Raw genomic sequence first — 72,089 nt, forward strand, 5'->3', positions numbered from 1 at the left:
TATCTTGGACAAAAAATATAAAAAAAAACATTTAGGCAATGTCGAAAAAAATAGTTAGAATGAAATTAATGGAAAAAATCAACACAAATTAGTTCAGTTTTGAAATTTACATATCCCCAACTTCAGTTCAAAATTATGATTACCCGGTATTAATTAAACTTATCAAAATCAAAAAAGTAAACATATTTGATGTGGTCAATTTCTGCTCATTTACTGTACATAAAATGTTAAAATTAATCTAAACGATAATAGTTTCCTACTAAAAAGAACAGATGGCCTATGGTAGATTTGGCACATGCAACTTTGGTTTAAAGTCTTGGTTTCCAATGCTGCTTAATTTTGTTGTTTGTTTTGGCTCTCGACTATCTAAATTCAAGCGCTTTTAACAATTCTTAAGTTACCGAAACACAAATCTGGTGTACTAAATTAAACCCTGTTATATTTTGTGATTTAAGCATGCATTTTAAACCTGCATTTTAAACCTGCATGGTAAAAACATCCTTTTATAACATGTGAAAACACATGTTTCTTTTGATGTCTGTATTAGAATGCAATTGGAATATAACAAATCAATATCTAATTTAATATAGCTAATGTTCATCCAATGCATTTAATTCATGTTCTAGACTGCCACAGATCTTCAGTATTTCACGATCGTTTAAACAAACTGAGTAATCTGAGACCATCTGACATTGGCTGGTAAGCTTTTGAATCGATTAAATCTATTAAAAATGCAAAATTCATTGATATAAATGTTATATTACTCGCACATCAAAAATAAATTCATATTGCACAGATTATGGTGTGAAAATAAGTAGACATCAAATGTAACTATGGATAAATCAAATACCAAATTTACCTAATTATTTTTGTTGCAAGAGTAAATATATAAGTGCATACCTAAAGCAGGTAGCTTGTATTCATTATTTTCGTCTAAATATGAAATATATCTAACAGTAAACAACATCAAATTTTGTCGAAGCATTAAAGGTTTGATAAAGTATCATTGATTATCAACCTTTTTATCGGTGTTCCCACTGTCTGTATCACTCTGCTCTTCGTAAAATTGCATATCACGGCTTTGTGACGTCAAATAAGTTGACCTGGCCTTAATAACTTTAACCTGGACATATCACCGCCGTCATAATGAATGAAACGACGTTGATAAGTTTGACCCGAACTTATCACGTCATCTTCCGTTTTGCTGGTGAAACAAAGAAAAACACTTGTTCTATCACGTAAATATACAAATACAATCCGATAACTCGATTATCAGGCTGTCTGCATATTGATATTGCAAAATATCAGCTGCTCGACACAATATGAAGCCTTTTTGAACTGGTTCTCAGTTGATACCATTATTCAGAGTTAAAAGTTCCTATCATGATATACGATTGCTGCCTAGGTGTCCAAGTGGTACGATTGAACACCGTCATAACTTCTAGTTTTACGGACGCCATTATGATTTGGTTGACCATTACGATATATTTGTGTCACAGATGACGTCAGATATGTTCCACTTGTCGTAGCCCCAATCATTTTCTCTTCTTCGATTGTGACATCATCGAATGCAATTGATCCCCAATTTTTACTTGAGATGAGCAGTTGACACGACGGGTGTCACTTGTGTGAAAGACAGATGAGTGAAAATAAATCGGTAGTAACTGTATGAGCTAAAATGTGAGTGAAACTCTGTTGTTGTCTTCTACTATGTATGTATTATTCGACAAGACTGAAATTACATAATATCATATCCACTGTCAAGGCATACATGATTTTTTTTTATTTGTTGTTATTGGCTTTGAACTAGCTGTTAGTAACTGCGAGTACTCTCAGACCTGTACTTTGTGTCTTTTTTGTTGTTGTATGGATGTATGAATACTCTGCCACGTCCGGTCTGTGTTTTTGTTATTTGTTTTTCTGCTTTGTATCGATCTGATGAGTTGAGCTCTTTTCCACTGATGTTTATTTTGTCCCTATGTTGTACTGTTACACCACTGTCCCAGGTTAGGAGGAAGGTTGGGCCCGCTAACATGTTTAACCCCGCCACATTCTGTTTGTGCCTGTCCCAAGTCAGGAGCCTGTAATTTAGTGGTTGTCGTTTGTTGCTGCATATCATATTTGTATTTCGTTTATTGTTTTTCTTTAAAACATAAATCAGGCCATTAGTTACCTCGTATGAATTGTTTTACATTTGTCATTTCGGGGCATTTTGTTGCTTACTATGCGGTATGGGTTTTGTTCATTGTTAAAGGCCGTACGGTGACAATAGTTGTTAACTTCTACGTCACTTGGTCTCTGGTGGAGATTTGTCTCATTGGCAATCATTCCACATCTTCCCTTTTTATATAAAGAAACCATACTTAATCTTATTTTAAAATACTAGTCAACCCTGGAAATTATGACGAAATTTAAAGGCACCTTTTAGGTGTGTTAAATACAGAAATTATATGTCATATCGAAACAGTTCATAAATGAATATGCGTTTGAGTCTTTAAAATAATTCTATAGATATGAAACGATTTACAGACACTGAGTGATATTATTTGCAGGTGAGGTGATGACTCTCTATCTATTTAAAACGTATGGTCTATGAAGTAAAAAAAAATGAGGTCTGATCTAATCCTCGATGTTTGGATTGAAAACTATTATAGTTAAGTTACTAACGGTATGTGATTGCGAAAATATATAAGAAATTGTCCAAAGAATTATAATAACAGGAAGATGAATATTATATATTCATGATTCTTTAATAAAATTAGAGATGCGTGTGTTAATTTATAATAGGAAAATGTGTGAGTTTTTTTTTAAAGCACGTGTGTCGACTACTCTCTCCAAAAAATATAGTTATAAATGGCATAGTCAATTCTTTTGTTTTTTTTGGTATGTGAACCCCCCCCCCCAAAAAAAATCAGATTTAAAATTGAAGTAGCTGGTGTCCACCCTTAAGAAGAATCAGTGCAAGTATCAGGGAATTCCGTCAATTTGTTTTCAAGGAGTCAAGGCAATCTGTATTCATAAGCAAATTTAAGTGGTCAAGTTGACAAAAGCTTAGAGCGTTTTTGGCGACAAAATAGGACGATATCATAACAAATTAGACGATTCAAAAACGTTTGTATTCATAAGAAAAAATATCACAACTGAGTAACAAATTGTTTTTTCTTAAAATCAATATCCGTATTCAACGGACATGCGATTGCACAAACATTATTTTTAAATTGCATACTGGACATGAGCTATACTGAATTGGCACTGTTATTCCTGCTTCTCTATGTCTGTCACACACTCGTATAAAAAACAACAACTTCATTATATTTTGGCTAGTTTACAAAAGGACAAGTAATGAAATGAAAAAGTGTGATTTGTTTGAACAAACTGATTTAAGTATAAAGTTGAGGTTTCAAACTGTTTCTACTCTAAATATGTTGCCTGATGTATAAATAAATTGAGATCAAGCATATTTTGAATATGATAGCCAGTGACAAAACCATACAAACCAGTGTAATTGGTTTTCCAAAATGGTTTTAGTTCGGGATTATCAAATAAGAATATAGCTTATGGTTTTAAACTATTTTCAAACTGGCTACAAAAAGTAATAATCATAATTAATTTCATTAAACTTCTGTAGAACAAAGACTGTTTTCACAGTTACATTTCGACTTCAGCCAGGAAGCTATCTCTAATTCTTAAAATAGCACCTCAGAAAGGACTTAAAATACAGTGGTTGCTTTTTATCGTGTTGCAATTTTATCTATCGGAAGCGACTGAGGGATGGGAGAGAAAGACATTATTTCTTTAACAAGAAAATTATGCCCAACATAGAACATCAGTTTCATTAAGAATCCATGTCAGTTTATCTACACCTTATATAAAAAAGAAATGAGGTAAACTCATGCATCTTTATAAAACAATTAACTGATCTTTCATTCCAAACATGCATTTATTGGGTTCACGATTGCATTTCTTTTTTTAAAGAAAGCAACTTGTAATAGACTATTTTGTTTATCTCATTGAAGATGCCAATAAACAAGTTTAATTTAGATCTGTTATGAAATAACAACATAGACTATTAGAGTGCCTACTAACCAATATTTAGGTAATCCTGATATCCTTTTATGTGCGAAGTAAGATTTTGTAGAGTCTGGTAGTTGGTACTATTACATAAAGCTAATCTAGTCATAATAAAAAAAACTCAAAAATATTTGTTTGTTGTCATGAAATATTTTTTTTATTTGTACTGAGGAAATTTGATGCATTTTTCCTAAAACATTCAGTTAATTAATTTAGGTCTGTTTTTGTTTTGATCCCTTTCAAGACTTTTAATATTGTAAAGAAACCTGTCTATTTTTTAAAAATATACAATTGAGCTCTTCGTGTCTCTTTTGGTTTTTGTGCTGTTTGGTTGTGGTCGCATTGCCTTATACCCAACTTTTCAGTTTATTCATATGTATGTACTTAACTTCCCGAAACGTCTGTTCTCGAGTGTTAGTTGAAGCTCATTCAAAATCATGTGTCGTGAGCACTGGAGTTTGTATGGTTCATTAATACCTATCAAGCAAACACATATTTTGTGGTCATATAAATCTAAAGATTTGTGTAATACTACACAACAATGTTATACAAAGTGTTATGCAACCTCCTTTGTTAAGTTTTATAATCTTGATATTGTAATCTCTTAAGTATCATAAAACTTTCATTGAAAATAAGTATGATGATGAGGATGAAGTGATGTTTAACATCCAGTGGCAAATACTACATGCGTATCTGGGCGAAAAAATGTCAGAGCGATATAATTATAAATCCTGCTTTGTACAAGACCAAAAACAATTAATCGGGTTTTACGTGCTAGTTCAAAATGTAACAGTCATCAGGATGACTTGTCACAGTACCCTAACACATTATTCTGACTTCGAGCAAACCAGTCTTTACTCTTACTCCTAAATGTCGTGTGAATAGCGGTAAAGCAGTAAAGGCAAATTTTCAAGTCTTTGGTTTGCCCCCGTCAGTGATCGAAACCACTACCTCCCGTACTCAATGTAAGCACACAACCGCATTATTATGTTAATGTATATAAACGAGTGGAGACTGTCAGATGTTGTTATTCAAAGGAGCGACAAGACCATACAGAAATTATAATACTGGTATCGTTTTGCTAAATATTAACTTTTCTGTGTAGTGTTTGTGAACTGATGTTTGTTTGTTCCTCTTGTTTTGGTCCTGGTCATGCTGTTGTCTACCTTCCATAATTTGTGGCCTTTTTTATTGCCACCTTGGAATGTTCTCCTTTCAATATTAATTTTCTATGGTTTATTAAATATGTAATGACATTACGATTCTTCCTACTAGTACTACACATTAAAACAAGTTACGAAACAATGAATGTAACACTTTTGTTCGAACGAAAACTCAAAATGGACATAAAAAACGACCTGAAATCGGAAACGTCAAATATTGCTATGACTCAATGATGAAAATAAGAGAGGCAGTTGATACTAAAGGAACACTAAAACTCAAGTCGAAGACATAAACTGACAACGCCATGACAAACAAAAACGACGAAAAGACAAACAACTGTCTACAAAACACAATACAGAAAACTAAAAACTGAGCAACACGAACTAACCAAAAAAGGACGATGATCTCCGGTTCTGCAGAAGGTTAAGTAAGATATGATGCAATGCTGATTTCCCCAAATGCATGTCAAACATAAGCTATGAAGTTTTCTATGCATGTATATTACGAAAAGTATTTAAAACACATTGACTACCAATGGATCGATGCAATAGAATATTTTTTATCCGTTCATCAGCAGTCAGCTAACTTGCAATTGGCACTGATTGATTAATATATATTTGATAAATTCTCAATTAATAAGAATTATTATTTTTACAAGAAATACTTTTAAAACTTGCACAGTAAATGTTGAGGTTTTGGATATTCCTTTAGTCCCTTTTTGTTGTCGTCATCAGATAATTTGTTTCAAAGCTTTAACATGAAAATAATTTTAGAGTTTGCGAGTCCGGCATTTTTTTATTACTTATTTTGCAAAGCGTCGTTTCTTCTTGAAAACTACCAAACATCTGCAACTGACAGGAACAGTCACAGTCGCTACAATAGCCATAGGAAATAAGGTAAAAATTTGAAACTATATGAGAATACAATTAAGTTACATTTACGCATCAAAAACTATCTAAAAGAACGCATATCGAGTTACTTATATTCGTTTTTAAAGGATGAACAAAGATATAAATTTTGCTGTGTCATGTACAATGGTTTATTGCTAATGTGTGGTCTATGTATACAATTTCCCTTAGATATCATCTATGATTACAAAATACTTTTCGTTTTACAATCGTCGAGTATGTAACTTACTGAACGTCATGTACATGTATCACCATTAATTAGCAACATGACACCACAGTTTCCTTTTTTGAAAAAACGACAGGTATACAGTTTCATGACATCTGTCATATCAATGATTTTTATTAGGGATCATATTATCTTTTACTATTATGGTTGACCTAGATTAAGGGGATAGAACGCAACAACAACAAAAAAACACTGGTAAGATTGCATCGCCAATTTCCATAAATATATTTAAAGCTTCCAAGTAACAACGATTATATTCAAATTCCGTTCTGCATGAAATACGAATGCTAAAAAACTTTGAAGAAACTGCCATTACAAGCGCACTGAGTATGGATTAGCCTGAGATCCCAGCTCACTACTTGACAGCAGACTTTCGCGAGGATCCCAAGCTAGGTACGGATTAAAAGAGTTAACTCCATTAACCTAGGTCTACGGCCCATAAAAAACACTTTCGCCATTTCTCATTTTCTAGGTATAATATATAATTGCATATTATAATAAATGAGACTATTCATTGTTGCAAGTGTTAACATAATCAAAAGTATTGTGCAGATCTTTTTTCCTGATGCATGTTCAAAGTAAATTGGCATAATGGTAACCAAGAAGCTCTTTTAATTTAAAAAGATCCGCCATAGGAAATAAAACATGATTACACAATTCGCCATTTTTGCCAATTGTTTCGTGTAATGGAAGTTATAACATTTGCTGGGATTTACGGTGTTCATATCACATAGATTAAGTGACTGAGTACCTAAAACATGCAATGGACTTAACAGTTAAAACACTGAAGTCAGTGAAGATAAGATTGACTTATTGTCCCATAAAATGCATTTTACACCGAGTTACGTGCATCTTCTTGTAAAAAATTGATATGATGAAAAAAAACATGTTTTGTAATATGGCAGTTGTTGTCAAATAGTTCGTTTCTATGTGTGTTGGCGTTTGTTTTTGTTGCACTTCGATGTTCCTGTTGTTCCTTTGTTTTCCTCTTATAGTTGATGTGTTTCCCTCGGTTTTGGTTTGTAACCCGGATTTGTTTTCTCTCAATCGATTTATGATTTTTGAACACCGGTATACTACTTGCCTTTATTGACAACCACGCCGTAAATGTTCCGACGTCGACGGTGCAAGAAAGTAACACCCTCCCCCCCCCCCTTTTATATACAACATTCGTCGCAACCGAGCAATATGGTTGCATGCGCATACTCATAGGGTCCTAACCAGCATAACTTGACTCTGCACAAGCATGTCAAATTGAATATGGTCTATGAACATACAACGACAGTTCAATTTAAAACTTTTTTTAACCTACTTAAACTGTAGAAATAATTTGAGAGAATACGAAGTCAATAAAAATGTACCAAGGATTACACTGTTTCTCAACATAGTAGAAATACTTTAAAACGTCAAACCACTCTTGTTCATAAGATAAAGGGAGACACAAAGAGGTCACAAAAATAGTCAAAGATTAAACATTCAATGATACAATTACAAACATTTCAATTATCTTAAATACAATTAAATTCAAATTCAACTGTACGTCTGTATTCTACACACAATAACTTCGCGTGGTGGGTCACAAAGCGCGAACGAACTTGACAAAAACGTTCTATTCTTTTTTTACAAATTAATTCAAACATGACAGTCATTTTGTTACTTAAATTGAAACATTTCTATTGAATTTAAATCACAAATTCCATCGAAATTCTAATTCTTACTTCTTAAAGGAACTGTAACTGACGTATAGTGCTTTTTAAAGCATTCAATTTAATAAATTTTAATATAAATTGAAATAAATGCAAAAAGTACGATATAAAAATGTCATTGACGGCAAATAAACGAGGAGATGATCGCATTTTATGTCCGCTGCATTTACCTCCGTTCACGGGAAACCAATAAAACACGGAAAGGTATATCAAATAAAAATATTTCCGTTTTTAATGTCACATGAAAGAGGATCACTTGAATATATGACCTTTGTAGAGATTTAAGACAGGTGAAAAATATGTAAATTTCTGTATTGCACAAATATAAATAAGTCGTATGCACTATTCCTTAGACTTGCTTCCTTAAAAATTGAGTCCAATGAGGAAAACTTCAAAGTTTTAAAGTCTCGCCAAATTAATTGCATTTCTTTGTATCCCCTTTCTCCTAAAAGTGTTTGATTAAAAGTGAAATATGTATAAATCTTCAACTTCCTCACCTCTTACTTCTCATTTTTCGCCCTATTCAAAGTAAATCCTGAATTTCAAATTGAAAATAAAATGTTTGCTCCTCTAAATCCTTAGATTTCAATATTTTATTTTCTAAGATTATTTTAGACAAGTTAACGAGTCAATTGCGCTAGACATAAATATTTACACTCCAAATCTGCATTGAAAACAACACGTTTCAATATATGTGTATGTCAACTATTATGTTATAGTAGTTCGTCGACATTGTAATCGTCTGACTCTCATGATAGTTTTCTAATTTTCACAGAGATGAGGAAGAAGAGAAATTGTAGAATGATATTTGTGACTGAACTAATTTTGGCTTGATTAATTGATTGATTGCTGATTGCTTAACGTCCAGTGGCAAATTGTTCATTCATTGTCAAGACGAGTACGGATGTAGGGTATATTTAAGTAAGCCTCTTTGGCAAAGTCTGATAAAATATGGTAAACTCTAATATTTAGTGTAGGTACTTTGCTAAATTGATAATAATAATGTAAGTCATTGTTACATTGATTGCAATAGCAAACGTAATTATTTAGGAACACTTCCACAGAAAATATGGTGAAGAGACCTTGAAACATTTTAAAAAGCGTTTTGATTTTTTTACTTCCGTAGATTTCTACTAGGTACTATAGAATTATATGTCTATGTTACATCTAAATTTGCATGATCCCTAATACAGCTTCAATTGTCGGCATACCTGGCGGACTATTTTGTCGTACTTTAACCTACAGACTTTTGAAATAGCAAGTTTTTCACACAAAATTATTATAAAGTACATGCGTCATAATTTGTATACTGTGGCTATCCTGTATCATTTGAAAATGCTTTAAAATAAACATTTTTTATACTTTAGCATGTTTAAAGGACATTTTAAAAAATGTAAAACTAAACCTTTTATGAATTTATTTTTCTGAGGAGTCAAATCCGAGTCCATTTGACATAAGGTTTTGAAATTAATTTGAAATTAATTGTTAAAATGAACACATAAATAATGAGGCTGTCAAACGAATTTGAGATTTATTGACTTATCCTAGACAATCCCCGTCTAGCTTGTATTCATATGCAAAAAATATAACTTAATATTTGTACATCTCTTTATTTACACAAAAGTACATATGAGATGTGCCAATTAATAACGCATTAAGAAATTCTTTTGGTGAATCATAATTTATTGTTAACCAGTATATGAAACTTCCAAACGTGTGTTCGGCCTAACGACGGAACCATTATAAGCTAGGTTTCAACAGTAAATAGATTAGGGGCAAACTTTATTTAAAAACATTAATTATTATATTAAATGATTTTTGTTAAAAAAAATTAATTAAATCTGACATTTATATTTATAATTATTATGTTGACAAGGAACGAAATCAAGTGTAATATTTCATATCATATTTAATGTCAACTGCATATATTCAAATGTTCTTACATTTTCGCCTACACGTCTATGCAAAATTGACTTACAGTACATGTTTGATTTCTTTGCCTGATTTTTTTTATTGATAATACTCCATAGCTTTGTTCTTCAATTCACAGTGGTGGCGTGATGGTCAGTTTGCAAAGAATTCCGCTCAAACGGCCGGTGCTAAGGGCCGTTCTTAAACTTGCAGTGAGGTGAGAGTTTTTTTTTTTACTCTATGTGATTTTGAGATGAAGAACTACAACAAAGAGCATGTTATTTTGCTTTTTGTGTTTTTTGCTGTGCATGAACTGGTTTTGTGTCATAGATGGATACCGCATATCCTTTCTTTTCTATTAGTAAAAACATCCATATCAGATTGTAAACCCTTTCCCTTTGATTTGTCTTAGCAATAGGGTACTCAACGTTTTCATTAAAATTGAAAGCGCCATGGCGTCGTGTCTTTGTACTAACTGTTTCTAACCAAAGATTTAATTTATTTTACACCTAATTAATTGTCTCTTCCTTAATTTTTGGCCATGATTTTATCGGTCTTTCTACGGTTTATGGGTTTTTATTGTCAATTTGCTGTCTTTTAACAAAAATAATCATTAACAATGCAGATGGCTCAAACCCTTAATATTGAAATCTATACAATTCCATTTTGATAGATTAGTTTGCTTCGTGTTGTGTCCACTTGAAAATACAAGATAAACATCTAATTAGCGAATAGACTTATATGGTGCTAGTAAACGTATTATTCGTCCAGTCCTCCTGGCGTTATAAGTGTCCACTACATGTCGGGTTGTTTTATTATTACAGACACGTGCTGTGAATGAGAACAAGATAAAATCAGCAATATCATTATTCTTATCAATTAACTAAATTGGGTGACATACAAATTCACTATTATTGATTACTGAATACTTCTGATTACCCTTTCTACATGAATTAGTGTTTAATTATTACAGGCACATGCTGTGGGCGAGACTTAATTAAAATCTTCCAAAGATATCTTGGTATCATAATCAAAGCAATGACTGAAAAGTCGTTTTAGTGTTACATCACTCAAGTCAAGTGTAAAAAAAATTCTCATTATTTAAAACATTATAATGATTTATTTATTTCGTATCGAATGTCATCCCAATGTCCGGATTGAGGAGATAGGTGTCTATATCAAGATCTTATTTATTCATGCCACAGAGTATGTGCCTTTTTAAGTCCAGAAATCTGAATATGAACAGACCATCCGGTCTTCTGATTAACTCGACCTTTTTATTGCAGATTACTGCATTAATTTGGTGCTGATATTAGATCTCTATTATGGGTTCCACTGCTTGCCTTTACTGGGCAATTCAGAACTTGATACACATCGAAGACACATGTCTATTATTGAACACCATATGATGACCTTCAGACTTCCGTCTTTGAATTGTGTGGGATTGCTGTCTCACTGAGAGTGACATTGCTCATACGTCTCATTTATGAGGAATTCTGATGTATCTTGTCATACAAAAAGGGTTGTAGCCATTAAAGGCAATACTGGTCATATTTAGTTATTTGCCATCTTTGCTAAAATTAGGAAGATACGTAGGTACCATAAAAAATCTTAAGTAGAAAAATGTCCAAAAACACAACGGTCAATAGTAAAAAAAAAAAAATAGAGGCTCTAAAGAGCCTGAATCACTCACCTAGGTCTATGTGCATATTCAACAAAGGACACTCTCCAACATTGATGATGAGAATAGAATTCATGACAAAAATATCTTTTTTATTGAACTTGTATTGCTGATAGTTTTGTCTGTTTAGTTTCTCTCTATCTTCATTAGTTTTTGATCAAAACACAAAAGAGGGTAAAAAAATCCTCATCTAAGGGCAATCACTCCTATAAAGAGTGACAGTGTACTAACTATATCGACAAAATTTGACCTCATGTAGATTTGCCTTGCTGATCATTTTTTTAAAAGTTTCTATCTATCTATTATAATTTTATCATATAAGGCAAAACGCAAAACAATTATTAAAAATTTATAAAAATCATCATTGAAGGGCAATAACTCCAATAAGGAGTCATTGGACGATTTCCTCCATATTGCCTTAATTGCAGTTCTTGTCTTGCTGATAATTTTTGCTTATTTAAGTTTCTATCTATCTATTATAATTCTAAAGATACAAGGTAAAAACGCAAAAAAATAGTACTCATCAAAGAGCAATAACTCTAATAAGGAGTTGACTGACGATTTCGACCATGTGGACTTATTTGTAGATCTTGTTTTGTATTTTGAAGTTTCTCTGTATCTATTATAGTTTTCAAGGTAATAGGCAATAAACTGCTTCGCTGAGCACAGCTGGATACGCCCGCAGAGGTCCAACCCTGAACAGTTGGGGCAAAAATGGACACAATATTCAAGCTTGATACAGGTCTGAATTTGGATTGTATTAAATATTTGACATATTATAGGTTTCTGAATAAATGTAGTCAAAGAACTTGAAATTGGTTATATGAATTGAATTTATATTCAATTAAAGATTTCTTGCTGTTGTGCAATACACTGTGCTGTTGCGCAATACTTAGTTAATCTGTTGTCAGACTATAAACAAATAAAGTTCAATTAATTCTCAATGTCATATTAGAAATTTATGAAAATGTAAAGGGAGCTTACATCAATAGATATAAACAATTCACCAAAGTTTCATGAGAATTGCTGACAGCATTTTTGATTTATTGTCCGTAAACTGGAAAATCCCCCCTTTTTTTAATGAATAAAACCCCATAACTCAGAAATGTAAAATGTAAAATTTATAAAATTCTAAACGGAGCTCATGTCAATAGATATAAACAATTCACCACAATTTCTTGCAAGTTAGTGAAAGCATTCTTGAGTTATTGTCCGAAAACTGGAAAATCCCCCTTTTTTTAATGAATAAAACCCCATAACTCGGAAACGTAAAATCTAAAATTTATAAAAAACGAAAGGGAGCTCAAGGCAATAGATGTAAACAATTCACCAAAGTTTTATGCAAATTGGTTAAAGCGTTTTTGAGTTAATGTCTGACATGTTGACGACGGACGGACAGACGGACAACGGTATACCATAATACGTCCCGTAAACGGACGTATAAAAATGAAAACCAGAGGCTCTTTGAGTCTGTGTCGCTCACCTGCATCTTCAACAATGGCCACCTTTTACTAAAAATTATCATTGAAGGGGAATAACTCTATTAAGAGTTAACTAACAATTTCAGTCATGTTGACATATTTGTAGATCTTATCCTGCTGATAATTTTCCGTTTTAAAGTTTCTACTAATCTATTATAGTTTTCAAGATAATAGGCAAAAAATGCAAAAAAAAAAATTAAAAATAACATTAGAGGGCGATAACTCCAATAACGAGTCGACTGAAGATTTCAGCCATTATGGCTTATTTGTTGATCTTGTCTTGCTGATCATTTGTGCTATTTAAAGTTTCTATCTATCTTTTACAGTTTTCAAGATATTAGGCAAAAATGGGGAAAACCATCATTAAAGGGCAATAACTTCAATAAGGAGTCAACTAACAAGTTCAGTTGATGTTGACTTATTTTTAGATCTTGTCATGCTGATCATTTTCGCTTTTTGAAGTTTCTATCTAACTTCTATAGTTTGAAGATATTAGGCAAAAATGTAATTATAGGGCAATACTTCTAATAAGGAGTCGACTGAAGATTTCAGCCATGTTTGACTTATTTGTAGATCTTGTCTTGCTGATCATTTTTGCTGTTTGAAGTTTATGTCTATCTATTAAAATTTTCGAAATAATAGGCAAAACATTTTAACAAGAGTGCACATGCTGAAATGTCTCGCCTCCTATACTGACCATTGATTTTATGTTGATAGTCGTAATATGTTTTACTACAAGTATCACATTAACATTTATGATCCAAAAAAATGAGGTCAAAGTCAGATAAACCAAGCCAGAAATACATGTACACCTAAAATACAATTATTCCATACACAGAATATAGATGACCTATTGCTTATAGTATACAAGTTTGAGCTTTCTAAAAAGCTGTGGACTGCTTCGCTCTATCCTACTTGAAGGTAATATGTGTTCATGTGGTTGTTGATTTAGTATCGGAAATGTGGTATTTTTAGATATTGATTGATATAAAATGGATGTCTAAGACTTGGATTATCAATTTGTTCACTTTACTTGTTGAAAATTAAAAATTTACAAGTAGACACGACTCTGGAGGTGTGCGTAGATTGGCAGAAATTATAAAATACTGATAATGCATTTTTTTAAACATTGTATAGGAAGCAAATCGTGCATATTGCAGATTAACAAAGCAAATGAACACGTATTAATAATTGATATTTCAATATTGAATTTCAGTGTGCAATATATGCATAATAAAACGAACATGAATTAATGACAGTTGATCGGAACTGAAATACACATAGTTAATTTTCCGGCATTTGATGTCTTATCTTGAGACGAGAAAAGTCTGTAATTCTTTATCTAATTTAAGCCAATAGCTGTTGCTGAATCTCAGCCGCATCATAAAGCAACCAATCAGAATCTATATGTGATAAGTAATTATTCCAGGATGGCGTGTATATCAACTGAAACTAATAGCTCCGCACCGTGATGCGAAGCAAAAAGAAACAGACCAAACCATGGAAATTCTATATCGACCAATGAACCATGAAAATGAAGTCAAAGTCAGATGAACCCAGCCAGACAGACATTTACACCTTAAAATCATTCCATGCATCAAATATAGTTGACCTATTGCTTATAGTATCTAAGAAACAAAATTAACCAGGAAAAGTGAACATTCACCAATGAACCATGAAAATGAGGTGAAGGTCAGATGATACCTGCCAGACAGACATATACACCTTACAATCGTTCCAGTCACTAAATATAGTTGACCTATTGCTTAAAGTTTAAGAAAGACAGACCAAAACACAAATCTTAACATAAGCAATGAACCATGAAAATGAGGTCAAGGTCAAATAAAACCTGCCAGACTGACATGTACATCGTAAAATATTTCCATACACCAAATATAGTTGACCTTTTGCATACAGTATTAGAAAAACAGACCAAAACACAAAAACTTAACATTGAGCATTGAACCGTGAAAATGAGGTCAAGGTAAAATAAAACCTGCCAGACTGACATGCACATCGTTAAATATTTTCATAACCAAAAATAGTTGACCTACTTACTGCATACAGTATTAGAAAAACAGACCAAAACACAAAAACTTAACATTGAGCAATGAACCTGTGAAAATAAGGTCAAGGTCAAATAAAACCTGCCAGACTGACATGTACATCGTAAAATATTTCCATACACTAAATATAGTTGACCTACTGTATACAGTATTAGATTAACAGACCAAAACACAATAAATGGGGAATGTGTCCATGGGACACAGATGATGCCCCCGCTTGCATATCATATAAAGTTATAAAGGGACATAACTGAAGAACGGTAAAAGTGACGCTACCCAAATTCAAACTTGATCTGAGTTTTGTGGTAATGAGTATTGTGTATAAGTTTCATAACATTTAGTTGAAGCTAACTTAAGTTAGAGAACGGAAAAGAAAAATTCTGCAATTTTTCCATTTGTAAAGGGATATAACTCTAGAACAGTAAAAGTGACACCACCAAAATTCAAACTTGATCTGTATTTTGTGGTAATAAGCATTGTGTATAAGTTTCATAACATTTAGTTGAGGCTAACTTAAGTTAGAGAACGAAAACGAAAAATTCAGCAATTTTTCCATTTGTAAAGGGGCATAACTCTAGAACGGTTAAAGTGACGCCACCAAAATTCAAACTTGATCTGTATTTTGTGGTAATAAGCATTGTGTATAAGTTTCATAAAATTTGGTTGAGGCAAAATCAAGTTAGAGAACGGAAACCAACTTTGGGACGGACGGAGAAGGGTAGAACTTAATGCCCCCTCCGCTAAGGCGGAGGCATAAAAACTTAACATTGAGCAATGAACCATGAAAATGAGGTCAAGGTCAAATAAAACCTGCCAGACTGACATGTTTATCGTAAAATATTTCCATACACCAAATATAGTTGACCTACTGCATACAATATTAGAAAAACAGACCAAAACACAATAAAATGCTTCGCTGGGCGCAGCTTGATACGACCGCAGAGGTCGAACCATGAACAGTTGGGGCAAGTATGGACACAACATTCAAGCTTGATACAGCTCTGAATTTGGATGTGATTAAATATTTGACACAGCATAGGTTTCTGACACAGAAAGAATGTGGTCTAAGAACTTGAATTTTTTTAATTTACCTATTATGGTCCAATGTCCAAAATCAAAATACATGGTTAGATTCAGCATATCAAAGAACCCCATATATTCAATTTTTATTGAAATCAAACAAAAGTTTAATTTTGGACCCCAACTTGGACCAACTTGAAAACTGGGCCCATAATCAAAAATCTAGACACATGTTTAGATTCAGCATATCAAAGAACCCCAAGAATTCAATTTTTGTTAAAATCAAACTAAGTTTAATTTTGGACCCTTTTGACCTCAATATGAACCAATTTGATAGCGGGCCCCCAAATAAAAAATCTAAATACATGGTTAGATTCAGCATATCAAAGAACCCCATATATTAAATTTTTGTTGAAATCAAACAAAGTTTAATTTTGGACCCCAATTTGGACCAACTTGAAAACTGGGCCAAAAATCTAAAATCTAAATACATGTTTAGATTCAGCATATCAAAGAACCCCATATATTCAATTTTTGTTGAAATCAAACAAAGTTTAATTTTGGACCCCAACTTGGACCAACTTGAAAACTGGGCCCATAATCAAAAATCTAGACACATGTTTAGATTCAGCATATCAAAGAACCCCAAGAATTCAATTTTTGTTAAAATCAAACTAAGTTTAATTTTGGACCCTTTGGACCTTAATGTAGACCATTTTAAAAAACAGGACCCAAAATTAAAAATCTAAATAAACGGTTAGATTTGGCATATCAAAGAACCCCAATAATTCAATTTTTGATGAAATCAAACAAAGTTTAATTTTGGACCCTTTTGACCTCAATATGAACCAATTTGATAGCGGGCCCCCAAATAAAAAATCTAAATTCATGGTTAGATTCAGCATATCAAATAACCCCATATATTAAATTTTTGTTGAAATCAAACAAAGTTTAATTTTGGACCCCAACTTGGACCAACTTGAAAACTGGGCCTATAATCAAAAATCTAGACACATGTTTAGATTCAGCATATCAAAGAACCCCAAGAATTCAATTTTTGTTAAAATCAAACTAATTTTAATTTTGGACCCTTTGGACCTTAATGTAGATCATTTTAAAAAACAGGACCCAAAATTAAAAATCTAAATACACGGTTAGATTTGGCATATCAAAGAACCCCAATAATTCAATTTTTGATGAAATCAAACAAAGTTTAATTTTGGACCCTTTGGACCTTAATGTAAACCAATTTGAAAACTGGACCCAAAATCTAAAAATCTAAATACACGGTTAGATTCGGCATAACAAATAAATAAATGTGGTCAAAGATTTTACAAATCTAATGCGCCACACTGTGCAATTAAAGATTACTTCTTGAAATTTTTCAATATTTGAAATTTGAAAAAAAAATAATATTTGAAGAATACGTAATTCTTTTTAATTTCTGACTTCTGAAATGAGAAAAAATTGACCCCCCACAATTTCTTTTTACCCCCCCCCCCTTTTTTCCCCCAAAAAATTCCTTCCCTAAAGATATGGTCATAATCTCAATTCAAATTTCCAATGGAGTTTGAAACCATAATTACCCATTTAAATTTACCATAGTGCTAACTTAATCTATTTTATAATAGAATTTAAAATATAGTGTCAAATCTTTCATATGGATTTTTTTTGTAAAAAAAAAATGCAACATTTGCAGATATTTTTACTGGTCTTCCTTTATAAATATGCATTTCTTTAAACATAATTTAAAAGCAGTGTAAGGGAAGTAACCAAAACGTTGTATTTGGATTACCTCCCTTACATTGTTTTAAATTATCTTAATTGTTCATTAACCATTACTTTATACATAATTTAAAAGCAGTGTAAGGGAGATAATTTCAATGATGTTTTTGATTTATCTCCCTTACACTGCTTTAAATTATGTTTTGTACTAAAGTATTTGTCCATTAACCAGGACAACCTTGTTTTTCCCCCTTTTTGCCCCTTATTCCTAAACGGTATGAGCCATAACCCCCCAAAGCAAATCCTAACCATCCCTTTGTGGTATGGAAACTTGTAGTATAATTTCAGAGAGATCCATACACCGTTCCACAGTTATTGTCTGGAAACTAGAAAATGCTTATTTTTGGCCCCTTTTTGGCCCCTAATTCCTTAACTGTTGGTACCATAACCCCCAAAATCAATCCCCACCTTCCTTTTGTGGTATTGAACCTTATGGTAAAATTTCAAAGAGATCCATTCACTTAAACTTAAGTTAGAGTGCGAAAACCAATGTGTCTTCGGACGACGACGCCGGACGACGACGCCAACGTCATACCAATATACAACCGCAAAAATTTTTTGTGGTCGTATAAAAACTTAACACTGACCACTGAACCATGAAAATGAGGTCAAGGTCAGATGACATCTGCCAGTTGGACATGTACACCTTAAAATCATTACATACACCAAATATAGTAGACCTATTGCTTATAGTATCTGAGTTATGGACTTGACCACGAAAACTTAACCTTGTTTACTGATCCATGAAATGAGGTCGAGGTCAAGTAAAAACTGTCAGACAGGCATGAAGACCTTGCAAGGTAGGCACATAACAAATATAGTTATCATATTACTCATCATAAGAGAGAAATTAACATTACAAAAAGTCTTAACTTCATTTTCAAGTAGTCACTGAACCATGAAAATGAGGTCAAGGACAATGGACATATGACAGACGGAAACTTCATATCATAAGGCATCTATATACAAAGTATGAAGCATCCAGGTCTTCTACCTTCTGAAATATCAAGCTTTTAAGAAGTTAATTAACGAGCTTGTTTTTTAATCAGGTCAAAATACTACAAATTCCACATAGAAATAGTTGTGATATTACTATTAATACAAAATAACTTCTTTTTTGCACAACACATTATAAATTAACGAAATAATGACCCCTTACTTATGCATTATGTGTGTTGTCAGTGTTCTCCCCAAGGCCTTTTAGCACCATGGTAATGTGATGTTTTATTTCTTGAATGTGATGCTATCTGAATTGATTTTCTTATAGGTTGTGTTATGGATGTGATGCTATATTTTTTAGAAACAAGATGGTATTTCAAATTTCCCTGTTTAAAAGGATGTTATATGAAATATATGGGGAGAACACTAGTTGTAACGTCGGTCTTGGTCAACATGATCCATAATTCTTAACAGTTTTTAGCATACTAAATTTACATTGGTTGCCACCCCTGATCTAGAAATTTTTTGTGTTTAGGGATTCAATATCATTAGTGGAATTTTCCTATCGAAGGTCGGTGGTTTTCTCTGGATTCTCCGGCTTCCTCCACCAATAAAAACTGGCCGACACGAAATAGCCCAAAAGCCGTGCTTAAAAGTGGCGTTAAAATACCAAAAATCAATAAAATGCTTCGCTGGGCGCAGCTTGATACGACCGCAGAGGTCGAACCCTGAACAGTTGGGGCAAGTATGGACACAACATTCAAGCTTGATACATCTCTGAATTTGGATTGTGATTAAATATTTGACACAGCATAGGTTTCTGACACAGAAAGAATGTGGTCTAAGAACTTGAATTTTTTTAATTTACCTATTATGGTCCAATGTCCAAAATCAAAATACATGGTTAGATTCAGCATATCAAAGAACCCCATATATTAAATTTTTGTTGAAATCAAACAAAGTTTAATTTTGGACCCCAACTTGGACAAACTTGAAAACTGGGCCCATAATCAAAAATCTAAACACATGTTTAGATTCAGCATATCAAAGTGCCCCAAGAGTTCAATTTTTGTTAAAATCAAACTAAGTTTAATTTTGGACCCTTTGGACCTTAATGTAGACCAATCTAAAAAACGGGACCCAAAATTTAAAATCTAAATACACGGTTAGATTTGGCATATCAAAGAACCCCAATAATTCAATTTTTGATGAAATCAAACAAAGTTTAATTTTGGACCCTTTTGGCCTCAATATGAACCAATTTGATAGCGGACCCACAAATAAAAAATCTAAATACATGGTAAGATTCAGCATATCAAAGAACCCCATATATTCAATTTTTGTTGAAATCAAACAAAGTTTAATTTTGGACCCCAATTTGGACCAACTTGAAAACGGGGCCAAAAATCTAAAATCTAAATACATGTTTAGATTCAGCATATCAAAGAACCCCATATATTCAATTTTTGTTGAAATCAAACCAAGTTTAATTTTGGACCCCAACTTGGACAAACTTGAAAACTGGGCCCATAATCAAAAATCTAAACACATGTTTAGATTCAGCATATCAAAGGACCCCAAAAATTCAATTTTTGTTAAAATCAAACTAAGTTTAATTTTGGACCCTGATACGGTGCTTTTTGTCCGCAATTTGCTTTTTGTCCGCTTTTGCTTTTTGTCCGATAATTTTGCTTTTTGTCTGACACTTTTGCTTTTTGTCCGTTGCTTTTTGTCCGTTTTGCTTTTTGTCCGATAATTTTGCTTTTTGTCCGACACTTTTGCTTTTTGTCCGTTGCTTTTTGTCCGTTTTGCTATTTGTCCGATAATTTTGCTTTTTGTCCGACACTTTTGCTTTTTGTCCGTTGCTTTTTGTCCGTTTTGTTTTTTTTGCTCACCTGGACCAGAGGGCTAAGTGAGCTTTTCTCATCACTTGGCATCCGTCGTCGTCGTTAACTTTTACAAAAATCTTCTCCTCTGAAACTCCTGGCAAAATTAAAGCGGATATGGCCAAAATCATCCTTAGGGTATCTAGTTTTAAAAAAGTATCCGATGACCCCGCCCAATAATCAAGATGGTCGCCTTGTATAAAAATAGAACATTGGGGTAAAATGTAGATTTTGGCTTATATCTCTGACACTAAAGCATTTAGAGCCAATCTGACAGGGGTAAAAATGTTCATCAGGTCAAGATCTATCTGCCCGAAATTTTTCAGACACATCAGACAACGCGTTTTTGGGTTGCTGCCCCTGAATTGGTAATTTTAAGGAAAATTAGCAGTTTTTGGTTTTTATTTGATTGGAGTTTTATTTTTAAGTCGTTGTAACGACTAAGCTTACTTGTTATAACGACTTAGCTTACTTGTTATAACGACTTAGCTAACAACTTAGCTAACTTCTTTTAACGACCTAACTAACTCGTTTAAACAACTTAACTAACCGTGATTTTTTACTTAAAAACTACTTATTGTAAATACAAAAATCAATGCGTGTATTTTTCATTTAAAGATAAGAACGAAACAGACACAATGTTTTTACCTGTCGTCCAAAAAATTTCTGGAAAAAAAGGGTTGGTCAACTTTTGGACTGTCGACTAAAGGAAGTGTCGGAAAAATAGGCTGTTTGACAAATAGGGAAGTATGACTTGTGGACTGTCAGAATATAGCTACCCACCTCTCTCAGATCACAAATCTAACCAGCACGTTATCAGGTGGCAGATAGGGGATGTCTTTTTTAAAATTAGACTGGCATATACGTTCAACTAACTTCGAACCGATAAGTAACAACCTGCTTTTAACAATGTTGACTTTCCACCCTTTTTGGTGCCTTTATTTTCAGAATTGAAGGGAAAAAACAAATAGCAAACTCTTATCTGCATTTGGTCCTGGTAACAATTTCCTAGACATCAAGTAAATCAATCCACTGCAACCTGAAAGGATAAGGGGCATTAGAGGACCTTTTTCGTCCCAGCATTTTACAAACATTTGAAGCTCATCTTTCCAAGGTGCTAGAGATATATTGACAGGGCTTAAACATAAATTATCATGAAAATGACATATTTGTGTAGATGTCTTGAAGAACCAAGACTATAACTAAACATTTAAATGGAGAAATCAGATTAATTGTCAATATTTGCCTGCTTTTACTTCATTGTTTGACATACCTTGATCCGGTAAACATCGTGTGCACAACAAATACAACTTCGTATTTAAAAGAAATGTATATTGTGGAATCATAACTAACTTATGATTCTTATGTTGTACTGTTACACCACTGTCCCTGGTTAGGGGGAGGGTTAGGATCCCGCTAACATGTTTAAACCCCCCCCCCCCCCACACACACATTCTGTATGTATGTGCCTGTCCCAAGTCAGGAGCCTGTAATTCAGTGGTTGTCTAGTTTGTTTATGTGTTGCATATTTGTTTTTCGTTCATTTTTTGTACATAAATTAGGCCGTTAGTTTTCTCGTTTGAACTGTTTTACATTGTCATTTCGTGGCTTTTTATAGCTGACTGTGCGGTATGGGCTTTGTTCATTGTTGAAGGCCGTACGGTGACGTATAGTTGTCAATTTCTGTGTCATTTGGTCTCTTGTGGAGAGTTATCTCATTGGCAATCATACCACATCTTCTTTTTTATGACATGTTCAAATATTTAGTTGTTGTGTGCCTGTGCTTTATACCCTGATGGTATGTTATATGTTTGGATCAAAATCTTTACACAGATGAAGATTTATCGAGTCTCTGTTAAGGGGGTGCGCGTAATCATGTAATAACTCATTGTTGTGCTTTGGTTGTCATTAAACCATTTCTTTCAGTTATAAAATTATCACACCAATGAAATAACACAGCCAATTATTCATTAGAAATAACACATTGTGATAAAATAATAAGCCTCAAAATGCCCTTGTAATCATGCAATCAAAAATCCTAACATAGTCCCGTATCGTTATAGACATACAGCAAAGAATTCCGTCTTAAACTTACATTGCGGTGAGACCGATGAAAGCATCACTGTGACTTTGAGATGAAGAACAGCAATAAAACTGCTGTTCCGTTGCTTTGGGCGTTGTCAAGTGTATGTAGAAATTTTGTGTCATGAATTTATACACCATATTCATTGTTTCTTATTCCCAAACAATTATTGACGACAGACCTACACATTAATACTATGATAAATCAAATATTTACATCAGTATAGCCATTTGGGAAATATGTGTGAAAGATATAAAAGTTGAGGGTAGTTTTTTTAACAATTTTCTACACATAATGAATTTAATTGTTATATTTGTTTCTGGTACAAGTTAACTATAGGCTATGAATAAAAAGAGTCAATTATGATCAACATAAATAAAAAAAAACGTTTTGATATGCAAACATACATGTATTCATCAAGACTTCAATTTGGTAATTAAATGATGTCCATTACCCAAATAGTAAAGAAACAGTTAAATTCTGTTCTAAATAAGGGATAATTTTCGTAGCGCTTTGTTACCTCCAAAAGTTTCCCATATGACCCAGACCATCTTGTGAAAGAAACTGAATGGAATATCTGCCTGTTCTTTCAACATTAAGTCAGACGCTGTACAAAAGCATAAAAACAATTTCAATTTGGCTTGGACTATTTCTTTGGTGCATTTTCTCAAGTGCTGCATGGCATCTCTATCAGTAGAAGAAAGGTTTTCAAGAAAAATAAGGCTTCCCAAAACGTTCTTAAAAGTCGTTTGTTACGTATTGTAACGCTGTTGTTAATTCGTTGGATTGATCAAGGTTCCCAAGTCCGGACAATGCACTTTGGTTGCTGAACTAGTTCTTAATGAGGGGAATTATCTTTATGATTCGGTTGAAATAGTCAGGTTTCCCATTTTTTACAAGAGTGGCTATCAAGAAAATCTGCAAGGTTTGTTTTGTCAATCTCTGCAAAGTTTTCCAAAGCACATGACACATCTTCATTCTCACATATGGAGTCCGGTACTAAAAAGATATCCATGATATCTGGTTTTACTTAACCAAATATTGCTTCTTAAAACATAACTCAGTCTAGTTCAATTTAACCATGAAAAATTTAAAGTTGTGCGCACAAGATTAAAAAAGTTGTGCGCACAAGTTAAAAAAAAAGTTGTGCGCACAAATTTAAAAAAGTTGTGCGCACAAATTTAAAAAAGTTGTGTACACAAGTTTAAAAACGTTGTGCGCACAAGTATAAAAAAGTTGTACGCACAAGATTTAAAGTCACGCGCACAAATATTCTAAATTTCATCTTTGGCACTTAAGGGACTCCGTAGATATCAAACAAAAATGTTTCTTTATCATTTTTCGGCTACAATGGGTATATGAAACATGCTATGTCGAATAAAAAAAATAGAGTCCTAACAAAGAATGTTTCTGTCATGTTGTGCAACGAAATCTCTACGTAACAGCACATGGTAGCGACAACACTATATGTTTAATAGGATCCAGCGAAAAGCCAGACTTTGGTCCGCGAAGGAAGCAAATTGTCTGTGTGACCATCGCTGACGGCTTTGGTACACATAAGATGGTTTTTGGTTAACAGATATTTTTTACGCCGGACGGCCATTAAAATATCACCAAGGAAAGGTCGCCGTGCTCTTTTTTAATTTCCACGCAAACTGATATAGCTCCAAAGGTTTTACCATGAACACCTATGGATACTCGTGCCAATTAGAAATCCACGCGTAATCAATATCAGAGATATTTCAGACAAATGCATCGGTCCTGCTTGGCGTTTGTTGCTTTATGTCTCCCTGGACATGGCCTACCATTAAAAGATCCCTTTTTCGGAATTTGTGGATAATTTGGTCTGCTGTAGAGGGTGAATACAGTCTACGAGCAATTGCATCCTGGGAAAAGCCTCCTTAAATTACGCCCCAAATTGTTTGCCACTTGTTGTCAAAAAGACCTGGCATATAGTCTGCTGTTTATTGAAGTTTCTTTACAATAAGGGCGTTAAATTCATGACATAAGCTAAACTTTACATGTCGAAAGTAAAAGCAAGAAAGTCATACTTGAGTTAGAAAACGTTCGAACTCGAATTACGTCCGTTCATATAACCCTGTACTCCACATCTATTCCAAAAATCTATCAAGCGAAAAGTATTAACCAACTATACATAGTTCTAATAATAATAAACTAGAGGCTCTAAAGAGCCTTTGTGATTACCTTGGTCTATGTGCATATTCAACAAAGGACACTCTCCAACATTGTAAACAAGAATAGAACTCATGACAAAATCTGTTTTGTTGATCTTGTATTGCTGATCATGTGCTGTTTAGTTTTCTTCTATCTTCTTTAGTTTTGCTCAAAACACAAAAGAGGATAAAAATCCTCATTTAAGGACAATAACTCCTATAAAGGGTCACAGTCTTTTTAACTATGTCGGCAAAATTTGACTTGTTAGTAGATCTTGACTTGCTGATTTAAAGTGTATCTTTATCTATTATAACTTTCTATAATATATGACAAAATGCCAAAAAGAAGAGGTGAAAATCGTCTTTAAGGTGGTATGGGAGTATAGATTAAAAATGACAGAATTTGTTCAGTCTCTGCCAAAACGTAGTGTATATTGTGAAATGTTCAAAAATATAATAAATATGATAGGTCACCGAGCATTTTCTCAAGCTACAGGTTGTGACAAAATGACACATTTTGTATGGATTATACGGGAAAAAAACAGCATTATGTGATCAGAAGCTAAACCAAAATGATAGAATTGAAAACAATATGCGTGAAGATAGCTTTTAGAAAATGCTTTGAGAATTTCAATAGATAAGATAGGGTCACCGTGCGTTTTTTCCTGCTAAAATTTAAATTAGCAAAAGTTTATGCAGACCCTTTCAGAAAATACACTATTTCAGAGTTATCTCTCCTAAAAATGCAAATTTAAAAGCATTTAAAATAAAAAAAAATAAAATCTACGCTTGTACAATTATTAATATTTATATGTTAAAATCTCATAAATATGTTCTTTTAAATGAAATTCACATTAGTTATCTTCGTTTCTGCATCAAATTTTGCTACATTGATTAAAAATTGGTTCTCTGTTATTTACAATCCAAGAATGCGAAAGACACTACATTAAAGGGCAATAACTCCAATAAGAAGTCGCCTTCGTATTGTCTTTATTGTAGATTTAAGATATAAGGCAAAAAAATGCCAAACAAAATGGTCAAAATCATCATCAAAGGACATTAACTGTAATAAGGAGTCGATTAGCGATTTCGACCATGTTGTCTAGTTGTAGAACTGATCTTGCTGATCATCATAAAGTTTTTTCTGTATCTATTATAATTTTCAAGATAGAAGGCAAAAAAAGAATACAAATGGTAAAATTTTTCATTTAAGGGCAATAAATCCTATAATAAATGGGAAATGAGTCCATGGGACACAGATAATGCCCCCGCTTGCATAAAACTTTACACAGGGACATAACTTAAGAACGGCAAAAGTGACACTACCCAAATTTGTACTTGATCTAACTTCTGTTGTAATAAGCATTGTGTATAAGTTTCATAACATTTGCTTAAGGCAAACTTAAGTTAGAAAACAAAAACGATAAAGTCAGCATTTCCCCATTTATACAGGGGCATAACAGGAAAAGTGAGACCACAAAAATTCACACGTGACTTGTGTTTTGTGGTAATACACATTGCACATAAGTTTCATACCATTTTTTTAAACAAACTAGAGTGAAAGAATGGGAATAAAAAATTCAGCAGTTTTTTTCCATTTTCAAAGGGGCATAACTCTAGAACAGTAAAAGTGACGCCACCAAAATTCAAACTTGATCTGGGTTATGTGGTAATAAGCATTGTGTTTAAGTTTCATAACATTGGGTTGAGGAAAACTATAGTTAGAGAATGGAAACCAATTTTGGGACGTCATCTGACAGTTTTGACATGTAAGACAATTGGTAGAGCTCAACATCCTGCTGTTGTCAGATTTTCTCTCTTTTTAATGGTTTTCCAAATAAAAGACAAAACTTCATTTTACCCCGTATGTTCTATTTCAGCCATGTTAGCCATCTTGGTTGGTAGGCGAGTTAATCAGACATATTTTTTAAAAATTATATACCCTAATGATAATTGTTGCCAAGTTTGTTTAAATTTATCCCAGCAGTTTTAGAGGAATTCTTTTTATAAAAGTTAACGGACGACGACGACGACGACGGACGACGGACGCCAAGTGATGAGAAAAACCCATTTGGTCAATAAAGCTAGGTGAGCTGAAAATAAATCAGTATGTTTTTTGGAGAAAAAAATTATAATAGCATTGCATGTTCTATAGCATTCAATATATGTTATAGATTATGTTATATGCATAATTTGAAATTTCAGCTTTGAACTATTTCTTACAAACTTCAACTATTAAATATAGAAACGCAAAATTTATTATAAATATGCACGATAACACTAAACATTTCTGCCTATGTTGATAATATGCACAATCACTTCTGTATGTTTACTTTTGTAATGATAAAAAAATTGAAGAACGGTAATGCATAACATTGTACCATTATTTTATAGTACTTGATTTGTGAAAATTACTTCATTATTATGGGTCGATTTCAGTATTTCAAATGAGTAGTACTACAAAAGTACAAATGCAAACATAACTGTGTAGACTAAGAAGGAGGACTGACTCCCACTGTTATATTTCCTATAATCTAATAAGTTTTTTCAAGAGTGATATGGTTATTTCAGCTCATTTATTGCTTGAATTTGTTAAATTTAGGACTCATGCATTGATGTAGCAACAGTTTCAATCAATTTTTATGTTTTCTTATGTTTCTTATGTTTATCTTTGTTATGATGAAATTGTGTGATGCATTGTGAGTGGAGTGTGGGGGCCTCAAGGGAGAATAGTGTTTGTACTAATTGAGCATACCCTCTTGAAATAAAGATTATTATTATTATTATTATTATTATTATTATTATTATTATTATTATTATTATTATTATTATAACAGCGTTTTCCACTCTTGTGTGAGAGCACTACATGATATAAGATACATGTATAGTGAAATTCATCACCGATATCAGCAGCATATCACAACCTTTCATTTCAATCAGTCCAATTTGTCCCGAAAACCGGGACAGTATTACAACAGAACAACCACTGAACGAACTTTAAAAATCAGTGTAACAGGGGTTTGCCTCGACAGTAAATAGCACAAAAAAAACCAAAGAAGACATAAAGTACCAGTCTTAATTCTGCACGCATATACATGTTGTACTAACACAGAGTTTTAAGTTTTTAAGAACTTCATATAATATATTGCTGAATAAAAAAAAATATGCAGTATGGATTTTATTTGGAACATAAAAAAATATATATGATAGAGATAGACAGCTCTTGTCATTCGTCAGTTATTGATTTATTTCTTTTGGCAGTTGCTTTAACATATTGTATGTCATATATTATATCGTCATTACTTAACAGAAAACAATATCTTTTTCATCAGCACAGTAATGTTTACGTGCAGTGAAGCAGCTTGGGCGTTTAATGAAACAAAATGAATTTCATCTTCACCAGAATGCCTACATGAATAATATCTAAGAGTCAGTAAGGGAATGACAACTGTTTTCTTTTTTTACATTTTTGGAGAAGAGAATTTTAAAAATGGATAGATTTGTATATCAGTAATTGAACATAAATAACTGAGCCCATCTTCATGTCAACATTAAGATAACTAGTTTGTCCTTCAAACTACAGGACAATTCAGGATTTAGTTATGAAATAGGATGAAAATTATCCAAACAACCACACCCCTTCTCGATAATCCTAAGGTCGTCTCAAATAACATTAACGGTACCAATTTTATTGCACCAGCCATTTTAGCAATTAATATCTCCTCAGTGATGTTGGAGACAAAAGAAAATCTGATAAAAATGTTGAATAGCTGCGCCATAAAGGACGTCAAATTGACTAAACCGACCAAGGTGGAAATTAATTAATGTAATCTTTTTAAATGCAAATTTCAATCAAACAAAATTTCCATTCCAGTACTGTCCTTGCTATTTCCGTCAAGTTTTTTGTTATCGTCTTGATAGTACGCTTTTTGAAACATTTTCGAAGTTTCTCTCAGACCATTTATGTTTTCGAGATTAGCAACAACAAAAAAAAAAACAAACAAAAAAAAACCAAACACAAATCAAAATAGTTTCAGTTATGGGCAATAGCTCTAATATTAAAGGAGTCGTCCGATAGTTTAAGTAAGACGTTCTAAACACCTAATCTCTGTCAGATATTCTTAATCAAAGTTTCTAATTTTAAGGGTTTTAATATACAAATAAGTTTAAATTGTATTTTACGACTTTGTAATCTATGTTAACCATTGCAGTCATATTTGGCGACCGGTGAGTTCATCGGAATCCTTCTTGCTTCCAGATTCTCATTATTAAAGGATAATGTGGCCAAATTTAATATGATATTGGGCTGGTAGTTTCATTGGGATAATTGCAACGTTATATATATGGTGATCGATCATTTCATTTTCGGGTCGTGGTAGGTGGGTGTATGGGCCATGCGAATTTATTTTCGGATGGAATATTCACTGTTTTTTTTTAGCAAATTTTTCTTTTCAAGTTATTACCAGGTATTATATCATTCATTTTCAAATTCTCCGAGGCCCCCCTCCCCTCAATTTTTAAAGTGAGTATGGTCTGTATTTAACTCCAAAAAAGGGCATGGTGTTTCGAAGTTCAAAATGAAACCTGCAAAAAATATACACATTTTTATAGCGGACATAAAGCAAAATCAGCGGACAAAAAGCAAAACGGACCAAAAGCAACGGACAAAAAGCAAAAGTGTCGGATAAAAAGCAAAATTTTCGGACAAAAAGCAAAACGGACAAAAGGCAACGGACAAAAAGCAAAAGTGTCGGACAAAAAGCAAAATTATCGGACAAAAAGTAAAACGGACAAAAAGCAACGGACAAAAAGCAAAAGTGTCGGACAAAAAGCAAAATTATCGGACAAAAAGCAAAAGCGGACAAAAAGCAAATTGCGGACAAAAAGCACCGTATCAGACCCTTTGGACCTTAATGTAGACCAATTTAAAAAACGGGACCCAAAATTAAAAATCTAAATACACGGTTAGATTTGGCATATCAAAGAACCCCAATGATTCAATTTTTGATGAAATCAAACAAAGTTTAATTTTGGACCCTTTTGACCTCAATATGAACCAATTTGATAGCGGGCCCACAAATAAAAAATCTAAATACACGGTAAGATTCAGCATATCAAAGAACCCCATATATTCAATTTTTGTTGAAATCAAACAAAGTTTAATTTTGGACCCCAATTTGGACCAACTTGAAAACTGGGCCAAAAATCTAAAATCTAAATACATGTTTAGATTCAGCATATCAAAGAACCCCATATATTCAATTTTCGTGAAATCAAACAAAGTTTAATTTTGGACCCCAACTTGAAAACTGGGTCAATAATCAAAAATCTAAACACATGTTTAGATTCAGCATATCAAAGAACCCCAAGAATTCAATTTTTGTTAAAATCAAACTAAGTTTAATTTTGGACCCTTTTGACCTCAATATGAACCAATTTGATAGCGGGGTCCACAAATAAAAAATCTAAATACATGGTTAGATTCAGCATATCAAAGAACCCCATATATTCAATTTTTGTTGAAATCAAACAAAGTTTAATTTTGGACCCCAATTTGGACCAACTTGAAAACTGGGCCAAAAATCAAAAATCTAAATACATGTTTAGATTCAGCATATCAAAGAACCCCATATATTCAATTTTTGTTAAAATCAAACTAAGTTTAATTTTGGACCCTTTGGACCTTAATGTAGACCAATTTGAAAACTGGACCCAAAATTAAAAATCTAAATACACGGTTAGATTCGGCATAACAAATAAATAAATGTGGTCAAAGATTTTACAAATCTAATGCGCCATACTGTGCAATTAAAGATTACTTCTTGAAATTTTTCAATATTTGAAATTTGAAAAAAAAATATTTGAAGAATAATTCTTTTTAATTTCTGAAATCTGAAATGAGAAAAAAATGACCCCCCCCCCCCCCCCCTTTTTTCCCCCAAAAAATTCTTTCCCTCAAGATATGGTCATAATCTCAATTCAAATTTCCAATGGAGTTTGCAACCATAATTACCCATTCAAATTTACCATAGTGCTAACTTAATCTATTTTATAATAGAATTTAAAATATAGTGTCAAATCTTTCATATGGATTTTTTTGTAAAAAAAAAAAGATGCAACATTTGCAGATATTTTTACTGGTCTTCCTTTATAAATATGCATTTCTTTAAACATAATTTAAAAGCAGTGTAAGGGAAGTAACCAAAACGTTGTATTTGGATTACCTCCCTTACACTGTTTTAAATTATCTTAATTGTTCATTAACCATTACTTTATACATAATTTAAAAGCAGTGTAAGGGAGATAATTTCAATGATGTATTTGATTTATCTCCCTTACACTGCTTTAAATTATGTTTTGTACTAAAGTATTTGTCCATAAACCAGGACAACCTTGTTTTTCACCCTTTTTTGCCCCTAATTCTTAAACGGTTTGAGCCATAACCCCCCAAAGCAAATCCTAACCATCCCTTTGTGGTATGGAAACTTGTAGTATAATTTCAGAGAGATCCATACACCATTCCACAGTTATTGTCTGGAAACTAGAAAATGCTTATTTTTGGCCCCTTTTTGGCCCCTAATTCTTTAACTGTTGGTACCATAACCCCCAAAATCAATCCCCACCTTCCTTTTGTGGTATTGAACCTTATGGTAAAATTTCAGAGATCCATTCACTTAAACTAAAGTTAGAGTGCGAAAACTAATGCGTCTTCGGACGACGACGCCAACGTCATACCAATATACGACCACAAAAATTTTTTTGCGGTCGTATAAAAAACATTAGTGGAATCTTTTATTACAGAAAATTTTAGACTTTTGATTGCTGCCAAGGGTTTCCTCAAGCTTTTAGGTCAGAAAATGTACAAAACCATTATATTTTGACAATATATCAAAGGGGTGCTGACTTTGAAGCCTAGAATGTACTCATATGAAGAGATTTGTTTAACCTAGTAGTAAGGCTTTTGAAATAGATCTTTTTAAGAACCAAATTATGGCCTTTTTTGATATTTCATGATAAAGTTGAAATTCAAGGCCATATTTGGCCTAAAGTGAACCTTGTCCTTTCAAATAATTAGTTGCATTTGGTGGTGTCATAAATGATGGAAAGGAGGGAATAACTGAACATATGCATTATCATTATTAACACATAATTTTATGTCAACCATATCATGATGTGTTTGTAAAACTTTGAAGGAATAACCTAATAATCTTTCCTTGTTAAATAATAAGTTGAAACTCTGTGCAAAAAATCCAAAAGGCGGAGGGGTGAAGACCCCAAATTGACCTGTGACATAAGCAGTAATTTTGATTAACTGATAGCTCACAACAGAAGCAGGATACCAGAAGACTATATATGTATACCATATTTGTATTGCTTCCTGTGATCTGTATACCTGTATTTGTATAGTAGAAAGGCTGATTGCAGGATAAACTTCTTTTTGTGCACACAATACATTTTTGTATTGAAATGATTTCAATCGGATGAATTTGAGACCAAACATTTAGGTAGCTGAATGGCAAAGATTAACCCAAAAGTGCCAAAACAGAAGTCAAAACTATTTATGGTCAATTTGCCTGATATAGTTGAAAACTTTGTTTTAATACATTTCTATCTATATAATTTATAAGCTGAAAAGTATTTTTCAAATTATGCAACACTGGATGTTTAGCAAGCAACAATCAATATCAATAAATCTACCAAGCCAGAACAGATACTTGGTGGAGGATGGTACCTTCAGGGTCTGATGGTCTACCAGAAGAGGTATATCATACCAACATGTTATATTTTTATTTTAGTGATTAAAATCATCCTTGAAGCACAAGGCCCTCACTTCTACATTAGAGCATGTGAAATATGAGATACTAAGAAAAAGCATGAGAGGAATAGACTAATATTTGAAGGATTTTGGTCTCCTGGGACTCTAACATTTTAACCTACACTGCTAATCAAGGTCAATCCATTTTGTACAAATATACGAAAGTTGAAAGCAAGCATATCTATGAAAAGTGAAGATTGTGTTTGTTGAATTTCATAAAAATAATGAATTACAAATAAAAAGAATTTCAAGATATGTAATGAAAATGAAAATCAATTTCTACTGGGAAAATTTCTGTGAATTTTGTTTACAGAAACGTTTGGTGATCAACTGACATATTTCTGACACGGTAATGGCACTTTTCAAAAGAAAGTTGAGGGCTGAACCAGGTTTTACTGCACTGTAGACCTCCCACTTGACACTTGTAGACGCTGATTCAATTGCTTTCTTACATGTTCCAAAGGTCAGACCAAGTCTATATGTATAAAACAACATTTAAATCTCTTTTCTAAAGTGGGAGGAGATTTAACATGCATTAAACACATATAATCCATATTAAATATGAAATAATATCTGAATTTATGTCTAATATTGTATTTTATTGCATTTTTCTTTTTATGTAGGATTTACTCTAAACAGCTGCCGCAATTGAACAACAAGATTAAATGCTACCTTCTTTTCCCCTTATATTCATCTCTTTCTCTCTTTCTATGATTATCTCTCCTCTCATCACTCTCTCTATAGTCTTTTACAGATTTAGACGGATATTTATCAGAGCTGTACTTTTTATCAGTTATTGGTGATTCACTGTCGGATTTTGAATTTGTTCTATGTTGTTTTTTCTTGGAATGTTTTACAGGTTCTTCTTCAGAGCTACTATCATATTTTTTCTTCTTTTTCTTTTTCTTTCTATTCTTACTGTCCTTGTCATCCCCATCATCTGAAAACAGATCCTTTTTCTTTTTCCTCTTTTTATGAATGTGTTCATGATCATCTGAACTGTCATTTTTCTTAGTTTTCTTCTTTTTGCTCTTATTTCTTTCATCTTCATCAGAACTCACTGAAAGTCTTTTCTTCTCTTTACTTTTCTGTCTTTCTAATGATTCATCTCCAGAACTAACTGAATGTCTTTTTTTCTTTTTACTTTTCTGTCTTTCCATCGATTCATCATCAGAACTGTTTTCATGTCTCTTTTTCTTTTTGTCCTTCTGTCTATCTAATAATTCTTTATCAGAACTTTCATATTTTTTCTTATCTGTCTTTTTGTACCCTTCTTTTTCTGAAAATCTGCTATAACTCCTCTCTTCTTTTCCTCTATCCCTGGGTGCTGGTGACCTATGTCTGTCCATCTGTTTTTCTCTCTGTCTTGGAGGAGAGTTCCTATCATCCCAATATCTTGGAGGTGAAAAATAATTGTCTCCCCTTGGTCTAGGTGGTGACCTCTGCCTGTTGTCCCTATTTCGTGTAGGCGATGAGTATCTATCTCCTCTATATCTTGGTGGGGAATATCTGCCTCGTCTGTCATTGCTTCTTATTCTTTCGTCTCTTCTATTTCTCTCTGGTGACCTGTATTTTCTTCTATCAGGACTTCGAGATCTACTTCTGTGTTTTTTCTGCAACAGCAAAAGATAAAGTGTTATGTCAAACGAAAATTGACAAAGCTGATTCAAAACATGGTTGGAAATTATACATTTAAGACAATTAAAAAAATCATTATTATTACTACCACTTTAAAAGTCTGACTCGTCATAAATTCACCTGCTACATAAATCAAACCAACTCAGTTTGTGGTAACATTTTTTTTTTAGAAGTAAATGCACCCTGTAATTATTAAAATTATCACATTTATGTCTGGTTTATAGTAATTTGCAAATTTTCTTATGCATAAACAGTCATTAAAATATTTGATTATTAACTAGCATCTAATACTGATTTAATCTCTTTTATCTAATGTTGATCTGCAACATAAAAATTTGAAGTAAAATATTTATTCAAAAAATGTAATCACTGAATTCAATCTAATTTATAAATATGACCATGTAAAAATATGGAGATGAGATTGCCAATTCAATGAAACAACTATAGTTCATATCATATGCTGTAAATTTTTATGAGGTTTTTATTGATGCAACTAGTGCGACTGGGTGAGCATTGCAATAAGGGAGCAACCATTTAACTTCAAGGGGGGTTATGGTTTTTTGTCTGAGTCAGAAAATTTTTTCCATGCAAAGCACAAACATTTTATTTTAGTTTTTCGACGCTATCAATCAAATAGTTTTTTTTTAAATTTAACACTATAAGGTATGGGGAAGATCTGGATTCAGAATATTTTTTTTGGTCATCTGCTTGACCACAATATTTTTTTTCATCAAATTGGGGATCAGAATATTTTTTTAGGAAAAAAACATAACCCCCCCTTGAAGTTAAATGGTCATTCCCTAATGAGAACTTGCATTCTGATATCTGATACATATATCTTTATGCAGCTTTTCCTGAACTGACGACAATAGATCTCAAATGTTTGTCTGTCATGTTTAAATCACAATAATAAATGCTCACAATCATTTTTGAATATACAGTACTTAGCCATAAAATCCCCAAGATGACAAAATGTAAAATGATTCAAATGACTTTCTGAGACTAGTTTAAAATATGCCAATTAAAAATATTTTTTTTCTAGTTTGACAAAGGGAAGAAGATATCAAGAGAAAAACCAAAACTCTAAGAAAGATGGAAGAAAACACCATGCCATAGAAAAATTATATAGACAAATAGTTCAAAAATCTAGATAAAAACAAATTTAAAATTCATAAACCAAAACAAAAATAGAATAATTACTTGTGTTAATGAAATGAACTCTTTAAAGTTTTTTTTATTCTGATGTGCTTTTCTGGATTTACCTTCATCTAAAATTATCAAACCTAAACATCTATAGTAAATATGGCAATGATTTTAACCTGTAACAAGTTTCACATATGCAAATTAAAACTTCTTCTTTTTCTACAATCAATGAATCATTTGATATTTTAATACTTTTTGTTTTGAATAAATAAATCATCGCATGAGGAAGAGACTAAAACTATCTAGTACAATCCATGTCTACATATTGTTACATACAATATAATTAATATTGACTTTAATGGTGATTTTTTAATTAGCACTTTTAATTTATTAATCTTACAAAATAAAATAAATAAATAACTCATTTTCTGTTCTGTTCTAATTGTAAGAAGACATAAATTTTGGTTAATTTTTGTAATTTATTGATATGCAGCCTTTTTGTTATTCAATAGACTATTAAAATGCTCCGCTGGGCGCAGCTTGATACGACCGCAGAGGTCGAACCCTGAACAGTTGGGGCAAGTATGGACACAACATTCAAGCTTGATACAGCACTAAATTTGGATTGTGATTAAATATTTGACACAGCATAGGTTTCTGACACAGAATGAATGTGGTCTAAGAACTTAAAAAATTTTAATTTACCTATTCAAATCATATCATTATTATTTGCTTTTATATATAAATCAGAAATAACCAATTTAAAATGGAAAATTTTAAAGAAAAAAAAGGAACCCCCTTATGATTCATCACCCCCAAACTTAATCCCAGCCTTCCCTTTGTGGTATGGTACCTTGCAGTACAATTTCAGAGAGATCTATACACTTGAACACAAGTCATTGTCTGGAAACTAGAAAAATGCTTGTTTTTTGGCCCCATTTTGGCCCCAAATTCCTAAACATTTAGGGCAATTACCCCCAAACTCAAACTCAGCTTTCCCTTTGTGATATGGAACCTTGTAGTACAATTTCATAAAGATCCATACACTTACACACAAGTTATTGTCCTGAAACTAGAAAAATGCTTGTTTTTTTGCCCCTAATTCCTAAAATTTTGAGGAAATGACCCCCAAAAATCAATCCCAGCCTTCTCTTTGTTGTATGGTACCTTGCAGTACAATTTCAGAGAAATCCATACACTTGAACACGAGTCATTGTCTGGAAACTAGAAAAATGCTTGTTTTTTGGCCCCTTTTTGGCCCCAAATTCCTGAACATTTAGGGCAATTACCCCCAAACTCAAACCCAGCTTTCCCTTTGTGATAAGGAACCTTGTAGTACAATTTCATAAAGATCCATACACTTACACACAAGTTATTGTCCTGAAACTAGAAAAATGCTTGTTTTTTGCCCCTTTTTTGCCCCTCATTCCTAAAATTTAGAGGAAATTACCCCCAAAATCAATCCCAGCCTTCTCTTTGTGGTATGGTACCTTGCAGTACAATTTCAGAGAGATCCATACACTTGAACACAAGTTATTGTCTGGAAACTAGAAAAATGCTTATTTTTGGCCCCTTTTTTGCCCCTTATTCCAAAACTTTATTGGCAATTACCCCCAAACTCAATTCCAGCTTTCCCTTTGTGATATGTAACCTTGTAGTACAATTTCATAAAGATCCATACACTTACACACAAGTTATTGTCATGAAACTAGAAAAATGCTTGCTTTTTTCCCCTTTTTTGGCCCCTAATTCCTAAAATCTCAGTTTTTGCTGATTTGCACTAAATCAAGAAGTTTGAAACCCTAATTTCAATCTGTAAGAAAAAACTCAAAAATATAAAAAGTGAAAGTACTATGTCCATCTGAGGGAGTTGTTTGGTAGATTTATATAACTTTTTGATTTTTGAATTCAAGGAGCCCAATCATACCTTAATGATATTTTCTAAAATTTTGCTGGAGGAGGGGGCCTCGGTGGCCGAGTGGTTTAAGTAGTTACTACTGTAATCACTAGCCAGTCAACACTGAGGTTGTGAGTTCGAACCCAGCTCGTGCAGGTGCACTCGACTCCAACTTTAATTGACTAGGATTGTCAGTTTTCCTATCGAAGGTCAGAGGTTTTCTCTCCGGGCACTCCGGCTTCCTCCACCAATAAAAACTGGTCGCCACGAAATAGCCCAAAAGCGGTGCTTAAAAGTGGCGTTAAAACACCAAAAATCAAATCAAATCAAATCAAACTGGAGGATGTTTTTCGGCTACATCTCATCTCAGAGCTGTCACCCTTTCATGAGGTTGCAACTGAGAAACATCCTCTTGTTTGCAAAACCATGGTTAATCTATAGTTACATGCACATTTAGGTGTTTGGTTTGCTTACTGTGGGAAAATACTTCAAATTTGAAATCTAAATATATCAGTTTTTAGTACTGTATTTTCAGAAATTAATGCATCCTGTTGGTTATTTTTCAAATTATTAAAAACATCACCTTAATTTCTTGTTTACAATTATATACAAATATTAAAATGCATTAACATTTAGTTTAACAGATTTTAGTACTTAAATACCGTGTATAACTGATTTAATCTCTTTAATCTAATACTCATCTGTAATTTAAAAGTAAAATATTTATTCCAAATAAAAATCCTCATTGATTTGAATGATATCAATAATACGATCATGATTTGTTTCTGATGCAACTTTCTAAAATGCAAATTAAAACAAGTTATAGTATTTATCTGAATTTATAACAAGGCTGAGGGGGAAGGAAATACCAATGATTTTTGGCATAGGTTGGTTGCTTAATGTCCACTTGCAAATATTTCATGCATGTTCAGGACAAGAAAAAATTCACTTTAATACAATATGTAGGTCCTGTAATAGAGGCAGTCCAGGATGAAGTTCGGCATAATTTGGACTACCACTGGAAAATGACTGAAGGAAATACCATGTGGACAGAACAAACCAAAAAGTTAAATAAATACAGAAATGCCTGTACCAAATAAGGAATATGACAATTGTTTTCCATTCGTTTGTTGTGTTTGAGGTTTTGATTTTGCCATTAGATAATGAACCTTCCGTATTGAAATTTCCTTGTAGTTTGGTCTTTTTGTTATTTTACTTTTCCAAGCAAATATAAGAAATAAACATATGACAGTTCTTTAATTTAAGACTATAATATAAACCCCTACAAAGACAAGATTGACTCGTGTACAATAGCATTGATTTGATCCTGAAACAAGTTTCAAATATGCAAATTAAAACTTGTTTATTTTACACAATAAATTAAATGAATCATTTGATGTTTTATTACTTTTTGTTTTGAATAAATAAATCACAGAATGAGGAAGAGTACAATCCATGTCTAGATATCATTACATAAAGTATGATTTACAAAGACTTTAATAGGGCTTTTTATAAGCACTTATAATTTATTAATAAAAATAAAATAAATAAATAACTCATTTTCTGTTTTGTTCTAATTATGTGGAGACATGAACTTTGGTACTTTTTGTAATTTATTGAACATAGAAATTTAACAGACACTGATATGCAGACTTTTTGTAATTCACTAAACTTTAAATTTGAACAAATTTCCTAAACGACACAAAAATGTAAAACTGGCATATGTAAAATGTAAAACTGACATATGTAAAGTGTAAAACTGGCATATCTAAAATGTAAAACTGGCAAATGTAAAATGTAAAACGTCATTTTTAAAATAACCTAATCTAATAGCAAATTAATATCTTGAACCAATGATTGAGGGTGTGCATGGGGGTTTACAGAATAGAGAATAATGGGCAAAACATAAAAAGAATAGAGAAAAATGGACCAAAAAAATAAAGAATAGAGAATACTGGGGTGCTGTATTAAAGAATAGAGAAAAATGGCCTAAAAAATTTAAGAATACAGAAATAAAGGACCCCAACCACCACATCCAGACCCTCATGATTGATATTCAAAGTAATTTGATTAAGTTTGAGTATTGAATGCATCTTTCTCTAAACAACTTCACTAATGGGACATTGGACACTAAACACAACCATTTCTTACTGAACTTATCATGGATCAAGGGAAGTAACTCATTTTTGTTTTTCATCTGTTAAAATATTAAAGCTAGGCAAAAAATAAGATATATTACTGTTTTTTGCCTCTTGACCAACCTTATATACTCTGGATGTCTTCTGTGACTACCTAAAATCAGCATTTATTCCTATTGGAAGTAAATTTTCATATTGCCAATTAATCTGGCTAAAAAGAAGAAAAAAGTTAGTTTCAAATCAATGACTGGTGTAAACAAATAGGTTTTAAGTTTATAAACATTACATGCATGGTCTGCCTGATGTGTTGATATGATTCTCATTCAAAAGTCCCCTCCCTTCCTCCTATATATATCTCATCAGTTTATGATAATATTTTTTTCAAAAATTGATGTATAATGTATTTTTCCCATTATTAAAACCTCACATTAATTTCTAATTTTGCAGTAATATGCAAATGTTCAAATGCATTAAGTTTAACAGTCAGTTTAACAGATTATATTACTCAAATTCCATATAAAACTGATTTAATCTCTTTTATCTAATGCACATCTGTAAATTTAAAGTAAAATATGCATTTAATGGGAAAATTATCAGCAATTTGAATGCAGAATTAAATGCAATTTATAAATAAAACCATGATTTGTTCCTGAAGCAAGTTTCGAATATGTAAATTAAAACTTAGTTTTTTTTAACAATTAATGAATCATTTGATATTTTATGACTTTTTGTTTTGAATAAATAAATCAAAAGATGAGGAAGAGCACAGTCTAAATTATTACACAGAATATGATTTACAAAGAATTTAATGATTCTTTTGATAACTACTTATGATTTAGTAATATTACAAAATACGATGATAGCACAAAAACCTTAATTTGGTATATACAATGTACATGTATTTTAAAAATTTCGCATCATCATTATCATATGACAAAGTTTAAAGTTGATGTGACTACAATTCTATAGTAAACTACATCAACCAAAAACTTGAACCAGATACAGGACTGATTTACTATCATAGGCAGGAATGAATATTACTCACTTTTTTTTTTATATAAAATGATGTAAGCATTGGCACTTTTTGTCATTCATTGGACACAAAAATGTATCAAATATGGTACCCAGCCAAAAATGAACAAACTTTCCTTAAATTTGACACAGAGGTATGGTAGCGGCATGAAATGTCCTTAGAAAATAAAGATACAAACTTTCAAAACTTAATATCTAATTACAATCTTGAATTAATGGTTTGGTGCTTTGAGTAATATCTTAAAGTACCGTCAGGCATTGCATCTGCATTAAACTATCTTTTCCAATGTTCATAATGCCATTCTACAAACATTTCACCCTGGAAGAAGGGCAGTAACTCATTTCATTTTTTCCATCTGTTAAAATAAGTCATTCATTTTCACAAAATAATCCCTATATATCTTTTGTGTGTTTTTCTGTTTAAATAAAATATATCCTTGCTGTTCAACATGGCTAACAAGCAGTGACAAATTTCAGTTTCAAATCAATTACTATTAAAAGCAGGGTGAAATAATTTTTCATTGAAAATTTCATCCCTCCAAAACTAAAATAATAATCCTTAAACCAGAGAAATAAAAATAAGTCTGGTGTGACCTTGCCAGTTTTTTTTAAACGAATCAATGAATAAGGAAGTGTGTTCCAGACTGTTAATTAATAAAAATATTATTGTTGATTTGAATACCAATAAAATTTATTTTATAAACACAAAGCCACAATTTGTTCGTGAAACAAGTTTCAAATATGCAAATTTAAACTTGTTGTTTTACAACAATAAATGAATCATTTGATATGTCATTAGTTTTTGTTTTGACTAAATAAATCAAAGCATGAGGAAGAGTACAGTGATCTACAATCCATGTCTTCATATTATTTCATACAATATAATTAATAAAGACTTTAATGGAGATTTTTATAAGCATTTCTAATTTATTAATCTTAAACAATAAAATAAATAAATAACTCATTTTGTGTCCTGTTCTGATCATATAAAGACATTAACTTTGGTACTTTTTATTAATTATTGCACATCAAAATTGAACAAACATTGGTATCCAGCCTTTTTTGTAATTCAATAAACAAAAAAATCAAAAAAACTTTTGTCAAAAAGATGTAAAAGTGGCATGAAACTTCATTTTGAAAGTATTAAGATTAGAAAACCTAAATCTAATGTCAAAACAATATCCAAGTCATTTGATAAAATTTGAGTATTGTATGCTTCTATATCATGTATATTAAAACAACCTTACTAAAAGGAAATTTTAGAATGAACATAAGTATTTTCTTAAATGTACAAACATGTATCATAAATGAAGGGGAAGTAACTCATTAATTTATTGTCTTTTTAAATAAGTTGGGCTAAACAAAATTTTGTTTTGAATAAATCAAAAGATACTTTGATGGACTTTTACACAACTGATCTAGAATAATAAACTAATTAACCAAATTACGCTATATTAAGCTGGGCACAGATGTACAATTAATTTCAGGTAGGCGGTAATGGCAACCTTTTCCTCAATTCCTCTGCCCATATCTTAAGCTTGGATATGTATGATGGCTTGTTTCCAAGCTGAGACATTTTCATATATGGGGTTAAATTTTCGAGGTATGAAATGTGATTCATATTTCTGTAAATTAGCACATCAAAAAATCCTTTCACGATTTGGCTCCTCAAGGTTAAAACAAAAGTTCTTTGAAAATTTAGTTCTTTGCATACATTTAATAACTCTATAGTTTTTACACATTTATTCTATGGTCCTCTACTCTCCAAATCAGCACAAATGGTTAAGCTCAGTCATTCGTTAAAATAAAAATTGAAACATGTTAAATATCACTACACAGAGATTTTTTGTTTACGCACAACTTTTGTGTTCCTCAATTTGAGGTGCATTAGGGATATTGACCCAGCTAACAACTCCAATTCTTGTTTTCGAAAAATAATATCAGAAGACATTTATTTTATTGTGAAGCATTTTATATTTTACTTGCTGAATCAAATGTTTTGCCTTTTCTAAATACATAAAATTCTTCTATTGTTCACATTCCTACATTTTTTTGTGTGAAAATTTTTTTAAATATTATCAACAAACATATTGAGATTCACATTAAAACAGGAAAATAAAAATTAATATGGCACTCAGAATTGCCCATTTAGTAAAGATGAAGACTTGCTTTTAAATATCAAGCAATTGTGTTAAAAAGAAATTAAGATATCTTTATTCCTTTTCATGGTTTAACCAAATTAACTTGATCAAATATCTTTTAACCTTGAGAATACTCTTATCATATCAAAAGACTTGTTGTTACACAAACATATAAAGAACTTAAATTCTGATTTCTAATACATGTATCTGTATGCAGATATTCTTAAAATGGCATTCACATTCCCAAATTTACAGTACTAATTACAAGATCTCAAAATGAGGATATTTTGGCAGTTTTTGATGAGAAGAAGATCCCTATCGTATTTGATTTTGAGGTCACTAGGTCCAAGGTCAAAATTCCTTCAAAATAGACCAAAGTTTGTGCAGGGAAGTGGTTTCCAGGTGCAAAATCAAAGGCTTAATATGGGATTACAACTTTACTGGAATATACATAAATCATACCAATAATACTAGTACTTTATTAAGCCAATTATCGGGCCATAAAGGGCATGTTACACATAATGATACAAATAGACATAAGTAAAGAAACAATAATTAAAATGTTTTTGATAATATGGATTTAACTATAGCAGTAGTTTTCTTATTGTTAAACATTTATAACAAATCAAAGCCACACTGTTGCATATTTCTTCATTTTCACGTGAAAGAAGCCAAATAAATATGTTTTCTATATTTAGATTTTTGAAATTATTACATATTTTTAAAGCAGAATCTAACATAACTTGATTCTATATTGACAACATAATTTTACACAAATAAATAGTCTATGGCAGATATTAGTACGCTGATGTTGCACACTTCAAATGATGCACTGTCAAGTTAACAGTTTATGTCAGAACATTGAATTTATATCAAAAGTCGTTTAATATTGTTTTTATGTCAATCATTATCTATATGATGCCCAACTGATTACCATGATTGCCTTTTGTTACTAGGTCTTAAGGGATTACAATCGGGACAAGACAAAAAATGTCCCGCTGGCTCAAATTTTTTTTTGGAAGCCCTGATCCAGACCAACCCATTATTGAGAACAACAAATCTACTGTAAGAATATTAGTTTTGTTGAAATTGTCTCCCTTTTACTAAATCATTAACTAATCTATATAGACTACAAATTTAATTCAAGTACCTTATTTCTGTATTCATCATCTAGGTCATGTGACTTGTCTTTGCGTTTCTTCTTAGAAGTCTTGTTATCACCATTTTCTTCAAATACCAGCTCATAATTACTGCAGTTTGTTAAAGATAAATATGTACAATGTGTTACTTTGAATAAATATATTGTCAATTTTACTTTACAATGTTACAACTGATTTTTTCATCTGCAGGGGTTGGCACATTATTATCAAATGTTCCTAACAGTGATAATGTTAGACCATTTAATAAAAATAACCTGTTAGAGAAGACAGAATTCAATACTGTGATAGACATGCTTAATGAGAGATGAGGTTTATATTAATTTAATTTTATTTTTTAAGAGGACAATGAATGTCTACCTTACAAATTAATTGGTCCTCTGAAAAATTTTGATTTTTTTTTTTTTAATTTTGTGGACTTTCTCATTTAAATAATAGAAGGAGCTAATGGCTTAGCAGATAATCAACCTAATTTGTAGGGGTAAATGTATCAAAAGATCAAATTGGTAAAAATTTATCTTTTTTACCAAATTGTATGTCAATAACATGAAAGGATACTCGTCTTGTCTTTGTGATTTATTTTTGATTATATATTTTGGTTTCTTTGGATCTTCTTTTACTGTTTCTACACCTTTTCCTGCAAAAGAGAATGAAATAAACTGTTATATTTATTCCCTGCAACTTCCATTGTAAATAAACATATATATTTCTGTTAACTTAGAAATGTCACTATTTTTATTAGAAATGTCACTATTTTTAATTATTGAAAAAATAGCAACTTGATTACTATTGAATATTAAATTTTTGTAACTTTCAGATGTGTCACCGTTGTTTTCATTCAGGTAAAAAATGTGACTGAATTACTATTGAATTTTAAATTCTTTTTACATTATCTTTATGTTCAATTCATGTATTATGATCTGAAACTCCACTAATTAATTTCACATTTTTGTGTGTTGATCAAAATGTAAATGAACACTTTATACCAAATGTTCTCTCAAAATAGTCAAACTTAGTGAAATTTGTAATGGAATTCACTCTACACACAAGGGAACTTTCTGAAACATTAAAGATGGCCCTTTTAAAGTTTAACACAACTAATGTTGTTGGGACAACAAGCACTTGTACATATTTTGAATTTAGGAGTAACACATCAAAATTTAAATATTTTGCAAAAAAAAACAACAATAAATCTTCAAAATTATTTTTATCATTCCTAATGTTAGACAAGTCACCAACAAAATATATTTGTTAGACTAATTACTGAAATATCATAACCAAAATGCAACAGAAGAATCTATATTTACTTTGTGCCATTTGAATACAATTACCTTTTCCTTTCCATTTAAGTTTAGAGACAGACTGACTGAAGTCCACATGGATCCTCCGATCATCAATAAGTACATTGTCCATCTTAAAGTAAGCACTCTCACAATCTTTTTTCTGAAAAAGTTTAATTCATTAAATGAAACAATTCCCAAGTTATTATTGGATGTCTTATCTATGTCCACTGAAGTTTTTCTAATTTTTTGGTAAAAAAATAAATGCAAATGCTTTCTGTTAAAATACATGAAGCAAACAATATAAACATTATGTCAAAACTAAAAGGCTGAACATTTTGCCCCTCCCCCTTATGCAAAATCTAACTCTGTATGAGTAGAAAAGGCTACTTTCAACTTTAATGTAGAGTATCTTCAGTTTTTATCTTAACATTAATGATACCTTTTCAAATTCAATAAAGGCATACTGTAAGGACTCTCCTGTTTTCTGATCTCTGATAACTTCACAGCTAAAAACATGAATATCAAATATTAGAGCCTGAAATCAACTGGAATTCTTGAAAACTTATTGTAAACCCCTTCCCCATGTGTTAAATAGGTTAAATCCACTCCTCCTTGGAAAAGTAAAAGGATTTAATTCATTACTGTACAAATTTGTGTCAAGACATTTATCATTTGTCTAGGTAAGTTGCCAAATTTTAGTTTTGCATATTCTGAATGTGCCTGTTTCAAGTCAGGACCCTGTATTTCAGTGGTTGTCTTTTGTTGCTGTATATCATATTTATTTTTCATTTACTGTTTTGAACATAAATCAGGGCGTTACTTTTCTAGTTTGAATTGTTTTTTTATTTGTCATCTCGGGGCCTTTTATAGCTTGCTATTCAGTATGGGATTTTGCTCATTGTTGAAGGCCATACAGTGACCTATAGTTGCTAATTTCTATGTCATGTGATCTCTGTTGAAGAGTTGACTCGTTGACATTATACCCCATCTCCTTATTTCTATTTACATTCTTAAATATTTCTTTGGAATACTGTGGATTCATTAATATTCGTTGGATACCTATTTTCGTGGATTTCGTGGATACAGGGGAACCACGAATTTAAATGTTCAACGAATTACAGATTTTCTAAAGGAATGTATGCAGAATTTGCCAAAACAACGAATTTAAATATCCACGAATATGCAAGTTTTCATCAATCCACGAAAATTGGTACCCACGGAAATAAATGAATCCACAGTAGCTGTAAAGGAAGGCTGTATCGGTCTATAATTGCTTACATGTACATCATTTGAAATTTGGTGGATAGTTGTCTCATTGGCAATCATATCACATCTCCTTATTTTTATATTATACGTTGCAGCAGGACCAGCACACTCTTTCCAACAATTTGAAAATCGATATTAAAAAGCATAAATTGTGCTTATATATATAAATTACCTTTTTATTGGACCAAATCTTGAAAATATAATTTCCAGATCTTCATCTGTAGTGACAGAATTTAATTTACAAACAAACAGTATATTTTCTGGTGCTGTAATATCTGTTGAAGGTAAATCTCCTATCTATTATCAAAAGAAGTGTATTAGTGTTATGAACAGGTAAAATATCTCTGGAAAAAAAACAATTTATGCAACACATTGTATTAATGTTTTTTTTGTAATTTTCACAAGTAGAAAAATACTGCAAAAAAAAATTGTCCTAACATGCCAAATTTTGATGTTCCCTTATATGAATACATTTCTTAAATTCCTAAAATAAAATAAAAATATCCTGCTTACAGCAGTAAAAAGCATATTTTAAAAGAAAAGAATTAGTTTAGGCCAAAAAAGAAACACATATTTTTGATCACATGATAAAAACCATTTGGGAAGGGAATTTTATTATTTGGTATTTTTTATATTAACAAGTCTGTTCAGTAGACATTGTGTCTTCAATAGTGTGTTATGGAAAAGGGTCAAAGAATATAGGATAGGGGGTTAAAAATATGGTAAGTTGGGTGACAGTAAACATTCATTCTTTGGCTTGCAGTATATAATATATACTAGATCTAATACAAAAAATGTAAGTGCAGAGTTAGGACTAGATTTGCATGTATCCTAAATCAAATGATTTTTTATCTTTAACATTAAATTTTAAACATTCAGAATGCGACAAAATGTTTTTTTCAAAAATAGAAAGATTGCATGTTTCATTTTTTATATAGCATTATATGTATGCAGCATTACCTGAAATTGTAACAGTTAAGGTGGTACATAACACTACAGGGAGATAACTCTGTAAAAATCAGCTGAACGTTTTTATCACGTTCTATTGTTAAGGAAATATTATGCTTCTCAATGATCAAAATTAGTGTTTGTCAAACTGCTATATATATCCAATGAAATTTACCGATAAAGTGTGTGGTTCAATTTTTTTGAAATTTTTATATTTTTGTCAAAGGGTCAAAGTAAATATTTTGTCAAAATTTTATGAAAATTAAACGAGCCATATTTATTTTAGTCAAGGTGTTTGGTACCACCTTAATAAAATATTTTTGTCCATTGTTCAATAATAATATTAATAAGTGTGCACAAAATTATTTAGATATACAGTATACTTAAATATTACAAGCTTTGAAAAAACAATCAAAAGTTTTCCAAATACAGAAGCAAATATATTTTCTGCTTTTGTCCTTCAGTAATTACCCTTTCTGAATTTTTGGTCCTCAATGTTCTCCAATTTAGGACTTTATTTGGCCTTTTACCTTATTGATTTGAGTGTCACTGTGGAGTCTTGTAGTCAAATGCATGTCTAGTGTACAAAATTTTAAGCATGGTATCTATAAGCTCATTTACCTGTGTAGTACAAACACCTGAGTTAGACAGGTTATATTGTATGTGTCTTTGGTGTCTTGATCATTATAATATAGCAAACAAGATTTGACAATGATTTGGAACTTCACATCTGAAGTTAACAAAATATATTCCCAAAACCCTCCATACTGTCTTACCATTTCTAATAACTGGGCATTAGCTTTTTCTTCTCTCTCTTCCATAATTTCTCTTATTTCTTCTTCTGTCATTCCTTCAAGGTCATCAATTTCAGCATCAGCAGCTAAACGTGCACGCTGTAAAACATTAAAATCTCACTTAGTACTCTTTAATCATTGTTTTTGTAAAATAAATCATAATAAACTGTTATCACAGAGATATGCCTCACCTTTTTGTAATTTTGATAATGCAAATGTTGAAATTAAAATTGCTATACTTTAACATGTAAGTAATGCAAATATTCAAAGTCGATGAACCATGACTGAAGGTACATGGCTAAACAATCTCCATGGAATGAGATGTGCCAATGCTAATACAACTGCATACCAAATATCATTGACCTACCACTAGTGGTTCACCATGAACTAGATCTAATCACAAACTAATACATGTAAACTTAGCAAAATTTTCAAAGTCTATAGACCATGACTAAGGGGGCAGAGCCAAATATTCTCCATGGAAATGAGATGTGCTAATGCTTATACAACTGAACACAAATTAACATTGGCCTACCACTAATGGTTCCCCTTGAACTGATCTAATCACAAGCTAATACATGTAAACTTAGCAATATTTTCAAAGTCTATAGACCATGACTAAGGGGGCAGAGCCAAATAATCTCCATGGAAATGAGATATGCCCATGCTTATACAACTGCATACCAAATATCATTGACCTACCACTAGTGGTTCCCCATAAATTGACCTAATCACAAACTAATACATGTTAACTATGAAAAGTTTCAAAGTCAATAGACCATGACTGAGGAAGCGGGGCCAAATAATCTCCATGGTAATGAGATGTGCCAATGCTAATACAACTGCATACCAAATATCATTGACCTACCACTAATGGTTCACCATGAACTAGACCTAATCACAAACTAATACATTGTTGACGCCGCCGCCACTGCCGCAGTTGATGCCGCCGCTGACGCCAGAAACAGCATACCTATGTCTCGCTTTTTTGACTCCGTCAAGGCGAGACAAAAATGATCCTTTACTAAAATTATTCAGTCTAAAAGTTAAGCTTGCTATGTTTCATATGTTTATGTTTTATCCTTTAAAATAAATGACCAGATGAGGCTAAAATGTAAAAAAAAAAAAGTTTGCAATGTTTGAAAACCTTTTTCAATTTCATAATTTTTAAATTGAGGATCTTTACACTTACAACTGTCAACATTTAAACATATCATTGATTAAAATAAGATAATTAAATTTAAATTTTCAATAAATGTTCTCTGTCTCCAAGGAAAACATGTGTCAGATACCAACTCCAAATAATATAAGCAAAATCCTTAGGTTAAGGAAACCATATGGGACCTTTTGTTGTTATAGAGAGATATGTTTTGCATATCTCCTATAAAACTGCTTGGAAAGAACTATTATCTCAATAACTGCTGGAGGAAGAGAAGGAGATCTGTCTGGCATATCTTAGAGAACCTGCTTAGGAAAAAGTCTTACCTCAATAACTGCTGGAGGAAGAGAAGGTGATCTGTCTGGCATATCTTAGAGAGATCTGCTTGGGGGGGGGGGGGGGGAGGTCTTACCCCAATAACTGCTGGAGGAAGAGAAGGAGATCTGTCTGGGATATCTCAGAGAACCTGCTTAGGAGAAAGTCTTACCTCAATAACTGCTGGAGGAGGAGAAGGAGATCTGTCTGGCATATCTTAGAGAACCTGCTTAGGAGAAAGTTTTACCTCAATAACTGCTGGAGGAGGAGAAGGAGATCTGTCTGGGATATCTTAGAGAACCTGCTTAGGAGAAAGTCTTACCTCCATAACTGCTGGAGGAGGAGAAGGAGATCTGTCTGGCATATCTCAGAGAACCAGCTTAGGAGAAAGTCTTACCTCAATAACTGCTGGAGGAGGAGAAGGAGATCTGTCTGGCATATCTTAGACAACCTGCTTAGGAGAAAGTCTTACCTCAATAACTGCTGGAGGAGGAGAAGGAGATCTGTCTGGCATATCTTAGAGAACCTGCTTAGGAGAAAGTATTACCTCAATAACTGCTGGAGGAGGAGAAGGAGATCTGTCTGGGATATCTCAGAGAACCTGCTTAGGAGAAAGTCTTACCTCAATAACTGCTGGAGGAAGAGAAGGAGATCTGTCTGGCATATCTTAGAGAACCTACTTAGGAGAAAGTATTACCTCAATAACTGCTGGAGGAGGAGAAGGAGATCTGTCTGGGATATCTTAGAGAACCTGCTTAGGAGAAAGTTTTACCTCAATAACTGCTGGAGGAGGAGAAGGAGATCTGTCTGGGATATCTCAGAGAACCTGCTTAGGAGAAAGTATTACCTCAATAACTGCTGGAGGAGGAGAAGGAGATCTGTCTGGGATATCTTAGAGAACCTGCTTAGGAGAAAGTTTTACCTCAATAACTGCTTGAGGAGGAGAAGGAGATCTGTCTGGGATATCTCAGAGAGATCTGCTTGGGGGGGAGGTCTTACCTCAATAACTGCTGGAGGAGGAGAAGGAGATCTGTCTGGCATATCTCAGAGAACCAGCTTAGGAGAAAGTCTTACCTCAATAACTGCTGGAGGAGGAGAAGGAGATCTGTCTGGCATATCTTATACAACCTGCTTAGGAGAAAGTCTTACCTCAATAACTGCTGGAGGAGGAGAAGGAGATCTGTCTGGTATATCTCAGAGAGATCTGCTTGGGGGGAGGTCTTACCCCAATAACTGCTGGAGGAGGGAAAGGAGATCTGTATGGCATATCTTAGAGAACCTGCTTAGAAGAAAGTCTTACCTCAATAACTGCTGGAGGAGGAGAAGGAGATCTGTCTGGCATATCTCAGAGAGATCTGCTTGGGGGGGAGGTCTTACCCCAATTACTGCTGGAGGAGGAGAAGGAGATTTGTCTGGCATATCTCAGAGAGATCTGCTTGGGGGGGAGGTCTTACCCCAATAACTGCTGGAGGAGGAGAAGGAGATCTGTCTTGGATATCTCAGAGAGATCTGCTTGGGGGGAGGTCTTACCCCAATAACTGCTGGAGGAGGAGAAGGAGATCTGTCTGGGATATCGCAGAGAGAACTGCTTGGGGGGGAGGTCTTACCTCAATAACTGCTGGAGGAGGAGATGGAGATCTGTCTGGCATATCTAAACCTGGTGGATCTTCAAAAGGATCTTCTAATATGATAGTGTGATGTATTCTGGAATAAACATAATTCACATCTTAAAGATCTCTACATTCAATTACATGCTGTGTTATGGTTGTGGTTTTGACATTTACTGTAGAAATGTAGGCATTTTCCCTGAACTATTACACTTTTCTGTTTAGGGGCAAGCTGAAGCCCACCACTGGGTGCTGGATTTTCTCACTGTGTTGAAGACTCTTTGGTGGCCTTGGGATGTTTTACTGCTCTTTGGTTGGGTTGTTGTCTCTTTGACACATTCCCCATTTTCCATTCTCAATTTTACATGAAAATGTTAGAATAACTGCTTTGTTTCTGTATAATTTAATACCTATCTTCATCAAATAGTTTATTCTTAACTTTCAGTTTGTTTGGTACAGTATTAGAAAAAGTAAAATTTCCCAATACTGATGCTTTTGTTTAACCAAAGGGAAACAATTCATAATTATAAATGACATATTATTCATTCCTTGCAATTGAAAACAGGCCTCATTAATATTTTACCTTATCATAACACTGAACATAAATTTTCATGTTTTTTCCCCCAAATCTTCAAAGAGTGAATAAAAATTTTCAGAAATAAAGACTCCATGAATTTTGTACAACTTAAGTAAGTTTAAGTAGTTTCGCTTCAACCTTAGTTTATATGCCAAAAAAATGTTTTGAGTTTTATGACCTGTATTCCCTACAACAACAAAGTCACATTGTAAATCTTTGTCTCTAAATATTCAATGTTAGATTAGCAATGTTTCTAGATGTTTGCTGTAGTCTATGTTGCTCAATCTTTAGTTTTCTGTATAATGTTTTGTTCACCTTTTTGGGCTTTGTGTTGTCTGTTTTTATCAGTTGTTCCACTGTCTGTATCACTATGCTTAATAAAATTACATATCACAGCTTCGTGACATCAAATACATTGACCTGGCCTTAATAACTTTGACCCGGAAATATCATCTTAGTAGTCTATGTCATAATGATTGAGCCGATGTTGATAAGATTGTCCTGAACTTATCAAGTCATCTTCCAGTTTGCAGGTTAAATAAAGAAAACACTTGTTTCTATGAGACAAAATAACCAAATACAACCCGATAAATTGGTTATCTGGTTGTCTGCATATTCATATTGTAAAATATCAGCTGCTCAACACGATTTATGAAGCTTTTTTGAACAGGTTCCCTGCACTCGCTTGATAAAAGCTTCATATTGTGACTCGCAGCTGATATTTTACAATATCAATATTCAGACAACCTGATAATCAATACATATCAGCCTTAATATCTGTAATGGCTGTCTTGGTATCCTCTCTGTATTTTTCAATTCTTAAAAATTCAGAAAAAATTTCAGATTTTTTATTTCCACAAGCTTTTCTTTATGGTTATCTATATATGTGAAGCACAGTCAAATGGAACCAAAGAAAAGTGACCTCATAAGAGAGGTGAACCTTGAATTAAGGTTTAAAATGCATAGGTATAACTACAGTGTGAAAAGAAGAGCATAACCTGACACGACAGGTTTTCCCTTAATAGAGGTAACCTTTAAAGTAGATTTGACTCTACTTAAATTGTGATGAATTATTAATGCACAAAAAGTTTTATTGTATTTTCAATAGAAGATGATTTTTTTATTGAAACTGTTGTAAAAACCAGTTATCAATGCTTCACAAAAATTCACACACTTAATTAAAAGGGCATTTAAAAAGTCAGAATGCAAATTTATATGTTCAAACTCTTTAAGGTCATTTTTTAGTAACAACAAACAAAAGAACTATGTAAATTGAACCTGCTTTGATACTTTAACTGCCCTGGAATTTTTACTAGATAACATTTTTGTTCCTTATGGAGATTCTGTATATCGTCAAGTTATCGGAATTACAATGGGGACTAACTGTGCACCACTTATTGCGGACCTGTTTCTGTATTGTTATGAATTACAATTTATGACTAAAATCAGCAAAGACCCATCGAAACAACATCTGATACAAAAATTTAATTACACTTTTAGATATAATTACTTGGATGATATTTTGGCTCTCAATAATGACGACTTAAGTATGTACACTAAAGAGATTTATCCTGCTGAACTGACTTTAAATAAAGCTAATACTAACAATGAACACTGTCCTTTCCAGAATCTTTATATCTATATCTTTCACGGGAAGCTTAATACCAAAATTTATGATAAAAGAGATGATTTTTCATTTCCTATTGTTAATTATCCATTTTCAGATGGTGACGTTCCCTTGTCACCTTCTTATGGTGTTTATATAACTCAACTTGTTTGATTCGCTCGTGTATGTAACAACGTATTTGATTTTAACAAAAGAAATCTCTGTATTACTGAAAAATTATTACACCAGGGTTTTCGATATTACAAACTAGTCAAAACATTTACTAAATTTTATCATCAGTGCAAGGACATCATTCGTAAATATAAATCAACATGCAGACATCTTATACGTTCAGGTATTTCACACCCAATCTTTTATGGTACTAATATTCTTCACAAAGCAGAAAAATGTCAGCATTCACCTCAAAAGTTAACCAAACCTTTAAAAAGACTTATTCAGAAGGGATATAGTTACAATACTGTTGTCAGGTCATTAAAGATGGCATATTTTGGTATTAATATTGATTCACTTATAGGGTCTTTGCATAGGAAATATTTATTCTAAAACCAGTTGTTGGCATGATACGGGTTCTTCTCACATATTTTATGATGGTATGATACTAAACCCCTAATGGGAGGGATTGTGCTTGATTTTCATATGATGAAGACATATTCTTTCAATCAGTTAAATTAAGGTCTCGAGCTGGCATGTCAGTAACTTCTTATAGTCCTTTGTTAATTTGTGTATCATTGTCATTTTGCATAGTTTCTTTTGTTACCTTTTCTGACATCGGACTAGGACTTCTTTTAAACTGAGTTTTACTGTGCGTATTGCTGTGTGTTTGTTTTTTCTACATTTGCTAGAGGTATAGGGGGAGGTTTTAAATCTCACAAAACATGTTTAACCCCGCCACATTTTTGCACCTGTCCCAAGTCAAAAGCCTCTGACCTTTGTTAGTCTTGTATGATTTTTAATCTTAGTTCAATTATATGTTTTGGAGTTTAGTATGACTTCCATTTTCACTGAACTAGTACACATTTTTGTTTAGGGGCCAGTTGAAGTCCGCCTCTTGGTGTGGGATTTTCTTGCTGTGTTGAAGACCCATGGGTGGCCTTCAGCTGTTTGTTTGTTTACCCTTTGGTCGGGTTGTTGTCTCTTTGGCACATTGCCCATATCCATTCTCAATTTTATTCAAATTTAGGAAGAGAAATATCCAATACTGTATTATACCAACTTATTTTCGGGCATACTTTATTTCAGGTTTAGCCTTTTCTAGCTCACATTGTGGCAAATCAACTTACTTGATGAAGTTTATTAAGGGAAGATCCGAGTTGTTTTTATACTCAGGAAAGTTGCAAAAATAATTCACTAAAATTAGTCGGTGTACAGTATTTATGATTCTTTATATAAATGAACTGTATAAGAAATCCTTAATCTGTTCATGAGAAGATATTTTACCTGATATCCCTAAATGGTTTGAATTTTTCGTCACAGTATGCTTCGTTTAACTTCTGGATGACCTCTAACCCTTCGGTGACCTCACCAATTACTGTGTGTACACCATCCAAGTAGTCCAAGGAATCACCAAGAGTAAGGAAAAACTGTAAAATAGATGAAATAGACATGATAATGATTCTGTAAATTCAGAAATTATTGCAACTGGACATGTTTTGCAAAACTAAAAACTTACTGAATTTTAAATTTCCATAGCATTAATGTATGCAGCATTTCCTGAAAACACTGTATTTGTGTTCATTAATCAACAACCGCAATAATAAATGCATGCAATAATTTCTGAATTGACAACATTTCCCTCTGTTTAACCCAAAGCTTTCTGATAAAGTGATAATGTACAAAAAATTACACTTTGAACTTTTTTCCTTCTTAAGTTTTCCCTCTTTTTTTTGTTTCGAAATTTTAGCATTTGGTAAAATGTAATGTAGATTATAATTTTAAATTAATTCATTTTTTTATATATATGTTTTTGCATATAGAATGCTCTATAAGTTCTGTCTCCTGGTACAGTATTCTACATGTTGCAGGAACCTAAAGATGAAGATGAGTTACTGTTCTTTTGCTATAATGGTTATTTACGAGCTTTTGTTTTCTTTCTTTCGCATCCATCTCATCATTTATCTTTATTTTTGAAGGACACTTTTTCATGTTGAAAATTATTTCACCATAGAATTTGATAATTAGTACATAAAATGCAAAACAATTCCATTTAAATCTTTGTCCTCACTTTCATAATACACATGATAATTTGGATCTGCAAAAGATGTTTCCATATCAGACCTTTTAGCTAGACTCATGTTTTATTTGTCTTTCTTTTATAAAGGGAAATCAATAATTTTGCTTCATTTTCCAAGTCTCACAGCATGTCTGCATTAAGTATAAATGGACTACCATATATCAAAGTAATTTCAAAATAAAATATCTCTACTTAGAGTACATGCAGTAATCTTCGATTCTCTACAGTAACTGTTTTGCTTCATTCACATCTTCCTTAATGGAGTATATACATGTAAGCTTTGTGGAAAGTTTCATTAAAATCCATCTGAGGGTAAACAGGTGTTGTACTTTTATTGACACAATGTTGATTCCTTTATACCTAATTGTGTGTGCAGGATGTAAATGCCTTAAATGATTACCTGTGATCCATGCATATTGTTGCCATTGTTTACCATAGAAACAAGACCTCTTTTTACATGTTTTATTTTAGGAACAAACTCCCAGTCAAAATATCTTGCTTGCTCTCCATATAAAGTTCTACAAAGAAATATGAAATAAATACACAACTACTGAAAAAAATAATGATTTGCAAAATAGATTTTTCAACATTCTTTTGAATCTTAACCCTTACCATGTGGGCCATACCCAAAATACCGTTTTGTGGCTCCAATGGCGCTCCATACATTTAGAGGTCAACTTTATGCCATTTATTTTGAAGTGTATGCATGTTTCCTTAATCTTACCCTATTTATTGTCATGTTTCTCAGTATTAATGTTCATTTTGAGCTCAAATACGAATTTCGAAAATTGAAATCAGATAAAACTGGGTTTTTTGGAGGGGTGGGCGTCCCTTCGAGGTCTGACACACGAAGTTCTGAGGCCTAAAACTTCTACAAATAGTGTAAACCCGCAGCCATATAACTACAGATCGTGTTAATTATTGAAATACGCATAGGTGTTAACTATTTCCAGTTGAAGTCAAAAATCAGAAAAAATCAGGAAATTTCAGATTTTTGGTCCAAATGACCTTCTTTAGACTGATGTACCCAGATCAGTTTCACTCCGAACTAAGAACTGATGTGCTTAATGTGTTCACTAGGGTCCACTCTACATGCAGACTACAGTTGTATACATCTATTATCATCCCTCGGTCTTCCAGGTCAAGAAAAAAAATTAAAAATCGTCAAAATTGATGCTTTTTGCACCAGAGGATCATGCATTTGTGGTGTACAATAATTGGAAGGATATACATGCATAAGAAGAAAACCTACCCATAAATAGATTCTCCACCTCTACCATTTCCATCTGGATCACCAGTCTGAGCTATAAAATTTCTCTGAAATAAGTATAACTTGCATTTTTTTTTATGTCTTCATGTAAAAATATCTTTTTTTTTTAATTTGAAAAAAAAGCCAATTTGTCTTTTAGTACAGTCTTAAAAATTCCATGTGACATAAGGAATATATGAGCATGATGAAAATCCTTACATTTCATGGTTTGTTTATTTTATAAACAAGTAAGTCTCTTATCACCACTTTTCTTCTTCAGATAAGCAATATATTGGCCAATATCAAGTATATCTTAAGCAAAATGTGTTGTCCATCTACAGACATCTGACTTGTTAGTTTCTATTCAAATGCAGTAGGAAACATTTTCCTTTTTTCTATCTCATCTGACATAAAATCCACACATTAAAAATATTAATGCTGTAAAAAATTAAATATGCATTTACAGTTAATATACTAGTTGCTTCTAGAAACCAAAACACCTTTCTGACACCAAGAGAGAAGTTACTTTTCCCTGAAGATAAGAAGTTTAACATGTTTAAACAAAGCGTAATAACAGACCATGTTTATGTCATTAAAGCATACCTGAACAGAATGGAACAAGCAGAAGTTATAATACTTGACTTTGCATAATTTCAGGAAATTTTTACAACCTGCAATGGAGAGTTAGACTTACTAAGAATTACTTTCTTTTCAAACATAATTTGAACATGTTAAAAATGATTGCATTATACAAAGAATATCTCTTATTAAGGTTTATTAAATGGACTCATAATCTATTAACTTTGGAATGTTTATCTATCAATGTTGTTTAAGCTTTTGGAAGTCAAAATAACATAGTTTGCTGAAAAAACAGAAGTGTCTAAAACTAAAATGAAATGTATGATTTCCAGTGGTAGTTCTAAATATCTTGGCACCTTGACATTCAATTTCATTCAGAACTGTAAAGATGATATGTAACCGTTTAATGTGTGGTCTTTTAAAATTTAATCCTTTTCTTATGACAAGCTGATATTTTTACAATAATTTTCAGTGACGAGACAAACATGTGTAAAGTTTTTCTATCTGATGTAATTACATTTTGGCCTTTCTTCAGTGAACAGGTCGATCGTAAAATCTCCAAGAGATGTCTCTATTATCACAGACATAATGAATAAGCTCTGTTATCTTGTTACTTCGTTCTCTTAATCATTTTTTACATTTTTTAGAAAAATCGTTGTTGAAAGTTTTCCCGGAAATACAATTAGTGTATGTAATATTAAATCGTATCCCGGAAAAGCAATTTCCGAATTTAGATTTCAATGTGGATATCTTTGTAAATAAAGTTTCAATTTACATTGATATCAGGGGCGGATTTAGTGGGGGCACAGGGGGCCGCCCCCCCCCCTTTTGAGGGAAAGATTTGGTTGATTATATAGGGAATCACTGAAGCATGACTGGAGCGGGACCCCTCTTAGGAAATTTCTGGATCCATCACTGGATATTGATAATGATTGAAAACATAATACATTGTCGAAGACACAAATGCAAGCCGGATTTATTTAGCAAGTCTTACTGTTATACAGAGACATAGTATACATTGTCAAGGTCGTATAATAGAGGGGGCAATGCCTTTTTCTGTTAACCTGTTTAGGGCTATTTCAAGGTGTTGTTCCTGAACTGTTATTTGAAATATATATAATGTTAACTGTTTTCAACCCACTGTCTGTTATCTGTTCTGTCGACATTGGCAATGTTGTTAACTGTTTTATATAAAAATGGGAATCCTGTTATCTGTTACTTGACACTTAAAGTGTTCACTGTTTTTGACATCATTTATTTCAATTTTCATTTTTTTCCGGAAAAAATGAAAATTATCAGTACTAAGAGCTAGAGGTCATCATGCCATCCATCCTCTACTTTCAAGAGGTATAATTAAAGGAGAAATGCTTCGCTTGAAGAGACATGAGGCGAAATATACCAGAGGGACATTCAAACTCAAGAGATGTACGAATGATCCAGTAGATTTGCAAACACAATATGCGTTATTTTCTGAACGCCTTATAGGGGAAATAAAGAAAATGAAATTAAAAACTGTTATGCAGGAGGCGACTGCAAAACAAAGAAATGGCACATTAATGTTTAAACCCAAATATGTATTACAGTCACCTCACTTAGTATTCTCCGCAGTGTTTTCAAGACAGAAACCACATTTAAAGAACAATATTTTAAAACATTGGGATAAATCAAAAGATGAAGAACAGGCAAAACTTTTATTTGATAACAGACCTCTTTTCCCTTGCCATAGGCATAAAACCTGGAAAGACACAGTAACATCTGCAACTCGTGGTAATCAACATGTTGCAAATTATCAAAATATATTCTGCTTGTTAAATTGATAAACATAATTATGGACAGAAAAGAAAGAGTATAGAAAACTCCAAAGTATTAGTCAAACAGATCACAAGGTGTCGAGCGCCTTGTACTTCTATACATATATTTTCTCAACCTCAAATTCTAGTCAGAGTTGATATGTTCCTGTTAATTACAAGACTATCATCATCGTTAAAGAATTTTGGACACGCCAAACGATAGTAGATAGTTTATTTATGCAGTTATTGATATACATACCTTTCCGAATCACGTGATAACAACCCCTATTTTTCTGGAATTTCTTATTGCTTATGTTTTAATTTGAAGTTTTGCCATTGTTTGCATGTGTCTTGTTAATTTTGTGTGTATACTGAAAGTTGTCTCGGCCTTATATTATTCTTTCCACTGGACGTTAAGCAATTAACAATCTATCAATTATGTATAATCCTACAAGGCTTCTGGAAGTTCAATATTTTGATATTTTTTTTATATAAAAACGCATAAAAATTCGACTGTTATCATTCAAATGTTGACCAAAATCAACTACTCTGCATGGACATGAAATTACAGTCGGTTGTTGGCATAAGACCATAGAAGAATTGATTCACTCGGGCAAGGTCTCCACTGATAAGAGATTCGGTGTTAAGAGAGCTTCTTTTCCCCAGTGCATTCTTTTCTATCATTTATATCTTGTGCCAAATATTCTCTTTTTTTTTTTTTATTAATTTAGCATCACTTTATTCTTTTTGTCTACCATTCTCTTTTCTGTTAATCCAAATGCAGACCTTCCTATTTGCATGACTACACACTATCATAAAAAGACATAATTCTTAAAGAACAACAGGAATTCCCCCAAAATACTGGAAAGACCTCATCAACCACCAACAGTCTCCCCGACTTCTCCGACCCCCCCTAAACCCCCAAAAAAACTTACAAAGACCAACTCTGTCTCAAACGTCACAGAAACATGTAGTTTCAACATCTGCATCGAGTATGATACAACATTTCTCCACTTCAGACAATTCAATTTTCAAATTTCGATGTTTACCGAGCGATTTAAATATTTTAAATGTAACTGTCTATATTATAGAAATCGTTTCGCACAAGATTCGGCGGTGGAATCTGTTTCTCTTAATGATTTGAAGACGATATCTTAACTTTTTCAATGATCTACAAATAGATGTGCTCTCAAAAAAGAAAAATCAAAAGAAAGATAGAAAATTTGACGTCTATCATATTTGAATTTTGACAAATGAATTATCAAACGAACTCCATGTTGCTCATAAAAACTTTTTATCAGCCGCTCGGGGAATGTATTAATCGGCTAATGATTAGAGAAGTTATGGTTTACATATGAGATAACTACGAAGGTTGGAACCCCCCTTTTTTTGGCCGATCAATACATTTGAATGGGAACATATGGTTGGAACCCCCCTTTTAAAAATGGCTGGATCCGCCCCTGCCTTCCGGAGCAACTGATATCACCACCGGTTTCTTGTTGGGTTCGTGTTGCTCGGGCTTTAGATTTTATGTCGTGTTTGTATACTGTTGTTTGTCTTTCGTCGTTTTTCGTTTGTACTATGATTTTCTCGGTATATCTTCGACTTATGAGTTTTGACTCTCCCTTTGGCATTTTCCGCCTCTTTTTATTGCTAGTAGAATAATGCCGGATTCATCTATTTATCTGTTAACAGGCAAACTGGAATTGGTCGTGCATATTTCTGACAATCAACAGCTTTATTAATATTTTTGGGGTTGCTTTTATATATGAATAGTACTGTAATATTCAATCTAATTAAAATATAGAACTCGGATTTCGTTCGTTATACTGTATACTCGTATGCAGTATAACGAAATCCGAGTTCTATATTTTAATTAGATTGTGTAATATTGTTATAAACGATGAGTTTTATCTATGTGATGATACCTTTCAAGACTCTTGATTTTGTTATGTTGGCATAATTTTCTGTTAACGCAAGCAATGCTATGTGTGCTGAACACTACCACCGAACGATCATACATTCAACACCGACCTGATGTTCTGTTTTGGGTTTTTTATCAACCAATCAGTAAGCCCGTACTGAAATATCAAATTAACTGAACTAATGGTGTTTTCCTTGTAACATGTTACTCTTTGAGACAATTGTAAACGCTGGAAAAAATAATTTATTAATAAAACAAAAACTTAAATAAACTTCTCTTTATATGTTGTACAATATTGAAGGACAGTAAACAATATTGAAGGACAGTAAACAATATTGACCGCATTCACCCTTCATGGGTTCTCCTAACTCAACCTTTTCATACTTTTCTTCACGCTACAACCGCCTTAAATACAGTTCAGTACTGTATAACTAGATGGTGCTGTTGATACCTGTTATCACGATAACATTAAACGATCGATCTCTTTCGGTCATACTCGATTGACAGATATTCTTTAGACCTCAACTGAACACCAGTCGCGACTACTTGGCCATTCTCACTACGTCATTATAGGCGTAGCAAAAATAAATGAGTAGTTACGATTGTAAAGTACATGCACGGTTCGATAAAATATCTTTCGATCATTTGATCAGACTTTCAAAACTCATTCAATCTTACTAATTAAACGATCGACAAAAACTACAACAAACACTGATCTTTAAATGGGGTTTTTAAAAAGCGGTTTTTTAAGTCTCTTTCAAACGAAATCTCAACTTTCATAGTCACATTCATTCAGCCCGATATTTAAAATACACATAAAAAAAATACTTAAAACTGTTGGAAAAAAACATTCAATTAAAAACAGTGAGAAATTGCACAAATAAATGTTTACAACGCATTCCGCTCTAACCATTGTATTTTGCTAATCCCTGTAATTTCAAATACTAGAATACCTTTCTATATGATACATGTGCGCCACTTTTAAACCAATAAATTGTGAAATTTACTTTTAATTAAGGCAGATATTAGTCATCTTATCTTTAAAATGATTACCCTCGTGAAATGGTAAAATCTAAAGAATAAAAAATAGGATCAAAGGAGAAAAAAAATATAAGGTCACAATTTTGGACGATTGAATTCGAACATCAAAGAGTAAGAAATCAAACAAAACACGTTTCAGATGTTCATAAGACAGTACCCGTCAAACAACAATATTGATATTTTTGGGGTTTTTTTTTTAGACATGTTGGCATTAGGGCTTTAAACTGCTTACATTTTGAGAAAAAAAACATAAAAAAAAACTGTCAAAATAACCTCATTTTGAGATCGTGTCATACATTTAGATATGAGCAACAGCTTTACCCACAAAGATATTTTGCTACAAAATGTGATTTACAAAGTTGATGTATGCAGTGGCGGATCCAGGATTTTAGGTTTGGCGGGCGCAAACTTAAATTTGAGGCGAGCGGTTCGAGGCGAAACAAATTTTTTGAGGTGAAATTATCGAAATATTCTTTATTAAGCTGAGGACAACCCATGCTTTGCAAATTTATGGGGGCCCGCACGCCCGCCATCCCGCCTAAATCAGCCCCTGGTATGTAAAATATCGTTTTAAGGAAAGCCGTTGCTGATAATATTTTGACCAATAACCATCATCGCCTGAAATGGCAATTTTAGTTTAAATACGTAAATTTAGAGATGTTGAAGGTCACAGTGACATCACATGAGACCTTTCAACAACACTTGAGTGTCCAGCTTATCTTAACCTTTTCATTTATCAATAAAATTAAAATCATTTTGAAAGGCTTCAATAAGTTTACTATTTTTGCAATTTCAGACCCTTAGATTATCTCCTATGAATAAAAATCTTAAAACGTGTTTTGTTTGATAAAGAATGTCTTTCATTCTAAAGAAACAATCTTGGTTTCACTTTGAGGACTTCGTAAAACATTTTGTCAATAACATTTTCAATGAAAAATATAAAAGTGTAATAAGATATTGAAAATGCTTCACTGATCACTATATTAACTCAATGAAAATTATGAAAAATATCTTTTTTTTTCATTTTCGCGTTTATGTCGAGTTTCAGCGTAGTGGAGAAATTGTCAACATCTATTTAATACAAATAAGACATGTCTAGTTTTCTTTTGCGTCTGACTTCCTCCAAAGCTTTTTCTTGAGTCTTTAGTTCATCCCTTAAACGTTTTATTCTTTCAGATGCACTTTCAGTCTTTGGAGCGTCTTCTGTTCTAGCAACTTTGTTTGCTGAAGGACCACTGTCCGTATCTTTTGATTCATCTCTTTCGCCTAATCCAGAAAACTCGGGTTCAGTTTTTACTGTTACAGTGTAATCATTATTACCTTGTTCATCTCCGTATCCTGTAGTTACAGGTTCGCTTTTCACTCTGTTCATTGGAAATGTCGTATGCGCAGAAGTAGTTGTAGCGGAAGTCCATCCCGCAAATGATGAGGTTGCCACGCTAGAAGTATTTGGCGTTTGTCTAGTAACAGTGGCCGACGGGTTTGATCTGGCCAATGATAAAATGGATGTATTTGTTTTATCCGGTAAAGAGGCCATATGCTGTTTTGTTACTAGTTTAATTGCTTCATTAAGTGGTGTTTTCTGATCACATTCTAGAACGTAAGCTTTGGGTTTATCAGCTTTATTGATAGTTGGAATAAGTATAGTTTTACTGCCTAGCTTTATCATCATAAATTTGTTGCCTTGTTTATCAGTGATCGTTTGATCAACTTTTGAAACTGTGTCTGTTGGATTTGGTAACATTCTTCCAGGTCTGATTGCCACCGAAATTGGCGGTACAATTGCACTTTTTTGTGCAGAAGTAATAGCATTAGGTTGAAGAGATAAAGACTTAGCGTTCTGATGACTTTGACCAGATTTAATTGGGGATGACTTCTTTTGTCGTCTTTTTGCCGATGTATAAATACGCTTTCTTATACATATTTTATTAGATTTCATTGCTTTTCGAACAATTCTTTCACATAATCTTTTTACAACAGGTCTCCTACATTCGAGGGAACACCGAGATTCAACTGTCGATCCGTCGTTTAAGCTCTGGAGAACAACAAAACAAGGTTCCCTGAGCCGATCATCTTCCTTAGCTTCTTTATCTAATCTCACGTTTGCGCGTTCAACATTACAATCAAACTGATAAGCAAAATATCTAGACTGTTCTTTGTCGACTTTAGACCGAGTTACCTCCCTAGAAAGTCCATTTTGTGTATCAGCATCATTCTGCCTCAGCGAAAAAACAGAATCGATTAAAATACCGTGACTTTCTGTATTTTCTTCGCAGTTAAACTCACAATCTGTGTTAGATTTTTCCACCACAGGAAGAGAAGTAGCTAAACGACTCACGGTAGCAATGCCTTGGCTACGTGATCCGATGATTGGCACACTAAATTGAGAAGTCGTATTGACTTTACTCAACTTGATGACTTCACCATCTTTTGAAGTGAAAGGCAATTTGACAGACCGATTACCTCTATACTGTTGATTTAATAAATCACGTGGGTATTCTGATGTCGAATCATTCTCTACATAATAATGAACATCTTGACTCACCAGTGTTGTCTTTGAACAATTATTTTGCACAGGTGCCATTTCCGGTTTATTAGAACGGATGTACATCTCAGGAAGTTCCTTTGTTACAGTTGTTGTTTTCAACGGTCTAGCAGCAGAAAAACCAATCGATTGTTTCAATGCATCACATACGGTAAAGGTTTTCAATGGCGAAACAAAAGTCGTGTTTTCCAGTGTCGTACTTTGCTGATGTAGTCCAACTCCTTTTGGAAGTATAGATACAGAATTGTTAGATTGCGTATTAATGACCTTAACAATAATGGGCGGCCGCACAATCACTTCTTTAGTCGGGACCGCTAAATGACCAGTTGTAGTTGGTGGGTTGGAGGTAAAACCTGGAGAAATTGCTTTTACAACACATTTTGTAAGATGATTAGCTGTCGATAACATTTGTTTTTGTGAACTTACTACTTTTGTGTTATCCTTTTTGTTGGTCTGGTTGAAAACTTCCGGCTTATCACTTGTCTTCTTTAATAATTCTAAATTTTTTTGAAGTACTTCTCTCGTTTTCTCGAGAACACTTTCAGCAGAAACTGTTGCTGTTTGTTTGTGCACGGTTTTTGGAAGGACAGAAACAAGTTTGCCGAAATTTTGGAACGATGTATTACTACTGCTTATAATGTTAGATGAACGTATCTGACTGCTTGTTATTTGGTTTGTCAAATTACACACAGCAGTGTTAACTGTTGCAGATTCTAGTAAAGACTTTCCAGTTTGCATCAACACTTTTCCCTGAACAGTTTTAGCTGGAACACTTTTCGATGATGGTACCAATACAGAAGACATACTATAATTTTTTGGATAAACAGTAATTACTAATGGGTTTTGGTTAGGATTTGTAATTTTTTCATCGTTGTTAACATCGCTAAAACTGACACGCGGATGTGTTCCCGTTTTTACTAACTGACAATGATAAGGTCCTGTACTAGAAGTATCAGTGCTGGGCGTCGTAGCTGAGAAAGGACTCGTAGAAAGTCTTATTTGTTGGCAATTTGATGTCGTGACATTTGTATAGACAGGATTTCCAGCCATCGAACTTTGTTTACATATTGTCGTGTTTTCAACAGTTCGTCTGTTGATAACATCATTTTCTCTTACAATTTTGACTTTTGGAAGTTCAAACTTAAATAACTGAACATTGTTTGCGTTTGGATTTGGATTTGACAATGAAGTTGGTATTAACATTGGTCTTAACGTTCGTTTGATCTCTGTCCGCATTGCACTTGGAACATTTAGTTTCGTCGGCACTACAGTTGATTCGTTCACTTGAGAGGGTATTGCAATTGCAACATTCGGTTTCGTCGGCACTGCAGTTGCAACATTTCGTTTCGTCGGCACTGTAGTTGATACATTCACTTGCGAGGGCATAGCAGTTGCAACATTCGGCTTTGTTGATAGTATCGTTGAGAGAATCGGCTTCGTATGACCAGCAACAGCGATAGTTGGTTTACTGTCATTATTCTTGAGATTTTGTGCTCCACAAGAATTTAATGTTACCATAGGTCCAGCTATTGTAGATTTCATCGAATTATCAACAATAAGTTCCGGATTTGCATTTTTATTCCTAAAGAGATTATTATTGTATTTCCCAGAATGCATTGGACGATTGCTACTTGGCATAACATTGGTGATGTTGGAGGTTTCTAACCGATTTGAAGACTGTGCTACAGAATTATCAGTGTTGCATATCTTCAAAGAATCAGAAACAAACGATTTCAATAAACTTGTAGCACATGTAGGGAATACTGACGCGTTTCCTATTAAGCGGGGGGTTTGTGTTCCTGCACAATCTACTAAAGTTGTTTGTGTCGAAGAAACTACGGAGGTTGGACGCACAACGACAATATTCGGGTCTAAAGGATTAGTTGTGTGGTGAATTTTTATCACCGAATTCGAAGTCGAGGCATTGTTTTTGATGGCAGTTGTTTTTTCTGTAGTGTTCGGTGGTTTCGCTTTGTTTGTAGATACATCCGTTGTGCTACTTAATGACTTGGACACTTTGTTCAACCTTGTTTTCGTCTTTGAACCAGGGCTTGTTTGAAGATCTTTTTTGTCAGTTGAATCCGTGCAAAGAGATAAATTTGGACTGTCTTCAAAATCCTTCAGTGTAATTGGTTTATTTATCTCTGTCTGGTAAAACTTTTTGTTATTCTTGTTAGCAAATAGAAAGACAGGTGTTGGATTAGTAAAACTGATGGTATGTTCTGTTTTTGATTTCTGGTTCTCACTCAGTTCCTCGTTTTCAGAACTGCCAACTCCATGATCAATTTCATCGTCCCTCTGAATACATGCATCATTTATTACCCGTTCAATTACATTACTTTGACTGTCGTTATCATTTCTACTTTTGGATGATATTTCTATTTTATTCACATCAACTTTTACTTTTTCGGTTGACATTGTACCATCTGGATTTCGGTTTGTGTCATAGTTTTTCTGTTTTATTGCTGTGCTGTTCTCCCTTCCATCAAACTTTAATTCAACAGGTGTGTTTCGTTTTACAGTTTCGGATGACTGTTTCTCATCACAACTTTCAAATGAATCTTCGGCTTGTGGTAGAGGTGGAAACTTGCAAGCAAGCTGCTTCGTAATTTCGGGAAATCTAATATAACAATCTGTACTAATTGAAGTTTCCTCTGACTGATCTTTATCTGTATCTTTTTCATTATCAGGTGATGTTCGTTTTATAGGCTCGTCGGCAGAAAATTTCGATCTGCTAAGCTCTTCTGTCGATATTTTGTCCTTTTCCATACTTTGTGCTGGAGGCAATGCAAACGAATCGCTGAAAAAGCAAAGTTTGATTTATATTAATTCATTTTGTTTTTTACACTGTTGTCAATTTGAAAAGCGGATTATTATGGAGTTACATCCCTTTTAAAAAAAACTTTATATGAAAGTGAAAGAACGTAACATCACACTTTGCATGAAGTTGCATAAAGCGCAGAGGCGTTTCTTGCTAAAATTGTGATCGTCACTTGTTTTTATTTCGTATCAAGTTTTCAAAAACAGCATTTAATTTTTATTTTTGCACATCTTCGAAAAAAAATATATATACATGTTATGGCCGGGATTCGAACTCATGCTACTATATATATAATTCGTCTAAAAAACAGCCAAACAATGTTAGATCTCTAAATTTGCGGAAGCAAATTTTTTGTTCTTCCCTGGCCGGGATTCGAACTCATGCTACTGAGATATCGTGGCACCAAATCGCCTTGCACTATGCCCGACGCGATAGACCACTCGACCACCTAGGCTCGACAAAAATCAAGCTTTCGATGGTCGGGTGTTACCTTTCCTCGTCAGTTTTTATCTAGCGTCGTAACACAGTACATAATATATAAGGCATGAAGATGGAATATTACAGATCAGCTGAATTATCTATCGTAGAGGATCTTAAAGAATAATGTAGGATGCAGTCACAGAAATAATTATATTATAAGTACGTCTGAACCAGTGACAACTCTAAGACAGATGTTATCCATCGGATCACCAGTGATGGTGATACAAGGCTGAAAACACATTCTGTATACATAAATCGTCTAAATTCGTCGGTGAATATGAATTTGACAGCTAATACCACTTTAAGCGTTCAAAATAAATATACATTCCAGAACGGATAACGAGTTCACGTACATCGGAATCAAACGTTTGAAAAAGACCTTTCTTTAAATTTTTGTCCAGTCATAAATTTAAAAATTATTAATAAACTAAGATTTTAAATCCGACAAGCAAAGTTGGCCTAAGATTTATTTGAATATTATGTTTCAAAATTGGATTCTTTTTGGTCATATAGGTCCTCGACTGTTTCGGTTTTTATACATCCTTTGCTTTCAAATACTCGGATTTGAGCGTTCATGATGAAGGTAAATCCAGAGAAGCGCTTCCGACTATTGACATTTATAAAGATTAAAGTGATGTTTCCAATTATCTAAAGACCCGTTTCCTTATTTTCATCGCTTTGAAACTTGGAATCGAGTGAAGAAAACATGCAAAAAAGAGGAGTTTCTGTTGCCAACGCGCCTGGTCTCATTTGTTTGAAACTTGTGCAACTTAGACTGTCCCTGAGGACTGTCCTCTAGACAATGAGTGTCGACTGCCTGATTTTAGGATGTTCAAATTAAGGAAGTGTCGTACCAAAATTCAAGAAGAAATGATGCGCCCTGTACGTGAAAGTTGTAACTCACAAGGACAATGTTAGGTTGATTTTGTTCTTTTTATGCCCTTTTGATTTGTGCTCTAAATGATTTGGAGTTATTTTTTGCTTTCCGGGCATATTTCGAACGTATCTGATGAGGATTATTCGAGAAACAAGTGTTTTATTTACATATATTGATATCATATTATTTTCTAATACAGACGCTTATACCATGTATACCTGCTTTCACTGAATTTTGCCTTAATCTCAGCAGAAAGTTGACTTCCTTGTTCGCTTTCCCCGTCATCTTTTTCCCCGTCTTCACTTCTTTCGTTGTCAATATCATCCACTTCCATATAAAAAGATCCATCATTACTGTCATTATTTGACAAAGAGAACGACATTATGGAATCTAAAGATGTTGGTGTCGAGGGTTGACTGTTGTCAAGTTGCACGTGACTTTGAGCAAAATTTTCGTTCTCTTCACTTACATATTCAACGTCTCTTTCGGCAGTGTCCATTTCTAATGTTGTTTCTGTTTTCGTAGCATCAGCAATTGGCAATGTTTCCGGACGAAATTTTATAGTACAAAGTTCTGTTTTATCTACAATGTGTGGACTAGATGATTTTTCGGTTTGAGTAGATAACATAATATTTTCCTCGGTTATGGTCAAAGGTTCGGTGGATGGAATACTTGATGAAACTGTTGATACCAATGAACCTGATGAGAAATGTTCTGTTGATGAAATACTTGAAGGAATTATTGATGCCAAAGTACCTATTGGGCTGTGTTTGGTCGATGATGTACTTGATGAACCTGGTGATGCAAATCTACCTTTTGTGATATATTCAGTAGAAGACGAACTAGATAAAACTGCTAATGACAATTTAACTGGTGGGGTATTAGATTCATCATTGTGACACGTTGTCGGAGTTGTCACCTTATTTATCCCTGTTGACAGAGAAGTGATAGACAGACTAACCGAGTTACTGTTCACAGAAGATACTACGTGAGTTGGTAATGGTAGGGTTTCAGATTTTGTTGCCGATTCTTTTGTATAATTCAGATCTGTCGATATTTGTGACAAAGAACACAGTTTTACTGTGGCTGTGGAACCAACAAGACAAACATCCGCGATTGAATCCATATCCGTAAGGTAAGGTAACTCTGTAGATGAAGTCGAGTTTCGCATAGCAGGATGTGAAGAAGTTGCTTTAGCCGAACTCCATGTTAAGCCAATTTTGTCTGAAGCTGCTTGCAATGAAGGTGGGCCATCTGGAGACGAATGTTGGACCGGGATCTTTTCTAACAACACCACACTTTCCTCCATGTCTATAATGCAGTCTGAAATTATAGAATAATGGATATGGACATGATCATACGCATTTAAATATTAACATTCTTGAAATGCAAACCTAAATATGTTCATGTAAAACTCATTACACATCGCAAGCTGCAACCAAGGATTTTTTTTTAATATTTATACCCAAAAAAGGGGTCTTTATTACCACATCCTTATTCTCTAACCGTGCAAAAATATGCCATTTTTATATTCATTTCATCCTTTATTGCAATCGATCATGTGTGCTTGTCGTTTAAATACCTAGGTGGGCATACCAGTTGGTGTATCTCAATCTAATTTAGCGTTCATAAATTATCAAAAAATGCTAAAAGTGGGAAAAAATTGTCGTTTTATTTATTAAATGTACCTACTAAAATAGTCAAGTGACGATTTCTGTCGCGTTGACATTTTTGGCAGAACTTGTTGATCATTTATGCTGTTAAGTTTTTTTTAACGTATTATTATTAACTGTATCTAGATAATTGCCAAAAAACCGCAAAATTTGGAGTGAACAAATCGTCACAAAAAGGCAATCCCTCACACAAGGAGACGGTTGACGATGTCCTTTATTTGATATATTTTTAGATTATAAGTATCTTGCTTATCGTTTTTGTTGCTTGCAGTTTCTCTCTATCTTTTCAATTAGGACCTTTCGTGTTCAGTATTTTTGTTATACTTATTTTTTTTTATAGTTTCCAAGATGTTTGATACAACCCGCAAGAAAAATTATGTGGAAAAATCGTTATTAAAGACGAGAAAAAAATCCTTTAAGGCGGCTATATACAACTTTGTATATTACAACTGTAGTTCAAGTTGTGAAAAACATATTATGTATAAACTAAACTAAACGCCCATACCATATTACAAAGAAACTAAGGAGAAGGGTCATTTTTGGAGCTTTTATGGTACAGAAAATTAACAAAGAGTAAATATTGTGTTCGATATTGTTAAAAACAATTTCTAAACTTCAGAACAATAAATGGGAACGGGAATATGTCCATGGGACACAGATGATGCCTCCGCTTGTATATCATATAAAGTTAAAAGGGACACTACCCAAATTTGTATTTTATCTGAGTTTTGTTGAAAAAGTATCGTGTATACAAGTTTCATAACATTTGGTAATGGCAAACTTATAGAGAACGGAAACGAAATTTCAGCATGTTTTCCATTTGTAAAAGGACATAACTCTAGAAGAGTTAAAGTGACACCGCCAAAATTCAAACCTGATCTCTCTTTTGTGATAATAAGCAATGTGTATAAGTTTCATAGCATTTGGTCGAGGCAAAGTAAAGTTAGAGAACTGAAACGAAAAAAATCAGCAATTGTAAACAAGCATAACTCTGGAACAGTTAACGTGACACCACCAAAATTCAAACCTGATCTCTCTTTTGTGGTAATAAGCATTGTGGATAAGTTTCATAACATTTAGTCGAGGCAAAGTAAAGTTAGAGAACTGAAACGAAAAATTCAGCATTTTTTTCATTTGTGAAGGGGCATAACTCTAGAAAGGTTAAAGTGACGCCACCAAAATTCAAACTTGATCTGTGTTTTGTGTTATAAGCATTGTGTATAAGTTCATAGCATTGGGCT

At 33.0% G+C, this 72,089-nt stretch overlaps 2 protein-coding genes across 3 annotated transcripts in view; both read right to left on the reverse strand.

The window, feature by feature from the left end:
• Positions 1-33,495: 33,495 nt before the first annotated feature.
• LOC127724118 (peptidyl-prolyl cis-trans isomerase-like 4) lies at positions 33,496-58,386 on the reverse strand. Its single transcript, XM_052230975.1, has 13 exons — positions 58,215-58,386; positions 57,722-57,789; positions 57,122-57,186; positions 56,270-56,387; positions 55,077-55,219; positions 51,436-51,532; positions 48,337-48,453; positions 46,785-46,909; positions 45,786-45,852; positions 45,395-45,506; positions 44,622-44,700; positions 44,057-44,156; positions 33,496-34,530 (listed from the first exon to the last, which is right to left on the reverse strand). The coding sequence occupies exons 1-13, from the start codon at positions 58,282-58,284 to the stop codon at positions 33,586-33,588; spliced, it is 2,106 nt and encodes a 701-aa protein (XP_052086935.1). The 5' UTR covers positions 58,285-58,386; the 3' UTR covers positions 33,496-33,585.
• A 3,254-nt stretch (positions 58,387-61,640) lies between these two features.
• The window catches only part of LOC127724117 (uncharacterized), a 16,588-nt gene continuing 6,139 nt past the window's right edge, over positions 61,641-72,089 (reverse strand). The window contains exons 3-4 of one of the 2 annotated variants that reach the window (XM_052230973.1): positions 69,394-70,498; positions 61,641-67,797 (exon numbers count right to left, since the gene is read on the reverse strand). In XM_052230973.1, the coding sequence (XP_052086933.1) occupies positions 63,528-67,797; positions 69,394-70,484 (5,361 nt within the window). In that variant the 5' untranslated portion in view covers positions 70,485-70,498 and the 3' untranslated portion in view covers positions 61,641-63,527. Of the gene's footprint in view, positions 67,798-69,393; positions 70,513-72,089 lie in introns of those variants that run through there. The other variant, XM_052230974.1, reaches the window with a different exon arrangement.

This window comes from Mytilus californianus, unplaced genomic scaffold (assembly GCF_021869535.1).
Source record: "Mytilus californianus isolate M0D057914Y unplaced genomic scaffold, xbMytCali1.0.p SCAF_14, whole genome shotgun sequence".
Taxonomy (NCBI): domain Eukaryota; kingdom Metazoa; phylum Mollusca; class Bivalvia; order Mytilida; family Mytilidae; genus Mytilus; species Mytilus californianus.

Excerpts from the sequence above, each read along its gene's own strand:
- LOC127724118 (XM_052230975.1), bottom strand. The coding sequence starts at position 58,284 with ATGTCTGTGATAATAGAGACATCTCTTGGAGATTTTACGATCGACCTG. Across the intron at positions 45,507-45,785 it reads CCTTTATTGAATTTGAAAAG|AAAAAAGATTGTGAGAGTGC; the intron begins GTATCATTAATG and ends AAACTTTTTCAG. Across the intron at positions 44,701-45,394 it reads ACTTAAATGGAAAGGAAAAG|GAAAAGGTGTAGAAACAGTA; the intron begins GTAATTGTATTC and ends TCTCTTTTGCAG.